Source organism: Triticum aestivum, chromosome 4B, assembly GCF_018294505.1.
Source record: "Triticum aestivum cultivar Chinese Spring chromosome 4B, IWGSC CS RefSeq v2.1, whole genome shotgun sequence".
In the NCBI taxonomy this organism is placed as follows: Eukaryota; Viridiplantae; Streptophyta; class Magnoliopsida; order Poales; family Poaceae; genus Triticum; species Triticum aestivum.
Genome location: NC_057804.1, coordinates 399,789,048 through 399,861,136, shown reverse-complemented (window position 1 = coordinate 399,861,136; position 72,089 = coordinate 399,789,048).

Here is a 72,089-nt window from a genome sequence, read left to right as displayed (position 1 = left end):
TCAGTCCCTTAACCTATAAGTCTTCAATACACCAAAGTCACTAAGGGGCACTAGATGCACTTACAGTCTCCCCCTTTTGGTGATTGATGACAATATAGGTTAAGTTTTCAATGGGGATAAACATATGAAGTGTAAATACTGATATTGAGGAATTTGATTGCAAGATATAGAAGAACTCCCCCTGAAGATGTGCATAGTGAGAAATTTTCTTTTGAAGCATTGCACACTTGAAGAGTAAAATCATGGAGATCTCCCCCTATATCTTGTAATTCATACACGCATTTGACATATAGTATGAAGAATTTGAAATGCATGATGAAATATGGTGACTGATGTAATTCAGCATGTCAAAGTCATCAAAAGAACGAGAGTTGTAACTTAGCAAAAAAATGCCCATATAAGATAGACCCGCTTGAAGACTAACTCAAATTTCTCCCCCTTTGTCATCGAATGACCAAAAGGGTTGAAAATGAGGACTAGCGCCCCTAAAGAATATCATGATGATGGAGGAGTGACAGCGTTGTTGGGGTCTTGTGTCGTTGTAGGGCCTGCCGCAGTATCGTCCAAGTCTTCATATTCATCTGTGTCGCGTGATGAAGAAAAGGAACTGGCGACCAAAGAAGGAACCTTGACCTTCTTGTATTTCTTCGGTGGAGGAGCAGACCAGTCAAAATCTTCCTTGAAACCCATTTGCTTCATATCTTCTTCACCATAGAGACGTGACAGAATAGCCCAGGTGCGATCGAAGACTTCATGGAGGTAGTAATGGTTTTTCTTCACTGCATTATGTGTAGAAGTCATGTTGTGAAGAATAGAGCCAAACTGACGCTTAACCCATTTGTGGTTTCGATCCACCTTCTGGTGAAGACTAAGAAGCACCTCTCGGTCAGTCATCACACGAGGAGCAATGGCTTGAGGATTTGGCTTGGATGCATTTGCAGCAGAATCATGAGTGGCAGAGTCATCATTGGTGGAATAAGATGAAGCTTTGCGGAACTGACCATCCAATGGTGAAAGTGCGTTATATCGACTAGAGGGGGGGTGAATAGGCTATTTTTATGAATTCTTCACTGAGGAATTTGCTAGTGAGGAAAGTCCTAAATGAAGAACTACTTGCAGCGGAATAAGTACTCAAAAGTAAAAATAGCAGAACACAAGCATAGTCATCATGATGAAATGAAGACAAACACAGAGTACAGAAAGCGTAAACACAGGATAACACAGGATGAAGACGGATAGACTGAAGAAATTGAACTGAGGAAATTGAGAAAGTCTTCAGTCAAAGTCTTCAAATAGATATGAACAAGCACACAACAACAGAAATGAGGAAATGAAAGAGTTGAGGAAATAGAACCAGTAAGCTTGGTGAAGACAATGATTTGGTAGACCAGTTCAACTGTTGTCTCAGTTGTATGTCTGGTTGGACCGGCTGAGTATTTAAACTCGAGGACACACAGTCCTCACCATATTCTCCTTGAGCTAAGGTCACATAGACCTCGCCCAATCACTCGTGGTAAGTCTTCAGGTGACTTCCAAACCTTCACAGACTAGGTCACTCGGTGATCCACAATTCCTCTTGGATGCTCTAGACCATGACGCCTAACCGTATGGAAGAAGCACAGTCTTCGAAGGTAACAAGAGTCAGATCCACGCAGGATCAATCTCTTCAATGATGCTCAATCATTTTGGGTTTGTAGGTGTTGGGTTTGGGTTTTCCTCACTTGATGATTTTCGCTCAAAGTCCTCGGAGGATGGGATGCTCTCAAATGACAGGTGTCAGTTTCTCTCGGAGCAGCCAACCAGCTAGTGGTTGTAGGGGGCGGCTATTTATAGCCTAGGGAGCAGCCCGACATGATAAGACATAAATGCCCTTCAATGATATGACCATTAGGTGGGTAGATATTTTGGGACAGCTGGCGCATAGCACAACAACGGTCGGAAATTTGACTCTCAAATTCCTCAGGGCTATCATGTTCCTCACTGTGTAGGCAATCCGCACTGGCGAATTCCTAACTCCTCAGTCAGAACAGATTCCTTAGAGACCAGAAGAGCTTTGTCTCTATCACTGAAGAATATGACTGAACTGTATGAGATTTCCAATGGCTTCACTCGAAGGGATTGGTAGGTGTAGGATTTTGAGTTGAGCATCACATGGAATTTTTTCCTTAGTATTTCCTCGACCCCCTTTAATAGTACGGTGTTTCCTATGACTCAAGAAAGAGAAAATGAAACTATAAAAACAAAATTCTTCACGCTTCATGTTCCTCGAATGATTGCCAAGTCTTCAAGGTCACACCAATTTCTTCACTTTCAAAGTCTTCAGAAAGTCTTCAGAAATCCAAAGTCTTCAGTTGAAGAACTTCATTTTTAGGGGTTGACTTTCTCTGTAAATATCAAACTCCTCATAGACTTATAGACCTGTGTACACTCACAAACGCATCAATCCCTTAACCTATAAGTCTTCAATACACCAAAATCACTAAGGGACACTAGACTCACTTACAAGCTCCCCCTTTTTGGTGATTGATGAGAATATAGGTTAAGTTTTCAACGGGGATAAACATATGAAGTGTAAATACTGATGTTGAGGAATTTGATTGTTAGAAGAACTCCCCCTGAAGATGTGCATAGTGAGGAATTTGCTTTTGAAGCAATGCACACTTGAAGAGTATAGTCATGGAGATCTCCCCCTATATCTTGTAATTCATACACGCATTTGATATATAGTATCAAGAACTTGAAATGCATGATGAAATCTGGTGACTGATGTAATTCAGCATGCATGCATTAACATTAATGAGGAATAAACATGCAGAAGAACTTAGCAAAAGTATCGGGCCACCATAGAGTTTAAGATTACAACTCGATCCAGCAAAGTCATCAAAAGAACGAGAGTTGTAACTTAGAAAAAAATGCCCATATAAGATAGAACCGCTTGAAGACTAACTCAATTTTCTCCCCCTTTGTCATCGAATGACCAAAAGGGTTGAAAATGAGGACTAACGCCCCTGAAAAATATCATGATGATGGAGGAGCGCCAGCGTTGTTGGGGTCTTGTGTTGTTGTAGGGCCTGCCGCAGTGTCGTCCAAGTCTTCATACTCGTCTGTGTCGCGTGATGAAGAATATGAACTGGCGACCAGGGAAGGAACCTTGACCTTCTTGAATTTCTTCGGTGGAGGAGCAGACCAGTTAAAATCTTCCTTAAAGCCCATTTGCTTCAGATCTTCTTCACCATAGAGATGTGACAGAATAGCCCAGGTGCGATCAAAAACTTCATGGAGGTAGTAATGGTTTTTCTTCACTGCATTATGTGTAGAAGTCATGTTGTGAAGAATAGAGCCAAACTGACGCTTAACCCATTTGTGGTTTCGATCCACCTTCTGGTGAAGACTAAGAAGCAGCTCTCGGTCAGTCATCACACGAGGAGCAGTGGCTTAAGGATTTGGCTTGGATGCATTTGCAGCAGAATCATGAGTGGCAGAGTCATTCATTGGTGGAATAAGATGCAGCTTTGCGGAACTGACCATCCAATGGACGAATACCCTCATCGATAACAGCTGGTGCCTTGCCCTTCTCATCAGCTGAGGAATATGTCCGCTTGAGGACTTCAATCGGGGGCAAGTAGCTGAGGTGATTCTAAAAATCAGCCTTGTAGTTGAGTGAAGACCTTGTTCTGAGGAATCTCATAATCCAGGGATGTCAGGACCCCGACTCAATGCCACATAGGTCTAGCATGTAACACCTCATATCACTTTGCGGCCTCACGCACGGTATTCCCACGGGTGTCGCCTTACCTTTGCCCGGGACCGTTTGCGCCTTTTGGCACATGTATATGACAGTGTCGCTAGCACCCATATGATAAGGAGCCCGGGCTGACATGGCTAGTCGTAAATCCAAAGTGGCACAGACTTACAGGGACAGGCATCCATGACCCAGCATCGAACGTGTCGGTCATCAGCGAGTGAATCCAGGCTGTAGCACTGGGCTAGCAGGACTCCGGTGAACCGGGCTGTAGCGGGCTAACAGGACTCCGGTATTCATCGCGTGACATTTCCCCGAAGGGACAGACACAGGAACGAAGAAGGACACATGCCGGCCAGCCTAAGTGTCCTGGAGCAGTAGCAAGCTACCATGGCTCGGTGGAAACACTAGGAGACATTTCCCGGTAAGAGAGGCTACTAAAGATAAACAACTAGATGGTCAGATCCCACACATACCAAGCATTTCAATAGCATACACACAATATGCTCGATATGTGCAAATACAACATGGCATCACAACATGACTCTACGACTCAAGTAATTTATTCAATAGGCTCCGAGGAGCGAGATATTACAAACATGGGTCTCATGACCCCACAATCAGAGCATACAAATCAAAGCACAAGCGGAAGCTATCATGTCTGGGTACAGACATCTATAAATGAAAAAGGCTGAGAAGCCTGACTATCTACCAGATCCTGCCGAGGGCACAAGATCGTAGCTGAGGTAACAAGCTAAACGTCAAAGTCCACGCGGAACTACTAGTGAGACCGAAGTCTCTCTGCAAAAACATAAAATAGGCAAACGTGAGTACAAATGTACCCAGCAAGACTTACATCAGAACTATCTACATATGCATCATTATCAACAAAGGGATGGTGGGGTTTAACTGCAGCAAGCCAGCTTTGACTCGGTGGCTATCCTGAACTACGACTGCAAATAACTCTTTTGAGGTGGCGCACACGAGTCCACATATTCACCATATCAATACACCATTATGGATCCGCTCCCGTCTCCCTACGAGAACGCCATCCATAGCACTCACGCTTATCTTGCGTATTTTAGAGTATCCACTTTCACTTGTCTATGAACTGATATAAGCAACCCAGAAGTCCTTTTCCACGGACACGGCTATTCGAATAGATGATGTTAACCCTGCAGGGGTGTACTTCTTCACACACGCTCTCACCACTTACCGCCGTTTACACGACATGTACTCGGCAACCTTCAAGCGGAAGCCCAACGTGGGTGTCGGCCACGGCCTACCTAATCACCTAAGTCTCTAGTCCAGGTTTATCGCCTATTCGGGTTCCATCCATGAGGAGATCCGGCCGGAGTTTCGCTCACAGCCCCAAACGATGTGAACAGGGTTCCCGAGTCACCAAACGGGCGCCCGGTACACCGTGCCACGTGCCTACCGCATCACAGCCCACCCCTACGGTCAGCGCAGCCCACGGCCTCCAGCATACTACAAACACCAGAAACTACTTGCAACTCCTGGACAGAGGACAAGGGTGATCAAGAAGCCGAGAGGGTCCATTGGTTTCGGGCCCAATGCGTGGTAGTAGCTGAATCATGGATCACAAACACAGAACTCAGTTCCTGAGGACGGCTGCAATGAGACAACCCACCATGTACTCCTACATGGCCTCTCACCGCTACCTTTACCAAATCGTGTTCACACACTTAGCTCACACAGTAGGACATGTTCACACGCCTCTGATTCATCCCCGATGAATCAGACCTGACTCAACTCTAAGCAGTAGCAGGCATGACAATCAAGCATGAATGAGTAGGCACATCAGGGCTCAAACAACTCCTACTCATGCTAGTGGGTTTCATCTATTTACTGTGGCAATGACAGGTCATGCAGAGGATAAAGGGGTTCAGCTACCGCAGCAAGTAACAGATGAATCGATGTTGTCCTAATGCAGTAAAAGAGAGCAGGAGCGAGAGAGTGGGATTTTATCGGAATGAACAAGGGGGTTTTGCTTGCCTGGCACTTCTGAAGATAACATTGAGTCTTCATCAGTGTCAACGATCACATCATCGGCATCACGTCTATCGAAAGGGGGCAATCACCGGCAACTGAGGAAAGACACAATCAATGCAATGCACAATATGATGCATGCTCATGACATGGCAATATGAATGTGTTTTGAGCTAATGCAACTAGCAACAGATTAAATGAAGTTGGTTTGAATATAATATTCAAATTCGAACTCCATATGTGATTATTCAAATGCCATTTAATTGATTTGTGCTAAACAGCAACTATAAGTTGTTCTAACATGCATGAAAATGGTACAGATGGATTCCTTGAATTTTTCTGATAATTTTTCATATATAAATTATATAATTTGGAGCTACGGTTGAATTTCTATGAATTTTAGAAGTTTTAGGCATTTTCTGAAATTATTAAATCATTTAAGATTTATTTAAATTCCAGAAAGGAATTATTGCGTCATCATGACCTCTTAGTGACGTCAGCAGGTCAACGGGCGCCGTCCAGGTCAAACCTGACCAGTGGGGTCCACTGGTCAGTGACTGGGGCTGGATAGTGCCAATGACAGGTGGGGCCGGGTCAACATACACATCAGCACGGTCAAAGCTGACGTGTGGGCCCATGGTGGTTAGGTTAACACTTAACAGAAAATAATAAAGATTAACTAAGGGTGTGGGGCCCATACGTCAGTGGCTCTGGGGAGGGTTAGCTGGGTCATTAGTGGTTAACTAGACCGGGGTTAGGCCGACGGCTTGTCGCCGGCGAGGTCAGTGGCGGCGGAGCGCGTCGGGTTTCGCCCACAGGCGACCATTTGGACGGCGGATTGGTCCTACGCGTAGCTGGGGGTCGCGCGCGTCTGGTAGTGCAAGTGGGAGGAGCTGGGGTGGAGCGGGCTCGCCGGAGTCGAGCTCGTGGCGGCGGCCGGAGTTCGGGCAACGGCGGGTTCGGCGCTATGGTGCATGGGAGGAGGGGTTGGTGGGCGCTACGGGCTCCTGGGAGTGCTCTGAGTATGTCTGCGTGCTCGGTTTGGACGGAGGTGAACCAAAACGACGACGGCGACAAGTCCGGCGCCGGTGAGGTCTCGGTCTCGACGGAAACGACGGATACGACGAGCTAATGGACATGGGAGAAGGGGGGGTCGGTAGAGGAGCTCACGGCGGATGCAGGGGTGGCTTCGGCGTGCTCGGGGAAGCACCGGAGCGTGCGCAGCAGCGAAGGGGATCTCCGACGGCCGGCGACGAAGATGACGAAGATGGTGATGATGCAGGGCCTCCGGCGCCGTGTAACTCGGTGGAGAGGACGAGGAAGATGCGGCGGAGCTTCTGGGCTGCTCGAGGGGGCGAGGGAGAGGCGATGGCTGCGGTGGTGCTCGTCGGTGGCGACGGGCTCTGTTCGGTCGCGGGAGGGAGAGGGAGCAGAGGGGGATAGGGACAGAGGGAAGGAGCGAGGGGAGTGAGAGAGGGAGCCAGGGGCTGCATGGCGTCGCGGGAGGTGACCAGGGGAGGAGGAGGCAGCCAGGCAGGGAGGAGGTGGCCGGGGCGCGTGGCCGCGCGTGCCGGGCGCGTGCCCGTCCTCCTGGCAAGGGAGGAAGGCGACAGGGGGGTAGCGGTGGCGGGCTGGGCCGGCCAGCTGCAGTGCTGGGCCGGTTTGGCTACGAGGTGAGCGCCAGGTAGCTTCTGCTCCCTTTTTTTAATTTCTGTTCTGTTTTATTTTTATTTAATTCTTTTGCCACTGTTTTGAATTTAAAATAATTCAAACAATGCCAAGAACTCCTCTGAATATTTTATATTGCTAAATGGACTTTTCCAAAAGCTTATAAAATATATCAGGGGTATTTGAAATTATATTCTAATTATATGAATATAATTCAAATTCAAATAGCTAAAGAATTAAATCCAAAGTCCCAAAAATAATTCCTTAAAAATGTTCAATATTTTGGTTGGGACCAGAACCCTTACCAAAAATTATCAAACATTTAAGAAGAGCATTTTGGAGCAATGAATGAGATTTCTAGGGTTTTTGCCCCTCTTTTATTTAAGTTTTTGAGGCTTCCAAAATTCCCTCAGTTCAAATTTTTCAGAATTTAAACATGATGCACACATGAGCTAGCCTAGAGCACTACCAGCAGCTAGGGATGTGACAACTCACCCCCACTAAACAAGAATCTCGTCTCGAGATTCAAGCGTAGGGTAAGATGAAGGGGAAACGCAAACTAGTATAATCTTCACGATCCAGGTTGCACTTCAAATGAACGTTGTTTCGATCACCATCTTTGTCTTGTCGTCTTGTTCTGAGAACTCCAATTGACATGACAATGAGAGGAAAGGGAAACTCTAGCAGGATCGATCTTCTAGAAGACCGAACAACTCGCGGAATGAGACATAGAGCCATCTCTCGGGTTGAGACACGAGATACACATCAAGAGGGGTGGAAAGAAACGGATGACGAAGGTTCACTAGGTGGACAACAATCTCACGCTTAAGAAGGTGGTAAACGATTGCCCACGTAGCGAGGAGTTGAGTTGCCATGATACCACGACGAAACATCCTGGAGGAGGGTGATTCGTAGATTATTGCCTTAAGTGGCAAAAAGAATTACCTTTGATATATAGATCATTGAGACTCTCTATATCAGCCTAAGGCAAATCACAGCAATCGACTGGCGGGGGTCGGTAGAATAGCATACTCGGACTTGGATGATGTGGATTACCTTGTTGAAGACAATGTAATGGATGAATTTGCTTGTCATCGGAAATGGAAGAGACCCATGGTAGAATGGCACAATGGCGGTGCAAGCTGGGAACAGAATGCAAATGCTGGGAATGATTCTGGTAACTGGGGAAGAACCCAACAATAGAGAGTGAATTCACTGTTTGAGGAGGTCATAGCATTGCCGAGGGAACTGAGAGCAAACCCAGCTAGCGTCGATGATAACACCTAGCGCTTGAGCGTGCTCTCAAGAACTTGAGCATTTCCATATTCATCAGGGTTTTACCAATATCCGTGTCAAGGATCCTGGCAACACAACTTGCTACCACGATGAATGATGATGGATGATGCAGATGCAAAGGAAGATAACACTTCTCAGATTTCATCTTAGCGAGGCCAAGGAAATAAAATCTGGATGATCGACCGAGAGACATTTAGCACTCCGCTTCTAATGTTCTCCTTGATGTGCTAGTGTAACCCATTCATAGATATGGTTTGATATCTAGAACATCAAGTAAAAGGTCGGACTTCGGGAATACAAAAATCCATAGGGGCAACTAGGGAGTAAACCCTACGAAATCCCTATGGGGAGGTGGCCAACTTCCTCAATCAGGATATTATAATAACAGGTCTTCCGGCTGGGTGTGTTGGCCACGACATCCACTTTACCGGTTTTCGAGGGACCGATATTATAGTTCTTGGGAAATGTTCCAAACCATCATATCTGCCTGCGATTCAGATCTGGTTGGTGTCAGGATATTCCAGACTCATCGAGTCTAGGAAGAAAAACAAAAGTTTGCAACACAAATCGACAAGATGACGTTGCGAGATTCTCGGGGAATGAACTACGATAGTAAGCTCCAAAACATGAGCTGGTTCTGCTACAAACATGTGAACACGTTGTCCCAGACAAGCATGACCACGTGGTAGTCTTATAATAAAACACTACCGAGTTCAGGTGAGGAACCAACAACGAGGATATCGAAATCCTTGCATAAGGCATGCTCTTAAGAAGGAACTTCTTCTCCTTGAACAAATCAATCAGTGGCTTGGTGTGCTCGGAACACATATGGAATGAAGGTTGCAAGTCTCCAGACCACAGAATACTTTGCACGTGTGCATGACTGATTTGGGATGATTCCAAGGAAACAAAACAATCTTCCTCGAATTCATGGCGGCAACTTGCATCATATGCACATGAATTAGGGGAAGTCACTACTTTCATCCAAACATATGCTTCATGAACGAAACACGAAGAAATGCTTACACAAGTTTCCAACACTAGGTTGATGTTCAACATGATTCATGGGGGGAGACAAAATGCTACTGATGGGCTCAACAGCAACTCATCGGAATTTCCATATCACTGGACTTCCACCATCATGTGAACACGGTGATAGCATTGGTCAGACCAAAGATGTAATGGTGTATGCTCGAGGGATCAACCACGAGTAGGACGACATTACGAGCATCGTTGGTACTGATTTGATTTGACGATAGCCCACACTCAAATCAAGGGATTGATAAGACAATAGGTCCAGCAACTGATCACAGGGACCAATCGATGAAGATATCATCTTTCTTCAACACACACTACACAAGAATATCCCTTTGGAACGAACTAAGTCAGGCAAGCTTTTATCTTCCAACTCTCCAAGTTGTTGTCTAGCTTAACCAACTAGCTCCGGGATATCCAACACAGATTCTTGGAGAAAGGGTGGTTTACAGGAATAAACCAACTTGATCACGAACTCAACATAGTGGTCAGGTGACAACCTGGTAATACTTCTGAGAAGATATTCAAAAATTACGAACCACCGGTATGTTACTAAGCTCGAGAACAATCTTGCTTCTCAGGGCAAGACGATATGATCAATAGAGCAAGGATTTGAAATAATCCTAACTCATCGATCGAGGAGTGAACCAGGAGAATGGACTAGGTAGCACGATCAATCTTAGAATGATGATTCAATAACCAACACACTAAGAATGAAATTATTGTCCTGTAGCTACCAAGCAACAAGGTTGCTAGGAGTATTGATTTCACACATCACAATTCATTTGTCGGTATTCCGGTTGCATCAACACGAAGACCGAGGAATGACTAATGATGGTGAGAAGTATCACTTCGTCAAAATTCATGAGAGTTGGTGCAATTCTCATGACAATTCTGACATAAAGGGGGTAATACTCCAAGGTAGAACAGAACCAAAAGCTGGATTGGCATTTGATCTGCGGAATACAACTGCTTTGACCCAATCCTAGATATGGATGAGGTACTGGAGTTTGTTTCTCCTAGTCGTTCCGGAATAGAATGGCTTGACAGACCACCAGAGTAATAGGCATCGATGAACGAATGCACACATAATCTTGACTATCAATTGATAGACGAGGGTCAGAATGCAACTAAAGAGAACAACTCAAAGGAACATATAATTTTTTGAGTTGTGGATGCATAGATTAGTATGTCGAACCAAGTTCAACATATTTCTTCCGGATAACCCATGCAGAAAGGTAGAACTGGCAGAGTCACAATATAGCATGGAGAACTCATAGAGGGCCTGTTGTGATCTTTGATCCAACAAACTTCTGCCATAATGGTTCATGGTATTTGGAAGAACGATATACCACGGACCTCGAGGACTATCGCAAAGGTTACTAATATACTAAAGGAACCAGCAACACTATCAACATGATGTAAGTAGGGTGAATATCGGGTTTAAGAACCCAGGAATAGAATACCTATTACTAAGTAGCATCACGGGATGCTTTCGAGAATAAAAGCCAGAATCATCACACTGGGATCACAAAACATTGCTAGATTACTAGGTGACTCCCTAAACACCTAGGGCCATAATAGTAACTCCAACATAATGTCAAGGCAGTAGAGTACCTCAACTTAACAATTAGTGTGATTGAGCTGGCATAAAGGAACATCGAAACCAGAGGGAAATGATTTGCAAATGCATCAGACTATTTAGAAACCTGGAATGACTCGGACAGCATAACGGCTGTAAATGCTCAGAAAAGATTTGAGACATTCACAAAAATGGTGGCATAACCACTCAGAAGCATAATATCAAGGTTTCGAGATCAACAATAATCATACAGAAGTAGTAGGAACTGAAACGAGGCTTAAGTTCAACAATCTTATAAGTCTACAGATTAGCAACACGTGATCCTGATAGAAAGAAGAGATAGCCTAATTCTTAATCCCCGTAGGAAAGATAGGATGACTCAGATCAGAAGGGCATGAGGTATAAGGAGTAAAAAGAGCCTTACGTTCCATCCCACAATCAATTCCCTTATATAACTAAAGAATTTCTAGACTCAACTTCGACCAGTTTGGCTTGGTAACCTACAGGCAGTCAAGCTCTGATACCAACACTGTCAGGACCCCGACTCAATGCCACATAGGTCTAGCATGTAACACCTCATATCACTTTGCGGCCTCACGCACGGTATTCCCACGGGTGTCGCCTTACCTTTGCCCGGGACCGTTTGCGCCTTTTGGCACACGTATATGACAGTGTCACTAGCACCCATATGATAAGGAGCCCGGGCTGACATGGCTAGTCGTAAATCCAAAGTGGCACAGACTTACAGGGACAGGCATCCATGACCCAGCATCGAACGTGTCGGTCATCAGCGAGTGAATCCAGGCTGTAGCACTGGGCTAGCAGGACTCCGGTGAACCGGGCTGTAGCGGGCTAACAGGACTCCGGTATTCATCGCGTGACATTTCCCCGAAGGGACAGACACAGGAACGAAGAAGGACACATGCCGGCTAGCCTAAGTGTCCTGGAGCAGTAGCAAGCTACCATGGCTCGGTGGAAACACTAGGAGACATTTCCCGGTAAGAGAGGCTACTAAAGATAAACAACTAGATGGTCAGATCCCACACATACCAAGCATTTCAATAGCATACACACAATATGCTCGATATGTGCAAATACAACATGGCATCACAACATGACTCTACGACTCAAGTAATTTATTCAATAGGCTCCGAGGAGCGAGATATTACAAACATGGGTCTCATGACCCCACAATCAGAGCATACAAATCAAAGCACAAGCGGAAGCTATCATGTCTGGGTACAGACATCTATAAATGAAAAAGGCTGAGAAGCCTGACTATCTACCAGATCCTGCCGAGGGCACAAGATCGTAGCTGAGGTAACAAGCTAAACGTCGAAGTCCACGCGGAACTACTAGTGAGACCGAAGTCTCTCTGCAAAAACATAAAATAGGCAAACGTGAGTACAAATGTACCCAGCAAGACTTACATCAGAACTATCTACATATGCATCATTATCAACAAAGGGATGGTGGGGTTTAACTGCAGCAAGCCAGCTTTGACTCGGTGGCTATCCTGAACTACGACTGCAAATAACTCTTTTGAGGTGGCGCACACGAGTCCACATATTCACCATATCAATACACCATTATGGATCCGCTCCCGTCTCCCTACGAGAACGCCATCCATAGCACTCACGCTTATCTTGCGTATTTTAGAGTATCCACTTTCACTTGTCTATGAACTGATATAAGCAACCCAGAAGTCCTTTTCCGCGGACACGGCTATTCGAATAGATGATGTTAACCCTGCAGGGGTGTACTTCTTCACACACGCTCTCACCACTTACCGCCGTTTACACGACATGTACTCGGCAACCTTCAAGCGGAAGCCCAACGTGGGTGTCGGCCACGGCCTACCTAATCACCTAAGTCTCTAGTCCAGGTTTATCGCCTATTTGGGTTCCATCCATGAGGAGATCCGGCCGGAGTTTCGCTCACAGCCCCAAACGATGTGAACAGGGTTCCCGAGTCACCAAACGGGCGCCCGGTACACCGTGCCACGTGCCTACCGCATCACAGCCCACCCCTACGGTCAGCGCTGCCCACGGCCTCCAGCATACTACAAACACCAGAAACTACTTGCAACTCCTGGACAGAGGACAAGGGTGATCAAGAAGCCGAGAGGGTCCATTGGTTTCGGGCCCAATGCGTGGTAGTAGCTGAATCATGGATCACAAACACAGAACTCAGTTCCTGAGGACGGCTGCAATGAGACAACCCACCATGTACTCCTACATGGCCTCTCACCGCTACCTTTACCAAATCGTGTTCACACACTTAGCTCACACAGTAGGACATGTTCACACGCCTCTGATTCATCCCCGATGAATCAGACCTGACTCAACTCTAAGCAGTAGCAGGCATGACAATCAAGCATGAATGAGTAGGCACATCAGGGCTCAAACAACTCCTACTCATGCTAGTGGGTTTCATCTATTTACTGTGGCAATGACAGGTCATGCAGAGGATAAAGGGGTTCAGCTACCGCAGCAAGTAACAGATGAATCGATGTTGTCCTAATGCAGTAAAAGAGAGCAGGAGCGAGAGAGTGGGATTTTATCGGAATGAACAAGGGGGTTTTGCTTGCCTGGCACTTCTGAAGATAACATTGAGTCTTCATCAGTGTCAACGATCACATCATCGGTATCACGTCTATCGAAAGGGGGCAATCACCGGCAACTGAGGAAAGACACAATCAATGCAATGCACAATATGATGCATGCTCATGACATGGCAATATGAATGTGTTTTGAGCTAATGCAACTAGCAACAGATTAAATGAAGTTGGTTTGAATATAATATTCAAATTCGAACTCCATATGTGATTATTCAAATGTCATTTAATTGATTTGTGCTAAACAGCAACTATAAGTTGTTCTAACATGCATGAAAATGGTACAGATGGATTCCTTGAATTTTTCTGATAATTTTTCATATATAAATTATTTAATTTGGAGCTACGGTTGAATTTCTATGAATTTTAGAAGTTTTAGGCATTTTTTGAAATTATTAAATCATTTAAGATTTATTTAAATTCCAGAAAGGAATTATTGCGTCATCATGACCTCATAGTGACGTCAGCAGGTCAACAGGCGCCGTCCAGGTCAAACCTGACCAGTGGGGTCCACTGGTCAGTGACTGGGGCTGGATAGTGCCAATGACAGGTGGGGCCGGGTCAACAGACACATCAGCACGGTCAAAGCTGACGTGTGGGCCCATGGTGGTTAGGTTAACACTTAACAGAAAATAATAAAGATTAACTAAGGGCGTGGGGCCCATACGTCAGTGGCTCTGGGGAGGGTTAGCTGGGTCATTAGTGGTTAACTAGACCGGGGTTAGGCCGACGGCTCGTCGCCGGCGAGGTCAGTGGCGGCGGAGCGCGTCGGGTTTCGCCCACAGGCGACCATTTGGACGGCGGATTGGTCCTACGCGTAGCTGGGGGTCGCGCGCGTCTGGTAGTGCAAGTGGGAGGAGCTGGGGTGGAGCGGGCTCACCGGAGTCGAGCTCGTGGCGGCGGCCGGAGTTCGGGCAACGGCGGGTTCGGCGCTATGGTGCATGGGAGGAGGGGTTGGTGGGCGCTACGGGCTCCTGGGAGTGCTCTGAGTACGTCTGCGTGCTCGGTTTGGACGGAGGTGAACCAAAACGACGACGGCGACAAGTCCGGCGCCGGTGAGGTCTCGGTCTCGACGGAAACGACGGATACGACGAGCTAATGGACATGGGAGAAGGGGGGGTCGGTAGAGGAGCTCACGGCGGATGCAGGGGTGGCTTCGGCGTGCTCGGGGAAGCACCGGAGCGTGCGCAGCGGCGAAGGGGATCTCCGACGGCCGGCGACGAAGATGACGAAGATGGTGATGATGCAGGGCCTCCGGCGCCGTGTAACTCGGTGGAGAGGACGAGGAAGATGCGGCGGAGCTTCTGGGCTGCTCGAGGGGGCGAGGGAAAGGCGATGGCTGCGGTGGTGCTCGTCGGTGGCGACAGGCTCTGTTCGGTCGCGGGAGGGAGAGGGAGCAGAGGGGGATAGGGACGGAGGGAAGGAGCGAGGGGAGTGAGAGAGGGAGCCAGGGGCTGCGTGGCGTCGCGGGAGGTGACCAGGGGAGGAGGAGGCAGCCAGGCAGGGAGGAGGTGGCCGGGGCGCGTCGCCGCGCGCGCCGGGCGCGTGCCCGTCCTCCTGGCAAGGGAGGAAGGCGACAGGGGGGTAGCGGTGGCGGGCTGGGCCGGCCAGCTGCAGTGCTGGGCCGGTTTGGCTACTAGGTGAGCGCCAGGTAGCTTCTGCTCCCTTTTTTTAATTTCTGTTCTGTTTTATTTTTATTTAATTCTTTTGCCACTATTTTGAATTTAAAATAATTCAAACAATGCCAAGAACTCCTCTGAATATTTTATATTGCTAAATGGACTTTTCCAAAAGCTTATAAAATATATCAGGGGTATTTGAAATTATATTCTAATTATATGAATATAATTCAAATTCAAATAGCTAAAGAATTAAATCCAAAGTCCCAAAAATAATTCCTTAAAAATGTTCAATATTTTGGTTGGGACCAGAACCCTTACCAAAAATTATCAAACATTTAAGAAGAGCATTTTGGAGCAATGAATGAGATTTCTAGGGTTTTTGCCCCTCTTTTATTTAAGTTTTTGAGGCTTCCAAAATTCCCTCAGTTCAAATTTTTCAGAATTTAAACATGATGCACACATGAGCTAGCCTAGAGCACTACCAGCAGCTAGGGATGTGACAAGGGAGCATAAGGCTTCAGCTCAAACGGAGAAAGTGCAACATTTGCCAGAGTCCGCATGAAGTAATCACGATAATTGACAGGAATGCCATGCATGATGTTGAATAGCATATTCTTCATGATGCCAACAATTTCCTCATCAGATGAGTCGTGGCCTTTGATAGGACTCATAATCTTCGTCAGAATGCGATAGATGGTTCTTGGCACATACAGCAATTCCTTCACGAGGAATTTGGTCCTTGGGGCTTGACCAGGCTTTAGAGGCTTCATGAGCACTTGCATGTAATGAGCAGTGAGTTCAGGCTCTTGGTACAGACAACAAGCACCTTCATGTGGAGGACTGATTGGCAGGGCATGAAGCAATTCAGAGCCCGGTGCCTTGTAGTGAGTGTTTTCGGTCATCCAGTCCAACACCCAAGAGTTGATATCATCTGCATCACCCGTGATGTGCAGGGTGGTGTAGAACTGAAGAATAAGCTCTTCATTCCAATCAACTATGTCAGAGCAAAAGTTGAGCAAGCCTGCATCATGAAGCATACTGAGGACTTGAGAGAAGCAAGGCATTGATTCCATGTCCACGTGAGGAATATGCTCGTGGTCGAAGACTTTGTCCTTGTTGAAAAGCAGTGAAGAATAGAAATTGGCCTAGCTGGCAGTCTAGAAGCGCTTCCTTCTAAGACGAGCATTGTCATACGGATTGAATTTAGTGAAGAACACATGCTCACTGAAGAAGTCATCAGCCTTGAATTTTTGCTTCTTTGAGAAGGGATCCTTTGGCTTGGGCTGAGGAGTGTTAGTCAATTTCATCACCACCTCAGGAATCACAATCTTAGGATCCACAGACTAAGGAATTGGAGGTTCTTCTTCAGCTGCAGCCTAGGTCTTCAATTCTTCATTTACATTTTCTTCAGCACTAGTGGTTGGAATTTCTTCATGGACAGACGGGGTTGCATGAGGTTCTTCAGATCCCATTTGTACTTCAGTAGCTGTAGGGGACTAAGGAATTGCTTGAAGTGGAGTGAACATTGGAGAGTTGGGGTGCTGACTTTCCCAAAAGTCATCATTCAGCACAGGTGTGGTACAGCCAATGTCCACATCCTCATCTTCCATTTCTTCAACGCCGGCCTCTTTAGCAGTGAACTGAGGCATATGAGAGGAGATAACTGGGGTTGAAGGGATTGTGTCCACTTCAATTTCTTCATCCAACTGCTCTGACGAAGCAGCAGAAGGATTCTCTTCATCGGATTCACTTGGAATCACATAATCTTCACCAAAAGGAACAAGGTCCTTTGATGGCATGAATGAGACAGGAACGACATCAATTGGGTTGTGAATTGAACTTGTTAAAGGCTTCATATTCTTCGGAGCTGAAGAATCTAATGAAGTTGATGCCTTCCTTTTCTTCACAGCTGCACACTCTGCAGCCTTGGTCTTCTTTGCATCTGATGCAGATGGAAGAATTGGAGTTGGTGTAGGCGCAGGAGGAGCAGAGGACTTTGGTCCAGTTTCTTCAGGCGCAACTGATGCAATTGCCCTGACTTCTTCACTTTCTTCAGGCGCACCACTAGTGGATGCCCTGGAAATTTCTTCAGCGGCTGAAATGCAGTCATCAGCCCTGGTAATTTCATTTTCTTCAGCAGCCTGATTGTCATCAGTGGTGCTGGCATGTTCTTCAGTAGGCTGAGTAGATGGTTCAGCTGGAGTGACTTCAATGTGCACAGGAGCAGCAACACTTGAAGTGAAAGTCTTCGTCAGCTTGATGAACTGGACCTTGGCACCCTTCCAATCAGCATAGTAGCGATTGAATTCATCACTCAGTTGCTTGATCTCAGCTTACAAGGCAACAAGTTGATCAGGGGTAAGAGTGAGGACATTGTCCTTTAGGTAGCGCTGCTTCTTGTACTGCGCTTTCTTCAGTCTTCTTCCTTCTTCAAATTTCCACTTCTCTTCTTCAATGAAGGCAGTCAACACATGACTTTGACCAGGAGTGAGGTTCATCTCCAGCAAAGGCATGTTTGCGTCCTTGTGCCATAGGTTAATGAAGTCGAGGATCAACTTTGGATCCAATAGTAGTGGCACATTGCTGCCTTTGGCTCTAGCAGCCCTAGCCTGCCTGTCTCTGATGATTTCGGCAAATTCTTCATCATCAGCCTCATCGTCATCAGAGGGCACTTGAAAGGCGACATGCTTCTTGTGAGGACTTGGTCGAGGGCCTCGTCCAGCAGTGGCCTTTTTCTTCAGCAGAGAGGGGACAATTGAGGAATTTGGTGCAGCTGAGGAACTTGCAGATGCTCCTGAGGCAATTGAGATGCCTGTAGTCCTTTGGCATGTGGCGAGATGCACAGGTGCGGAGGATTTGGTCGGAGCAGCTGAGGACTTTGAAGGAGGAGCAAATTGAGGAGTTGGCCGTGAGGGCTTTGAAGGTGAAGCACCTGGCTTATGTGCAGGCTTCTTAGGCATCGCCTGCTTCGGCTTACTAGCAGAGGCCACTACAAAAAAAACACTTCCGTGATGATATGTGTTTGTCACAGTTGAGGGAGTCCTAGATTAGGGGGTATCCGGACAGCCGGACTGTGTACAACATCCGGACTATTGAAGCGTGAAGATACAAGACTCAAGACTTTGTCCCGTGTCCGGATGGGATTCTCCTTGGCGTGGAAGGCAAGCTTGGCGATCCGGATGTTATATTTCCTTTCTTGTAACCGACTCCATGTAAACCCTAGCCCTCTCCGGTGTCTATATAAACCGGAGAGGTTGGTCCTTAGAAGGCCGATCACAATTACAAACATACCATCATAGGCTAGCTCTTAGGGTTTAGCCTCTACGATCTCGTGGTAGATCTACTCTTGTACTACCCATATCTTCAATATTAATCAAGTAGGAAGTAGGGTTTTACCTCCATCGAGAGGGCCCGAACGTGGGTAAACATTGTGTCCCTTGCTTCTTGTTACCATCAGCCTAGACGCACAGATTGGGACCCCCTACCCGAGATCCGCCGGTTTTGACACCGACATTGGTGCTTTCATTGAGAGTTCCTCTGTGTCTTCGTTGCAGGGCTGGATGGCGCCTTAAATCGTCAACAACACGGTCCAGGGGGAGACTTTTCTCCCCGGACAGATCTTCGTGTTCGGCGGCTTCGCACCGTGGGCCAATTCGCTTGGCCATCTAGAGCAGATCGATAGCTACGCCCCTGGCCACCAGGTCAGGTTCGGAAACTTGAACTACACGGCGGATATTCGCGGAGACTTGATCTTCGACGGATTTGGGCCTGCGCTTGGAGCACCGAACAGTCACGACGAGCACGGCTTAGACCTGCTGTCGGACAAAGCTCGGGATATCACCCCTGCAGTAGCCTCGGATCTAAATACGGAGCAAGTTACGTTGCCTAAGGACGGAGGGGTGGACCCCACCCCGCAGGCCGCACACTCATCAGTGGTGGAGCCGAACACAGGTCTCCCTTCTGCGGAAGCCTGTAACCCCGGGCCCCCGGACTCGTATCCGGTTGTTGGTTCCAGTCCGCACACCCTCGAGCCAGTCGAGCCAGGTTGGGCTCCGGTACTGGAGTTTACCGCTGCGGACATCTTCCAGCACTCGCCCTTTGGTGACATGCTGAATTCACTAAAGTCTCTCTCTTTATCAGGAGGCTCTGGGCCGAACTATGTCCGGCTTGCGTGGGAAGCAGGCGACGAAGGAATTCGCTGCCCACCCACCACCCACTTCATTGCCACGGTCGATGATTTAACCGACGTGCTTGACTTCGACTCTGAAGACATTGACGGCATGGATGACGATGCAGGAGAATTACAGGAGCCACCGCTCACAGGGCGGTGGACGGCCACCTCCTCATATGATATATACATGGTGGACACTCCAAAGGAAACCAGTGGCGACGAGGCAACGGAGGATAACCCCTCAGGGAGAAAAGCAAAGCATGGGCGGCGTCGGCGCCGCTCCAAGCCCCGCCACAGCAATACCGGCCCCGAAGAGGAAAGCAATCTGGATGGTGCCGAAGAGGAATACAACCTTGACCAGCCCGCCTTCGAGCAGGCCGAACAGGAGGATGAGCAGGTCAACCCAGACAAACAGGTGACTGACGGATACCCGGAGGAGGACAACTATATGCCCCCCTCCGAAGACGAGATTAGCCTCGGCGACGACGAGTTCGGCGTGCCTAAGGATCTCGTGGAGCAGGAGCGCTTCAAGCACCGGCTTATTGCCACTGCGAGGAGCCTAAAGAAGAAGCAACAGCAACTCTAGGCTGATCAAGACCTGCTCACAGATAGATGGACTGAAGTCCTGGCAGCCGAGGAATGCGGACTCGAGCGCCAAATGGCTGACAGGCCACCCCGTGGCCGGGATAAAACGGGATATCCCCCCGAATACTAGCCCGCACCCCCACGCCAATACACTACGGCCCGGGGCAATAGGCAAGACCTGCAAGATATTCTGGAAAACAAAGCAGGACAGCAAAGATCGATCTACAGAACGCGGGGGCGCGCCACAACGCGCGACGATGACCGTCATGCCGGATACATCATCAACAAGTCCGGCTGGGCCGAACACAGCAACCCAGACCAACTCGAACTGCGTAGCCACGTTGCTTGGCACAGAGGCGCCGCACACCCCCTCTGCTTCACTGACGAAGTGATGGATCATGAATTCCCAGAAGGGTTCAAACCCGTAAACTTCGAATCATATGATGGCACAACAGACCCCGCAGTATGGATCGAAGATTTCCTTCTCCACATTCACATGGCCCGTGGAGACAATCTACACGCCATCAAGTATCTTCCCCTTAAGCTCAAAGGACCAACCTAGCACTGGCTAAACAGCCTGCCAGCAAATTCCATTGGTAGTTGGGAAAACCTGGAAGACGCATTCCTCGACAATTTCCAGGGCACATATGTGCGACCATCGGACGCTGATGACCTGAGCCACATTACTCAACAGCCTGGAGAGTCAGCCAGGAAATTCTGGACTCGGTTCCTAACTAAAAAGAACCAAATAGTTGACTGTCCGGATGCCGAAGCCCTAGCGGCTTTTAAGCATAGTATCCGTGACGAGTGGCTTGCTCGACACCTCGGCCAGGAAAAACCCAAGTCCATGGCAGCTCTCACAACACTAATGACCCGCTTTTGCGCGGGCGAGGGCAACTGGTTGGCTCGCAGCGGCACCACGCCACATTCCGGCACTTCGGATGTCCGCGACAATAACGGCAAGCCACGACAGAACAGACATAAGCGACATAACAACGATGACAACACTAAAGATACGGCAGTAAACGCTGGATTCAGCGGATCCAAGTCCGGTCAGCGGAAGAAGCCGTTCAAAAGAAACAATCAGGGACCGTCCAGTCTAGACCGTATACTGGAGCGCTCATGCCAAATTCATGGCACCCCGGACAAGCCAACCAACCACATCAATAGAGACTGCTAGGTATTCAAACATGCCGGCAAAATAAACGCAGAAAATAAGGACAAGGGGCTGCACAGCAACGATGACGAGGACCCCCGGCGCCCGAACATAGGGGGACAGAAGAAATTTCCCCCCAGGTGAAAACGGTCAACATGATCTATGCCACTCACATCCCCAAGCGGGAACAGAAGCGGGCGCTACGGGACGTCTACGCGATGGATCCAGTCGCCCCCAAGTTTAACCCATGGTCAGCTTGTCCGATCACCTTTGATCGTAGGGATCATCCTACTAGCATCAGTCACGGTGGCTCAGCCGCATTGGTCTTAGACCCAATCATCGACGGATTTCACCTCACACGAGTCCTTATGGATGGCGGTAGCAGCCTGAACTTGCTTTATCAGGACACAGTGCGCAAAATGGGCATCGACCCCTCAAGGATCAAGCCCACCAAAACCACCTTTAAAGGTGTAATTCTTGGAGTAGAGGCCCGCTGTACGGGTTCCATAACATTGGAAGTGGTCTTCGGATCTCCGGACAACTTCCGAAGTGAAGAGTTAATCTTCAATATCGTCCCTTTCCGTAGTGGTTACCACGCACTGCTCGGATGAACTGCATTCGCTAGATTCAATGCGGTACCACACTATGCATACCTCAAGCTCAAGATGCCAGGCCCGCGCGGGGTCATAACAGTAAACGGAAACATGGACCGCTCTCTCTCTACAGAAGAGCATACTGCAGCCCTCGTAGCAGAAGTACAATGCGGCCTCCTCCAGCAAACCACCAATCCGGCGACGACAACCTCAAGCACCGTCAAGCGAGTCCGGAGCACCCCGCAACAGGATCATCAGGCATGCCAAGAGCGCGATTAGCAGTCTGGCCTCCGCTCAAGCCCCATTAAAGCAGCATTCGTGCCACGCGTACACAATTACACACTCAAAATACCATGGGCACAGGTGGAGGTGCATCAGTGACTCAGTCAACATTATTGTATCACCGCAACATACCTTCATAATCTTTCCCTTTTACCTTTCAGGACATCGCTTTAGTGCAGCCTCCTCAGAAGATCCGGATTGCCGGACTTACATAGGAGAGAAAACCAAGGAGGCAATAGGCGTTGCGCACAGAAGGAAATACCCAGGTGGAATCTATTTACGATCATTATACCTGTTTTATCTATCTGTACACAGCCTGCCCCTTGATAGGACATGTCAAATAGTCCTATTTATCTCCGCTTAATGCATCCATTGTAAACATACGCTTAAACATATTATTCATCAATGGGAGATCATATATAGCGTCAGCTTATTATTCTTATTTGAGCATTTTTTCTCATAAATGTTTATTTGATATTGCATCCGTACACCTTGGTACAGTCAGTTTGCCAGGGGCTTCTTATGGCGCCCCATAATATGGCAAGACAAGTCCGAACACTTTCAACAGTGCGGCACCCCGAACTTATAGCACTATATGCATCAGCTCCGAATCATGTCTTGGGTCTACAGTTGGGCTAGCCCGACTCCCTTGTTTTGGTACTTTACGTTCCGTTATATCAGCTAAGGTAGCACAGGGAGAACTACTGCGATTGTGTCCCGGTTCTTTCGGACGAGCACCTCAGTAGAGAAAGCCGAAAACTGACCGGCATGATGTGGCGAGAGCTGGTCGCTGTTCGAGAGGTCTTAAAATCCTTAAAGATTTTCCGCTTTAGGCGATAAATCGGCTTCGTCCGATCTAGGCATGTATAGCGCCCCAATTCGGCCTTCCGGATTCTAGGGGCTTCGCCGAAATTTAAAATTGTAGACTTCTATGGCTAAGTGAAAGTTATAAAGCCGCATAGTCCGATTGCCTTGTTCGCTGCACCGGGCACCTCCTTAAGGGACCAAACATTTGGATAAAGAGTGTCCGGGTTTTCCACGAACATCCCAGTACTAGTTACGTGGGGGCGGAAGCCGACGACTGGCCTACTTTCAAAATTTTATAAACAACCACACAGAAGGTAATATTTTAAATAACAAAAGTGCTACAAAGCACAAGTAACTTCGTCTTTAAATTACAACAGCGAAAGAGGTACATTTAGTCAAAGATCTTGTCCTTGGTACACTCATCGGCCACGAGACGAGCGCCCTTCATAACGCCATCATAGTACTTCTCGGGATGGTGGTGCTCCTTGCCCTCTGGCAGACCATCCTTCACGAGCTTCTCAGCATCCAGCTTGCCCCAGTGCACCTTCGCGTGGGCAAAGGCCCTGCGGGCACCCTCAATGCAAACAGATTGCTTGATGACTTCAAGCTGCGGATAGGCATTCACCATCTGCTTGATCAGGCTGAAGTAGCTAGTGGGCAGGGGCTCACCAGGCCACATCCGGACTATGAAATCTTTCATAGCCACTTCGGCCGCCCTGTGGAGTTTGACCAAATGCTTCAGTTGGTCACTCAGAGGCATTGGGTGTTCGGCCCCAGCATACTGGGACCAGAACAGCTTCTCCGTTGAGCCCCCCTCCTGGGCACGGTAGAACTCCGCGGCATCTGATACGCTGTGTGACAGATCTGCGAATGCCCCTGGAGAGCTCCGAATTTGAGTAAGTAAAAGAAACGCCTCCTCCACATGTTTGCTTTGCATAAAGAATTTCTTACGCGCTGTTATCTTTTTGGCCTCCTAGATTTCCCACCGTGCCTTCTCGGCTTCGGCCTTGGCATCTTTCATATTCACAAGGGCCTTCGCAAGCTCGACCTCTTTCATCTTCAGATCATGCTCCACGGACTCGAACTTCTTGCCGAGGTCCCGGAGCTCTTGCTGTACCTCACCCACTCTAGCACTTTGCTCTTTGCACTCTTTGCATTCCAAGGCCATCTTGTCTTCGGCCTCGGACAGTGCTTTCTTCAGGGACGCCACTTCGGCGGTGGCCCCTGTTACACAGTCACGATGCTTCGTCGTTAGACTAACTAATTTTATCTATCCTTAAATAACGAAGAGCGGAGAATCACTCACCTTTGTTCTCTTCGAGCTGCCTCTTCGTGAGGTCAAGCTCTCCCTGCGCCTGCTCCAGGTCCCGCTTTAGTTCGGCAACCTCAGCTGTGCGGGCAGCAGCGGCAAGCAGCACAGCCTGCTTATTCACATAAACACTCATTATTGGACTCCTGTGGATTATAATTGACCCTCCATTTGGCTTTTCTTTCCGAACACCAAACAGAGTATCAGGGGTTACTACCTATCGGGTGGTACTTTCACACATTTGTATTACTTACCTCAAAGCCTGTCAGGAGGCTGGTGCAAGCTTCAGTTAGTCCGCTCTTGGCGGACGAAACCTTCTGAATCACCGCACTCATAAGAGTACGGTGCTCTTCATCCATGGAAGTGTCGCGAAGCGCTTCCAGCAGACAATCCGGCACCTCGGGCGCAACGGAAGTCCTCAATGCAGACGGCTCGCCCTCCCTAACGAGGGGCTGCCCGCTTGAGTCCGGAACCTTTGAAGGTTCCGGAACAGTGTTCGGCCGAGAGCCCGGCCTACTGTGGCTCTCATCGGCACGATCCGCGGGGATCTTGAACCCCGCGTGTCCGACATTTGGAATCCTGCCTTGGGGTGTCTCCAGAGTCACCTCCCCTTGCTCTGGGAGGCTTCGGGACAACACCTCCGTGTCATCCGCAGGCTGAGGAGTAGTGGCCGTCGAGAGCGAATTCATCTCCGAATCGCTCAGGGACCCGGAAGAAGATACCTCGGGAGGAGCCCTGGCTGGACAACATATATGTTCGGCGTTAAAACAAAAACTATGAAGTAAGGTCATGATAGAGTGCAGATACTTACGATCGCGTCAGGGGCTTCCGCCTGGGCAGCCACCCCTCCTTGCTATGAGCGGTCGTGGCGGAGTAGTCCGGAAGGGACACCTTTCCCTTCTTGGACGTCCCAGCCTCCCCTTCCGGGGCGGCTTTTCTCTTTTTCTCCTCCCCAGTGCGGGGAGGTAGAGTTTATTCTTGCTTCCCCCCGTCTCCGCGGGAGGAATCTGTCTCGTCGTCGTCGGACGACGTGGGTATGACAGCCTTGCACCGAGGGCCTTTTCTGGCCCCCTGGTCCGCCTCCCCGGGCCCCTCGTCCTTTCTAGATGGGGCGGCTTCTTCTTCTTCCTCCTCCCCTTCGTGGGAGGAGTGTGCCTCGTCGTCTTCAGACGAGGCTTCTGGCGCAACCTTACGTCGGAGACCCTTTCGGATCCCTGGGGCCTTCTTATCGGCCTTCTTCTCTGGTGCCTTGTAGGGCGCCGGGACCAGCATCTCCGTCAGGAGAGCAACAGCTGGGCTTTCTAGCAGCGGAGCCGGACAGTCAATCTGCTCCGCTGTCTCCACATAATCCTGAACAAATATGCATAATTACTTAAGGCTCCCCCATGAACATACTGGGAAGAACCGAATCTGGTGGTAGCCTGAAAACTCACATGGCTAGGAGGCCGTGCGGCATGGAGCCCACGGTCCTCGGATGTGGGAGGAGGTACTTCGAAGGCCTTGAACAACGCCTTCCATGCGTCTTTGTGCTTCATGCCGTAGAGCCTCTGAAGCATCTGGTGTTCAGCCGGGACGAACTCCCACAGATTGAATGCCCGCCTTTGTCACGGCAGAATCCGACGAACGAGCATGACCTAGATCACGTTGACAAGCTTGATGTTCTTGTCCTTCATGCTCTTGATGCAGGTTTGGAGTCCGGTCAGCTCTGTAGATTCACCCCAGGACAGGCCCTTCCTTTCCCAGGAGGTGAGCCGCATGGGGGTGCTAGATCGGAACTCGGGGGCCACTGCCCAGTTGGCGTCGCACGGCTCGGTGATGTAGAACCACCCCGACTGCCATCCCTTCACAGTTTCTGCAAAGGAGCCGTCAAGCCAGGTGACGTTAGGCATCTTGCCCACCATGGCTCCTCCGCACTCCGCCTGCTGGCCGCTCACAATCTTCGACTTCACGCAGAAGATTTGCAGCCAGAGGACAAAATGAGGCTTAATGCAAAGGAAGGCCTCACATACAACGATGAACGCCGAGATGTTGAGGACGAAGTTCGGGGCTAGATCATGGAAATCTAGCCCGTAGTAGAACATGAGCCCGCAGACGAAGGGGTGAAGTGGAAACCCCAGTCCACGGACGAAGTGGGCGAGAAACACGACCCTCTCGTGGGGTCCCGGGGTTGGAATGACCTGCCCGTCGTCCGGTAGTCGGTGCGCTATGTCTGCGGCTAAGTATCCGGCCGCCCGAAGATTTGTGATGTGTTTCTCCTTGACGGTGGAAGCCACCCACTTGCCTCCTGCTCCGGACATGTTTAGCTGTGCAGAGAAGACTTGGGCTTGGGCGCTGGAGCTCGAGGGGGCAAGAGTGGGCAAAGGAGGAAGAAGGCGTGGGTAAAATGGGGAACTCTTATCCCTTTATAGAGGCGACGAAAGCGATGCGCCTCCCCACTTACCCGTTGGGAATCGCCTGCTTCCCAAGCACCACGATTGATGGCGTGGTGGGATTACCCATACCCGTATTGATGAGAATCCCATGATAAGGGGACACGATCTCTGCTTTGACAAGACGTGTCAAGGAAACCGCCTCGCAATATGCGCTGTAGCTGGTTGTAGGAAAACGGTTCGGATAATGACCCGACCGTAATGACACGTCGCGTAGTCTAAAAAGTTGCCAGCAGATTGCATTTGTGAAATATCATTCTCTCTACAGTGGCATGTGAAGATCATTTTGTGGATCCAGACACGATTCAAGTGTTCGATAATTACTTTGGAGTATTAGGAGAAGGAACCCGCCCTGCAATGCCGAAGACAAGACTACACGCCGGACTCATCGCCATTGAAGCCTGGTTCAGGGGCTACTGAGGGAGTCCTGGATTAGAGGGTATCCAGACAGCCGGATTGTGTACAACGTCCGGACTATTGAAGCGTGAAGATACAAGACTCAAGACTTCGTCCCGTGTCCGGATGGGGTTCTCCTTGGCGTGGAAGGCAAGCTTCGCGATCCGGATGTTATATTTCCTTTCTTGTAACCGACTCCATGTAAACCCTAGCCCTCTCCGGTGTCTATATAAACTGGAGAGGTTGGTCCTTAGAAGGCCGATCACAATTACAATCATACCATCATAGGCTAGCTCTTAGGGTTTAGCCTCTACAATCTCGTGGTAGATCTACTCTTGTACTACCCATATCTTCAATATTAATCAAGCAGGGAGTAGGGTTTTACCTCCATCGAGAGGGCCCGAACCTGGGTAAACATTGTGTCCCTTGCTTCTTGTTACCATCAGCCTAGACGCACAGATCAGGACCCCCTACCCAAGATCCGTCGGTTTTGACACCGACATTGGTGCTTTCATTGAGAGATCTACCACAATAGCCAGGCTTGACCCCCCTATTACCGGGTCAGCCTTGTAGGTCGCGTTTTTTTGTCATGCATGCACATCCATGACGATTTTATGATAGAATCAAGATAGTCATACCTGTGCTGTCGTAGAAGTGTTCCATGACATTACCAAAATTATCATCATGGAAGTGTCCACTTCCATGATGATAAATCGCGCGTCACAGAAGTGCTTTCGTCAAGGGTGACCGACACGTGGCATCCACCATAACGGAACGCCGTTAAGCTATCGGGTCGGATTTTGGATCCGATAACCCGTTAACAGACATGACCAATGCCGATTTTCCACGTGTAAAATTCTCATTGGCTGACGGATCCACGCGTCAGCTCCGCGTTGGCACAGGTGTCACTCATCCAACGGTCGAGATGCCTATGATATGTTGACACGTGGACCAGCCCAAAAGTGGCCCACAAAGTTTAAATGGGCCGGCCAACCGAAGGCCCATAAGATTTAGCAGACCATAATGGGCCGGCCAGCTAAGGGCCCACAGAATTCAGCGGACCATAATGGGCCGGCCCAACTAAAGGCCCACATGATTTTGCTGACCATAATGGGCCAGCCCAGCTAAAGGCCCACAAGATTCTGCAGACCATAATGGGCCAGCCCAGCTAAAGGCCCAACATTCTCTGTCAAATCGGCCCGTCAATGGCCTGTCCTAAACTTGTCATCAACGTGGCCCATGGTCACTTCTGGCCCGTTAACAGTCCGCTAAGTAATTGGGCCAAATTACGGCCCAGTGTATTTCCGGCCTGTTAAAGGTCCGGCTTCATTTGGGCCCATTTACATGCCATCAAAACTTTCGGCCCATAAACGACCGTGAAGGATTTGGGTCATATTCGGCCATGTCTGACATTCAGCCTATTAGAGGCCCACTATAGATTTGGGCCACTTTCGGCCTGTTGTCATTTTCAGCCTGTTAACACCGAACGTAAACCATGGGCCATATGTGGCCCAACGTCATATCGGGCCCATTAACGACCCATATAAAAATGATGATAATCTAGCCGACCGAAGTTCCGGCCTGTTAAAGGCCCATGTATTAGGTCGGCGCATTTACGGCCCGTCCGAATTTCGACCTGTCAAAGATCCGCATCGTAAATGGGCCACCATTTCGGCCCGCTAAGTCTAGTGGGTTATTTGGCACAATCAGGGCCCAATCTCACTTTCAGTCTATTAAAGGCCCATGTTTTTCGTGGGCTCGAGATATTTACACCTGTAAACGGCCTATTTTTACTGAGGGCCCAAATTATGTTTAGGCCTGTTAAAGACCCACTATGGGCACAGGCCTACCAGAAAAATATGAAAGCTTATGCTGATTTAGGCCCAGATATTTTTAGTGGGCTACATGCCAATTTTGGCCCATAATCGTTTTTAGCCCAATTGGAATGGGCCCGACGAATGTTGGCATGTTGGGCTCCTACGAAGCTTTCAGCCGAATACATTACTAAGATAAACCTACACTATACAAAAATAGCGTCGTAATTACTGCAGCCTGTGGCAGCATCATAAATGTTGTATCACAACAGAATGAATTCCAACCATACAACAAAAGGCTTGTTGGCATAAAGTTTACAGTCCTTCCAGATAAAAGCACCATCAGATGTATAGAAGCACAGATCATTTGACCTGAGTGCTAATGTTTCAGGTTGTAGAATCTGATGGAGCAGCACAATCTCCACCTTTTTTCCGCCATTGCTCTTGAACAACGAAGCGAATGTCTGATAGTCTGGTTTCAAAACTATTCATATCTTGACGACATTTCTCAACCACTATTCTTGTTTCCGAAACAACGTCCATTAGGGATTGGACTTGTGTCTGGAGCACAGATATATCACTCTGTCTAGCAGGAAGATTTTGTTCAGTAGGCGATTTGGACGAGGTTACCTTGACAACCAACCCAGAATTACGCAGGAAGGTGCTTTTTGCGCTGTTAGTGGAGAGATACTAACGCACTGCAGCAAAAGGTGACATTGTGCCTGTAGTAGCCTCTTCACCTTCAGGTGGTTGTGGCTGTTCAATCATTTGTTCCATAGCTTCCTGAAAGTTTGAACTTGTAGATTAGTGTACCACATAAGTTACTAATGAGACAAAAACAAACAAATTAGGTTAAACGTTTATACATAACTATTTTGGTGAACTACTGTAATACATTAGCATGTATTGTAGTGCCAGCTACATAATAAAATCACTTTTGGAACATATGTCCATGTAGCATGCCTACTGTATTGTCTATTTCCTCACATTCATTGACATCTAAGGATAAAGAGACATGGTTTAAAGTAGGATGAACATAGTATGACATCATTCATATCATGGGCAAACAGATATAAAACAAACAGGCTATTTTATCATTGTGTGCGCACGTGAACATAACAACTAGATTACAGATCAACACCAAAAGAATATCCTTCATCTCTTTTAAACCATGTAAGGTGAAATGATACGTTAAGAAAACTGTGTATAAAAATGAACAGAGTAACTGACATTGGCTGCAAACCAGGTAGTTAAATGAACACATCACAGTACCAATCAGTTCAAGGCAGGATGAGTAAGGACTTACAATAGCGGCTTGAACTGGTGTGCTCATGCCCTTCATCTTGCTGGTGTGGCAATCCTTGAAGATTTGCACTGCATTCGGTTTAGGTTCTTTTTGGTCCGCACGGGCTTTCCTCTGTATTTGGAAGAAGTCAATATAGATACGATAATATGGCATACAAAAAAGAAGGAAGTAGCAGCTATTTACAAGAGCCTCACACTATGCAATATAGCTACGAGATCCTGTTGTCTGTTGGAATTTCACTTTAGAACGGTTGGTTTTGTTCTTCAAACAGTTAGCCTAGAAGAAGATACACTTGTAAGGCACATACATAAATACAAGTTCAATATGTGGTCTATCAAATACATATAGCCTACGCGATACTTTGGATCAGACCAGTGTTTAACAAGGGCTGTCCAGTCTTCATCTGTAATATATTCCACTGGAGATGTTTGGGCGATTTCATTGTTAGCCTTGCCTTCAAAGTGACATTTTCTAAGGTGGTACCACTATTGTCGCAGAGCAGACTAAAAAACATGAGTGCATGCTTGTTTAGTTGCATCATCTTTCGGATCCAACTTGAACCTCATCTGTTGAAAAAAGAATGTGAGTCTTATTAGGAGGAAGCTAGAAAGTATGGGACAGAGCAAGACAATATTACTAATTGCGATGAATAGCATTACTTACGGATAAATGGTCAAGGAAGATGTTAAACTGGGTATTGTCTTTCTCATTCCTGTACTGGATCCATGTTGGGAGGATACGTGCATGACACCTAACGGCAACGGCTGCCTCTGATACTAACTTGGCTGACTCTGTAGCATCACGTGGCCTTTTTAAACCTGCCTCAAAATGGATCTCCATTCTTCCTCCTTTAGATTTTGTTAATCTGTCAAGCATTATCCCCGATGTCTGTTTCCGCTTGCGCCATGGTGCTAGTTCAACAATGAATATGGAAAGTGTTAGTGTACATCAAACTGTGAGAGTACATATAAAGGAGCATGCAACTGCAACTTGACTCGGTCAGGTACCGTCTTGGTGTTGATGCTCATGAGGTTCATCTGATCTTGCCAAGTCCTGTTGTGTAAGCAGTGCTTCAGAATTAGTGTTAGGTGTGAAGGCAGCTTGGGAACTGGCCAATTCCAGAGCAAACGAACGAGTAACTGGTTGAGATGCTGGTACAGTTGAAGCGGATGCTGCAGCTGGTGGAGCAGGTGATACTGTGTTTGTAGATTTAGCCGGTGGACTTGGACCTTCTACTGCACTATAAGTACCAGCAGAATCTCGACAGCAGAACCTTTTCCGTTTCACCCGACGAGTAACAACACTCCCTACTATATTATTTTCCTTGCTCTTTTTTGACTTTGCCATGTCAATCTATACCCACATAACAAAAGAATAAAATCACTCTTCAGAACCTATTGATGCATGATACAGACAAGCAATACTTTGATGTAAGACAACCGTATGAGGATGGAATATGTAAGAAAAACAGGACGGCATGACATATTCACAGCTACGATGTGCAAACTAAGCAGAAGGATTTTCAAGAAAATAGAAGTAATGCAAGCTAGACACCATATGAAAGATGCAACCAATATTACTCTGCCAAGTTAAAAGTGTCTTGTCATAAGTGGCAATTCAAAAAATTATAAGCAGTACAACGTAGAAATCAATGCAAGATGCAACCACTATCAAACTGCCATGTTAAAAGCGTCCAATCATGAGTGACTGATGCGGGATACACAACAACAGTACTTTGATGTAAGAACATGGTATGATAGATAGATGCAGTGTATTCTAGACACATAAAGCCATGTCATATGCACATGTATAACTTATAAACTCAGCAGGTGCAATTTAATCAAAATAGAAGAAATACAGGCTAGACAACATATGCAACATGAAACCAATTATCACACTGTCAACTTAGAGCAAGCACCTGCGATGGTGGAGTACGGAGATGAACTCATCATGTAGACTTGGGACTTCAACTTCATTAGCAGTAGCAGTGGCAAATCTAGAGAGTCTCTGTTTGCGTCGGTGCGGAGGACCACCAACATCCCCTAACTTACTCTTTTCCTTCCTATTTTCTGATATTGCCTTATGAAGTCAAAACCACAAGAAGATGAATAAAATTAGCTCTGCATAACTGGTTGATGCATGATACAAACAAACACTACTTTGATGTAAGGCAAGCGCAGGATAGGAGGATGGAATATATATTAAAAAAGGACACGTTTCGTATTCACACGTACGATAGGAGGATGGAATATGTATGAAAAAACAGTAAGCAGAAGGCATTTCAACAAAATTAGAAGAAATGAAAGCTAGGCACCATATGAACATGCAACCAATATCACTCTATCAGGTAAAAAGTGTCTCGTCGTAAGTGCCATTTCAAGAAATTAGAAGCAGTACAAGCTAGAAGACAATGCAAGATGCAACCTACATCACAGTCCCAAGTTAAATGTGTCTTATGGGTAAGTGATCGTTGCAGGTATAAGTTGTAAGCTACGTAGATGCAATTCAACATAATCAGAAGCAATACAAACTAGACATCATACGGAAAACGCAACCACGTATAACAGTTCCAAGTAAGAGCATGCACCTGTGATGGTGGAGTAGGGGAGATGTGCTCATCAAGTACACGTATGTTCTAGAAATAGGAACACGTGTCATATTCACATGCATTATGTGTAAAGTAAGCAGATGCAATTCAAGTTAGAAGCAATACAAGCTAGACATCATACGCAACATGCAACCACATATAATAGTGTCAAGTTAGAGCAAGCACCTGTGATGGTGGAGTAGGGGAGATGTGCTCATCATCTACACAGCTACGTTGACTGTCCAGCCTTGTGTTGTCTTGCGAATCTTGTTGGGAGGATGGCGGAGTAGAATCTGTAGAGACCCCCTGTTTGAGTTGCTCCGAAGGACCACCATCATCCACTGCCGGACTAATTTCCTTCAGCTGTAATGATTTTGCATTGTGAAGTCAAACCGATAAGAAAAAGGAATAAAATTCGCTCTTCAGAACTCATTCATGCATGATACTGATGAACACTACTCAGATGAAAGGCAAACGCATGATGCGAGGATGGAATATGTATGAAAAACAGGATGGTGTGACATATTCACACCTATGATGTTGTAACTAAGCAGAAGGCATTTCAACAAATTAGAAGCACTGCAAGCTAGGCACCATATGAAAGATGCAACCAATATCACTCTGCCAAGTTCAAACTGTATGGCGTTTCAACAAATTAGAAGCAGTACATGCTAGAAATCATATGCAAGACACAACCAATATCACAGTGGCAACTTAAAGGTGCCTTATAATAAGTGACTGATGCGGGATATGCAAGAATAGTAGTCTGATGTAGAAACAGGAACACATGTCATATTCACAGGCATTATGTGTAAAGTAAGCAGATACAATTCAACAAAGTTAGAAGCAATACAAGCTAGACATCATACGCAACATGCAACCACATATAATAGTGCCAAGTTAGGGCAAGCACCTGTGATGGTGGAGTAGGGGAGATGTGCTCATCATCTACACAACTACGTTGACTGTCTATCCTTGCGTTGTCTTGCAAATCTTGTTGGGAGGATGGCGGAGTAGAATCTGTAGAGAACCTCCGTTTCAGTTGCTCGGAAGGACCACCATCATCCAATGCCTTACCAATTTCCTTCAGCTTTATTGATTTTGCATTGTGAGGTCATACCGACAAGAAAAAGGAATATCATTCGCTCTTCAGAACTCATTCATGCATGATACTGACGAACACTACTCTGATGAAAGACAAAGTCATGATACGGGGATGGAATATGTACAAAAAAATGGATGGCTTGACATATTCACACCTATGATGTGGTAACTAAGCAAAAGGCACTTCAACAAATTAGAAACACTGCAAGACACCATATGGAAGGTGCAATCAATATCACTCTGCCAAGTTAAAACTGTCTCATCATAGGTGGCGTTCATAAAACTAGAAGCAATACATGCTAGAAATCATATTCAAGACGCAAAAATATCACAATGCCAACTTAAAGGTGTCCCATCATAAGTGACTGATGCAGGATACACAAGAAGAGTAGTTTCATGTAAGAACATGGTGTGATAGACAGATATAGTATGTACCAAAAACAGGAAAGCGTGTCATATTCACATGTATCATGTGTAAGCTAAGTAGATGCAGTTTACACTAATTAGGAGCAATACGAGCTAGAAACCATATGAAACATGCAACTAGATATCACACTGCCAAGTTAGAGCAAGCACCTTGGATGGTGGAGTAGGGGAGCGGAGACTTGGACCTTGTAATGCACTATTAGTACAAGGAGAATCGGTACAGATGCTCCATTTACGTTGCTGCAGAGGACCACCATCATCGCCTTCCTTACTCTTTTCCTTCCTATTTCTTGATTTTGCCTTGTCAAGTCAAACCCACAAGAAAAAGGAATAAAATTTCCTCTTCAGAACTCATTGATGCATGATACTGACGAACACTACTTTCATGTAAGGCAGTCGCATGATAGGAGGATGGAATATGTATGAAAAACAGGACAGCGTGACATATTGACATGTATGATGTATAAAGTGTAAACTAAGCACAAGGTGCTTGAACTTGTTAGAATCGATGCAAGCTAGAAACCATATGAAAGATGAAACCAATATCACTCTGCCAAATTAAAAGGGTGGCCTAACAAATGTATTTGACCAAATTAGAAGCAATACATGGCAACAGGCTAGAAATAATATGCAATATGCAACGAATAAAGGTGACTCATCGTAAGTGATTGATGCAGGATACAGAAGAGAGGTAGTTTCATGTAAGAACAAGGTTAACACATAGATGTAGTGTATATCAAAAATAGGAAGGCATGTCATATTCATAGGTATAGTGTGTAAACTAAGCAGATGCAATTTACCCCAATGAGAAGCATTACAAGCTAGACACTGTATGCAACATGCAACCCCATATGACACTGCGAAGTTAGAGCAAGCACCTATGATGGTGGTGTAGGGGAAGTGCGGTCTTCAGGTACAGAGCTACATTCAATATCTTCATTTAGGCTTGCTGTTTCTTGAGAATCATGTGGAGAGGATGAAATTGCATTCTTTATAAGAGTATTGCGTCTCATATTAACACACACGCATGACTGTCTCATCATAAGCGATAGACGCAGGATACACAAGAACAGTAGTTTGATGTAAGAACATGGTGTGATAGGCAGATGTAGTATGTACCAAAGACAGGAAGGCATGTCATATTCACATGTATAATGTGTAAGCTAAGGAGATGCAGTTTAACAAATTAGGAGCATTGATGAGGGATACACAAGAAAAGTAGTTTGATGTAAGAACATGGTTAATAGAAAGACGTAGTATGTACCAAAAACAGGAAGGCATGTCATATTCACATGTATAATGTGTTAATTAAGCAGATGCAATTTACCCTAATTAGAAGCATTACAAGGTAGACACCATATGCAACATGCAACCGCATATCACACTGCCAAGTAAGAGTAAGCACCTGCGATGGTGGTGTGGGGGAATTGCGGTGATCAACTAGAGAGCTACGTTGACTATCTTCATTTAGCCTTGCTGTTTCTTGAGAATCATGTGGGGAGGATGACACAACACTGTTTAAATGAGTAGGGCGTCTCACAGTAACCCACTGGGGTGACTGTCTCATCATAAGTGATTGACGAGGGATACAAAAGAGCATTAGTTTGATGTACGAACATGGTTAATAGACATATGTAGTATGTATCAAAAATAAGAAGGCATGTCATTATCAAAGGTATAATGTGTAAAGTAAGCAGATGCAATTTAACCAAATTGGAAGCAATACAAGCTAGACACCATATGCAACATGCAACCACATTTGACAACGCGAAGTTAAAGCAAGCACCTGGGATGGTTGTGTGTGGCAATTGAGATCATCAACTGCAGAGCTACGTTTACTGTCTCCAACTGCTGACACTGCACCCATTAGAGCGCTGAAACGCTTAGTGCTTATCTTCGAATTACACTGGAGCGACTTCTGTCTTTTCTTTTCTGCATTCATCAACACCGCGTCAGAGTCTGAAATACCCATGCATAAAAAACAATAGTGTGAGTATGGGTGAAGTGTGTGCACAATTAGTACAGTGTAAAGGTAGCAGATAACAGGTCGCTGAGAAATAAATGACGGGAGACATATGATAGCTCTACAACATGCATGGCACACTAAATTACTACAGGATTCTATGAAAATAACAGTCGACTAAAAGCAAATAGGTTAGTCCATTTTTTATGCACCGTCCGATGTACAAAGAACGGGCAGATCGCCTTCATCTACCTCCAGCCAGCCAGTGTTGACGATCTTCCTCGAAACGCCAGCGACCACTGGCCCAGTATTCCTCCCCTGCCTGCGCCCTCCCCTCGACCTCACCGCACCGCCGTGCTTGGCACCGCCCCCCGGCCATCCATTCAAGCCCCGCTGTAGGACCTTGAAGTATGTCTAGAGGGGGGGGTGATTAGACTACTTGACCAAATAAAAACTTAACCTTTTCCCAATTTTAGAGTTTGGCAGATTTTAGCTACTTTAGGACAAGTCAAGCAATCATCACACTATTCAAGCAAGCATGCAAAGAGTATATAGGCAGAGGAAATTAAAGCATGCAACTTGCAAGAAAGTAAAGGGAAGGGTTTGGAGGATTCAAACGCAATTGGAGACACGGATGTTTTGGCGTGGTTCCGATAGGTGGTGCTATCGTACATCCACGTTGATGGAGACTTCAACCCACGAAGGGTAACGGTTGCGCGAGTCCACGGAGGGCTCCACCCACGAAGGGTCCACGAAGAAGCAACCTTGTCTATCCCACCATGGCCGTCGCCCACGAAGGACTTGCCTCACTAGCGGTATATCTTCATGAAGTAGGCGATCTCCTTGCCCTTACAAACTCCTTGGTTCAACTCCACAATCTTGTCGGAGGCTCCCAAGTGACACCTAGCCAATCTAGGAGACACCACTCTCCAAGAAGTAACAAATGGTGCGTTGATGATGAACTCCTTGCTCTTGTGCTTCAAATGATAGTCTCCCCAACACTCAACTCTCTCTCATAGGTTTGGATCTAGTGGAAAGAAGATTTGAGTGGAAAACAACTTGGGGAAGGCTAGAGATCAAGATTCATATGGTAGGAATGGAATATCTTGGCCTCAACACATGAGTAGGTGGTTCTCTCTCAGAAATGGTAAGTTGGAAGTGTAGGTTTGTTCTGATGGCTCTCTCCATGAATGAAGAGGAGGTGGAGGGGTATATATAGCCTCCACACAAAATCTAACCGTTACACACAATTTACCAAACACGGTGGGACCGATTCAACAGACTTGGTCGGACCGATTTAGCAAACCTAGTGACCGTTAGGATTTTTGGTGGGACTGACATGCAACTCGGTGAGACCGATTCGGTTAGGGTTAGGGCATAACATAATCTCGGTAAGACCAATTACACAAACTCGGTGAGACCAATTTTGGTAATAAGCTTTCCAGAGAGTTGGTCAGGTAATCTCGGTGGGACCGATTTGCTCTTTCCGGTGAGACCGAAATGTTACAAAAAGGAAACAGAGAGTTTACATTGCAATCTCGGTGGGACTGATCGCTCATTTCGGTTAGACCGAAACGTTACGAAGGGAAACAGAGAGATTACAATCCCATCTCGGTGAGACCGAGATCCCTATCGGTAAGACCGATTTGCTTAGGGTTTGTGGCAGTGGCTATGACTTTTGGAATCGGTGGCGCCGGATAGGAAGAATCGGTGTGACTAATTTTGGCTTTAGGTTTAGGTCATTTGTGGATGTGGGAAAGTAGCTGAGGGTTTTGGAGCATATCACTAAGCACATGAAGCAAGAGGCTCATTAAGCAACACCTCATCCCTCCTTGATAGTATTGACTTTTCCTATAGACTCAATGTGATCTTGGATCACTAAAATATAAAATGAAGAGTCTTGAGCTTTTGAGCTTGAGCCAATCCTTTGTCCTTAGTATTTTGAGGGATCCACTTTCATCATCCATGCCATGCCATTCATTGAGCTTTCCTGTAATAATAGTCTTGGAATAGCATTAGCTCAATGAGCTATATGTTTTTATGAATTACCAAAACCACCTAGGGATAGTTGCACTTTCAATCTCCCCCTTTTTGGTAATTGATGACAACATATAGATCAAAGCTTCGACAAATGATAATAAGATTGAATAACATCGTCGCTTTGAGAAGTATGTGATAAGAAAGAGCTCCCCCTAAATTTGTGCATAGTTTAAGATTTGCTTTGGACTGCAAATGCACAATGAATTAGGCTCATGGGTTACTCTTCCATGTCACATACATCTTGGTGGAGCGCTCAAAATAATAAATATTGAATACATGCACTCATCACCAAGCAAAGTGAATGATCACATAGGATAGATAAGATGATATCATCAAACATGCATAAGTGTAGCTTATGATCAAACACATGATCATCAATGTCTCACAAGCATAGTATCTCAAGCAATCAAAAGCAAACAAGTTTAACCACCAAATAAAGCAAGAGAGAACAAAAGCAACACACTCTCTCTCGAAGCCTATGATATATACATTTTTCTCCCCCTTTGGCAACAAGTTACCAAAAAGTTCATAGAAAATGCATAGTGCTAGATCGACTCTCAGGCTTGATCTTCAGGTGGTGGTGTCCGGATAACTCCAAGGACGAAGGCTTCAGTTGAAGTAGAGGGTGTTGGAGTTGATGCTGGAGCTGGTTGCACTGGAGCTGAAGGGGCTGTAGCTGGTGCAGATGATGTTGCTCTAGTGTCTGTCACAGGCACTGCAACTGACCTCTGGGCTCTGGGCACTCTGGCAAACACATTTGTTGTAGTCTTGCCCTGCCTCTCCTGCATATCATCCTGCAGCTACTCTACCACTGACTGAATCTCAGTTACTTTGACATCAAGGTCATGGAATTTGAGTTCCATGATTCTTTCCAGGCTCTCCTGATTCTGAGTGAGGGTGGCCAGTCCTTTCTCAATCCTCAGTGTTGATGCTATTAGGTAACCAAGCTGCTCCTGCTTGTTCTTCAAGAAATACTCAGATGCCTCCTCTTGGGTTGGCATCTTGGCAGCCTTCTCCTTCCTTGCCTTCTCCTTCTTCTCTTGAGCTTGAACTGATGATGGGTCATTCTCATTCATGACAACCTCATTGTCCTCAAAGTCTGGATAAAGTGGAAAATGTTCCTTATCCAATTGATATTTCCTTGTGCCCATCTTTGAGTTTATCAACTCCTGAATCTGAGGGGCATATCCACAGCTCCTCTTCTGATCTTCTGTCCTCTTAATGCTTTCAATCATAAGGCTCATGACTTTGAACTTCTGTGGCACATCAAACACATGCAACATGTTGATGGCATGCCCTCTGATCATGTTATGGTCACCAGACTTAGGCAAAGAGTGTGCCTCAGAATCCAATTGATTGTTGGCAGCCCTGACAGCAGAAAGTGGACTGATCCAAACTTATGTGTCTCAACAGCCTTGTCTGGGATCTCCTTGTACATGTGTGCCATGGAATTGTGATCCATCTTCTTCTTTGCATAAATGTCCAGGTCATCCTCATTTTCCTTTGGGGCATTTATCAGACTTGCCCATTCTTCAACAGTTGACTGGTACCTTGTACCTTCAGACATCCAAACAATTCTTCCATCTGGATAAAAGTGTGTTGTGGAGTAGAATTGCATGATAAGTTCATCATTCCAGTGGGTGAGCTTTTGCCCAACAAAATCAACAACTCCACAAGCAACAAAGCTGTCTTGCACTCCAAGATAGTGCTCTTCATTTTCCTTGATGTAGGTCCAGTCGACCCACCTCATGTAACAAACTATGGGCTTCTTATCCAACAGAATTGTCTCATAGAAGTCCTGCTGTTCCTTTGTATGGAACCTGTAGTTAACAACAGTTCTTCTCCTTGAGGCATATGGATCTTCCATTCTCCATAGCCTCAACCCTGAGTCCTTCCTGATCCTCATGTCCTCAGCCACAGGATGGGCATCATTGTGGTCTGGTATCTTGGGCTTGAGCTTCCTTAGGACTTGTCCTTCTTCATCTTCTTCATCAACAACATTTGGCACTGGGGCCTTATTCTTCTCAGTAGCTGGAATACTCCTAGTATTCCTCTTTGGTATAAGCTTGGCCTTGGAGGCAGCTTTGGGTGCTTCCTTGGGCTTAGATGTTGCAGCCCTTGATCTTATATCATCACCCATAAGCTTTGGTGCCTTGGGTGCTGGTGCAGCATCCTCTTCTTCCTCTTTAGAATCTCTTCTCATAGAGGGCTTTCCAAGGACCTTGGCAATTGTGGTTCTTGCTCTCTTCTTCTTCTTGTCCTGAGCACCTTCATCCTCTGATTCAATTGTAAACTTCATTGTCTCCCCAGTGGGAACTTTCTTGGGTTTGGAAGATGTGACTTTCTTTTCAAGTGCCTCTTTGGGTTCAGTCTGTTCTGGCACTTGAGTGGACCTTCTGGCCTTGGGCATTGGTGTCCTCTTGGTAGGAACTTTCTTTTTCAGTCCAGGCTTTGTGCTATGTGCTGAGCCATATTCCTTCTTGAGCACTACTTTCTTGGAAGTAGCCTCATCTTCTTCGGCTTTGTAGTCCTCATCCTCTGAGTCTGAGGTTCTCTTCCTCCTTTGCCTCGTAGCAGCCTTAGGCAGGTTGCTAGGAGTGCTTTTGCTCCCTTCATTTGTAGAACTTGAGGGACTACTGCCCTTGCTCATGTCAATCTGCTCTTCTGACCTGTTCTGGCTGTCACTCTGGTCTGACATGCTGCAAACACTGACTGCTGACCCTGTGAAGAGTTGTAGATGAGATAGAATAGATGAGCATCACAAAATGCAGAGATTTTTGCAAAAGAATGATTCAAAAATTCAGTTTTAGTTTTCCACAGAAAGCATTTCGGATCAACCGATTTTCAAACTTGGTGATACCAAAGCAGTTTTGGAACCTAAACTGATGAACTCGGTTGGACCGAGTCACAGTTCGGTGGCACCGAGACTGCTAGGGTTTCACAAAGTCCTAAAATCGGTCGCACCGATTAGCAATTCTCGGTCAGACCGAGAGTTACTTGTGCAATGACATAAGCCAAATCGGTGGGACCGAGTTTTTCAACTCGGTGGGTCCGAGATGGTTTCGGCGGAAACCTAACCCTAAAATTTTGAATCTCATCTAATCTACGGACTATATTGAGTGGATAGGATTGTTTCAATTGTGGCAAGAATCAATAAGAACACAATGTGTTAGGAATCAGACGAGGATAGCACAATGATCGAGTCCATACCCTAGCTTGGCGATGAACTTGCTACGGCAGCAATGGCGGGGGCGAAATCCATTGACGGCGGCGGAGACCAGCTACTGGAGGCTGCTGGCGATGAGGAGACGATCCGGAGACCTTCGATGGCAGAGCGAGCTATTGCGCGGGCGAAAGGGTTCGGAGAAATTTCCAAAATTTTGCCCGTGACTATATATAGCCCGACCCTGTCGGTGTGACCGAGTGGAACAACTCGGTGGCACCGAGATGCATAACTGTGTACAGTTACAGCAACTCGGTTTGACCGAAAAGTTCAAATCGGTTGCACCGAGATTGAAAACTTAGATCAACTTAATGATCTCGGTAGGACCGAAATGGAGGAATCGGTCAGACCGAGAATCACAAAGAGGTTTTGGAAGTTTAAGTCTATGACGAAACGGGGACTCCGAGTGCTCCTCACACAGAGTGGTTCGAATCCGACTTGATCAAATTTTGTGATGTAGCATGAATAGAGTTTGAGATGAGAAAAGCATAGATAGCTAGAGAAAGTTCTTAGGCATTCTTGTCCATCCACTTGGCAAAAAAAGGAAAGAAGCCAAACAATCAAAACAACAAGTGGATGTCCTTGAATGAGTAAAATATGCACCAACATGCTCACACAATAAGATGGCAAATGAAATATGTGGGGAAGCATGCACAACCAATTCTAGCATCTATCAAACAATTGGCGATGACTAGGTCATCTATATATGAGTATATTGACTTAGGAGTCAAATGAGAACATCTGATCATAGGTCATACTCATCGTTTAAAGTGGGGTTACCACTTTTACATAATGCATTGATGTGTTCACGCCATTAGAGTTGCGTTGACTCAATTCTTAGAGTTAAGCTCCTCCTAGATGTGAGATCCCCCCTTAGAGGGATGAACTAACCTTGGGTTTTGTTGATGATGACTTCATGTAGGTGTTGAAGATGTGGATGCTCAATGTTGATGTAGATCATTTGGAGCAATCCTTTGGAGTGAGTTGCACTTTCAACTTACCTACATGGGTTAGTCCCACAAGGAACAAGCAAGAATATCCATAGACATAGAGTGATGCACACACAAGATGATGTCCATGAAATCATTAGGTTACCTTGTCCCTTGCCTTACCAACATGGGGGTTTGTGACTCCTTGAACTAGTGCAAGATGTGGAAGTTGATTGCACTTGTTCTTGCCATAATGATATGAGTGAAGAATGTTGGCGGAGTCATCCTCAAGAACTCTCTAGTTCTTCTTCTTCGGGATCCACATCATCTTGATGGGAATCCTTGGAGTTGTAGTTGTACTTGATGAAGTAGAACTTGACGTAGTCTTGGGAACCCACTTGAACGAGGCCTTAGGTGCTTCTTCAAATGCATCAATCTCTTCTTGAAGCTTGTCCTTGCCTTTGTTCTTGTGGTCTTGTGGTGGAAGATCATCTTGTGCTTGTGTTCCCTTGAAGGAAGTAGGATCATACTTCTCTTGTTGAGGAACAAACTTCGTCTTGGGGTATTGATCTTATTCCCACTCAACTCCATTGGCATTGAACTTTCATTCAAAACCAACACCTTGATTCTTCCGGTGCCTTCCTTGCTTGCGTACAATTTCCTCGAATTGCTTACTCCCGGCAAGGCTCTTGTAAACACCTTTCTCTATAATTCCCTTCAATAAGATATTTTCTTGCTCAAGTGTAACTTGGCTAAGAGAATCATTAGTGGAATCAAGAGAACTACTAGAAGCAACAATATTGGATTTGACATTATTATTGTTACTACTAGAGGAAGTATCTTTCTTGTACGTGTTATTAGACTTTACTTGAGGCATGTAAGTAGATAAGAGTAAACGCTTGGCAATGTAAGAAGAACTTTTCTTACGGAGATCATCATTGATTGCCTTTAAGAACTCATGCTCTTGCTCAAGATTGAGCTTTTCAAAGCGTAACTTCTCATGAGCCCTTAAAAGTTCTCGATGATCTTCGAAGATAGTTTCATGAGCCAACTTAAGAGTGTTTAGTTCTTTAGTTAGAAGCTCAATCTTCTCCTTATCATTGTCATTCATTTTATCTTCATTAGCATGATTAATTGACGTTTCATCATAGTATTCATCACTAGAGTTGTCAACAAGTAAATCATCATCCACAAGCAAGTCATCTTCATCACTATTGAAATCAACATACTCAGGATGTGTTACCTTTGGACCTTTGGCCATGAAGCATCTTCCAATTCCTTTGGTGAATCAAATATGTCATAGGAGTTGGTTGACACAAGTGCTAGACCGGCAACACCTTCATCTTGAGTATATTCGGAGTCGGAGTGATAGCTTCTCTCGGAGTGATTGTCGAAGTCGGAGCCGGATACCCATTCACCAACATGAGCTTAATGTCTTCGTTTTGTGTAGCTCCTTGATGACTTGTCCTTCCTTTCCGAATCCTTGCTTCTCCGTGAGGGTCTTTGTTCATAACGATCATCTCTACTCCTCCTCTCTCTTGGTGGTGATTCTTCTCTTTTGCTTCTTCTTCTTGGAGAATCTTCTCTTCTTTTGTAGGGTGCCGTACACTCATTGGAATAATGTCCGGGTCTCCCACAATTGTAGCAATTGCGCTCTCGACTAGAAGATCTTTTGTCATTGTAAGACCTTGACTTGGAGCTTCTTTCTTTGCTTCTACTCTTGTAGAATTTGTTGAAGTTTTTCACCATTAAGCTCAATTCTTCATTGAAGTTTGTTTCTCACTTGATGATGTGGGGGCTTCACTTGAGGCTTTGTAAGCACCACTTGACTTGTTGTGAAGTTCCTCCTTATCCTTGAGTGACATCTCATGAGCAACAATTCTTCCAATGACTTCTGTTGGCTTGAGATCTTTGTAGTTTGGCATCATCTGGATCAATGTGCCCACGGTATCATACTTTCCATCCAATGCTCTTAGGATTTTCTTGATGATGAATTTGTCGGTCATCTCTTCACTCCCTAAGCCGGCAATCTCATTTGTGATAAGTGCAAGCCTAGAGTACATTTCAGCAACACCTTCACCATCCTTCCTTTTGAACTTGTCAAGCTGACTTCGGAGCACATCCAACTTGGATTCCTTGACGGATTCGGTACCTTCATGCATATCAATCAAAGTATCCCAAATTTCCTTTGAATTCTCAAGACGGCTGATTTTGTTGAATTCTTCGGGGCACAATCCGTTTAAGATGATATCACAATTCTTCCGCATTAGCTTCACGGTTCGGTTCTCTCCCATCAAAGAATTCACCTTGCAAGCCAATACAAATAATTGCCCAAACGGCGGGGTTATGTCCAAGAATATGCATTTTCATCTTATGCCTCCAACTAGCAAAATTAGTACCATCAAAGTAAGGACCTCTACGGTGATAATTTCCCTCGCTAGACGCCATACTCTCCTAGGTTGTGAAACCAAGGGTATGACCACCAAAAGCTATGGAAATCGAAGCAAATGGAGACCAAAGCTCTGATACCATTTGTAGGACCTCGAAGTATGTCTAGAGGGGGGAGGGTGATTAGACTACTTGACCAATTAAAAACTTAACCTTTTCCCAATTTTAGAGTTTGGCAGATTTTAGCTACTTTAGGACAAGTCAAGCAATCATCACACTATTCAAGCAAGCATGCAAAGAGTATATAGGCAGCGGAAATTAGAACATGCAACTTGCAAGAAAGTAAAGGGAAGGGTTTGGAGGATTAAAACGCAATTAGAGACACGGATGTTTTTTGCGTGGTTCCGATAGGTGGTGCTATCGTACATCCACGTTGATGGAGACTTCAACCCACGAAGGGTAACGGTTGCGCGAGTCCACGGAGGGCTCCACCCACGAAGGGTCCACGAAGAAGCAACCTTGTCTATCCCACCATGGCCGTCGCCCATGAAGGACTTGCCTCACTAGCGGTAGATCTTCACGAAGTAGGCGATCTCCTTGCCCTTACAAACTCCTTGGTTCAACTCCACAATCTTGTCGGAGGCTCCCAAGTGACACCTAGCCAATCTAGGAGACACCACTCTCCAAGAAGTAACAAATGGTGCGTTGATGATGAACTCCTTGCTCTTGTGCTTCAAATGATAGTCTCCCCAACACTCAACTCTCTCTCATAGGTTTGGATCTGGTGGAAAGAAGATTTGAGTGGAAAGCAACTTGGGGAAGGCTAGAGATCAAGATTCATATGGTAGGAATGGAATATCTTGGCCTCAACACATGAGTAGGTGGTTCTCTCTCAGAAATGGTAAGTTGGAAGTGTAGGTTTGTTCTGATGGCTCTCTCCACGAATGAAGAGGAGGTGGAGGGTATATATAGCCTCCACACGAAATCTAACCGTTACACACAATTTACCAAACTCGGTGGGACCGATTCAACAGACTCGGTCGGACCGATTTAGCAAACCTAGTGACCGTTAGGATTTTTGGTGGGACTGACATGCAACTCGGTGAGACCGATTCGGTTAGGGTTAGGGCATAATGTAATCTCGGTAAGACCGATTACACAAACTCGGTGAGACCGATTTTGGTAATAAGCTTTCCAGAGAGTTGGTCAGGTAAACTCGGTGGGACCGATTTGCTCTTTCCGGTGAGACTGATATGTTACAAAAAGGAAACAGAGAGTTTACATTGCAATCTCGGTGGGACCGATCGCTCATTTCGGTTAGACCGAAATGTTACAAAGGGAAACAGAGAGATTACAATCCCATCTCGGTGAGACCGAGATCCCTATCGGTAAGACCGATTTGCTTAGGGTTTGTGGTAGTGGCTATGACTTTTGGAATCGGTGGCGCCGGATAGGAAGAATCGGTGTGACTAATTTTGGCTTTAGGTTTAGGTCATTTGTGGATGTGGGAAAGTAGCTGAGGGTTTTGGAGCATATCACTAAGCACATGAAGCAAGAGGCTCATTAAGCAACACCTCATCCCTCCTTGATAGTATTGACTTTTCCTATAGACTCAATGTGATCTTGGATCACTAAAATATAAAATGAAGAGTCTTGAGCTTTTGAGCTTGAGCCAATCCTTTGTCCTTAGTATTTTGAGGGATCCACTTTCATCATCCATGCCATGCCATTCATTGAGCTTTCCTGAAATAATAGTCTTGGAATAGCATTATCTCAATGAGCTATATGTTTTTATGAATTACCAAAACCACCTAGGGATAGTTGCACTTTCACCCGCCGACCTCCAGATCGGGCGCAAGCAGCTCCTGCGCCCCACACCCCTATGATAGACACCAATGCACCGCTTCCCCGGGGAACAGGCGGACTAGGTGCTCCGTGCACCTAAGCGGATGCTGCTTCTTTTAATTGCGGTTCGACTGACCCTGAATTGAAATCCAGGCGGGCTACTGACCTCTAGCAAAGGTGAAATAGTAAAAGGGAGGAAACCTTGTGCATTTAGTATCACGAAGAAGATGCAGTAAGAAGCGCTCAACTAGTTTCTTTCGTGGGATGAATACGGTGTGAGCAGAGACGTAAGATTTGCACGAATAAGGGAAGAGGAGTACCTCTTTCTGCTGGCAGTGCTGTGTCCTCCTTCTATTTTTTCGGCGATCTTCTTGTTGTTTGCCGGAAACCAGAAGTTGTGGAGGATGATGCAGCCTTGGACGAACCCATGGCCAAGTTGTTGAGTGTGGTGCGGTGGCCGTCTGTCGCCAGCGGGGAAGCAGATCCGAGGCGGCGAACAACGGCGTAGCGGGAACAACTCTAGTGCGGTGGACGGTTGCGACAGTGGAGCCGCAACAGTGAGGTGTAGGACAGCGTGGTCGAAGTGGTTCTGGTATGGTGCATGTCAGCGTCAGCCTCATGTAGGCAGCTCTGCCTCAGCTTCATCTCCTAAGTCCTTGAGGGCATTGCGGTTGCGGTTGCGTTGGACGACGATGTCGGGGTACTGGCTCCGGCGTGATGGAGGAGGGCGGTGGTGGATTGGCCGCTATGGGGTGGAGGACGGAGGAAGCTGGGATTTCACGGCTGGTGGAGAGGGCGTTTTCGCGCCCATGGAGTATGAATGGGAAAACGGAGGGAGGTGGGGAACTAAGGGGGAACAATGTTTCGGTTTGACACACGCTTGTTTGAAATTTGGGGAAAGTTACAAACTTTGCCCCCATCTAAAATTTCGGACATATTGCGGGTTGGGGGTAGGAGAGTCATGTCAGGTGTCCCAAATGTGGGCGGGATAGATTTCGGCCGAGCGCATGGGTGTTTAGGCGCCCATGGCGTATGAATGCTTCTCGGAGGCGGTTGAGACTGGCGTCTTGGTGAAGTTACAAACCTACCCCGATTTAGACCTTTGGACATCGGGCCGATAGGCTACACGGGCCAGAGTCATGACAGTAATTTCCTACCACCAAACATTAGTCTCGCATGGTTTTGGGTGACAAGAGGCCTATTGGCGCTTCGTTCAATATTTGGGAGCAGAAGCATTAACGTTTTCGGTTCTCTTGAATTGAACTTTCAGGATTTTTCAAACTTCACAAATCTTTACTCTTGAAAATCCTAAAGCTACGATTATTTTGGAATGGAGGGGGTACATTTGAATATACATTGTACATGAGTATATATTAAAAAAATATGCAAGTTACCTCAGTTCATGCATGGTTCCAGATATAATCTCCTTGGTTGCAAAAAAAAGTTAGATATGCATATGGATATATATAGCATGTTCAAACTCACAACAAAGATTGATGCCCCCCTTTACATCTGATCTACAAATGCCATTATCTCGGGTTCAAATAGATGAATGCACTTCCTATGAATTCGAATCTTTGAAACCCTTTATGTTGAATTCGACATGTATTCTATTTCGCAGCTAGCAATTTGGAATGTATCCATGCAAGTGACAAATGTATAAAGTGCTTCACACTAACAACATGGAGTGCACTAATTAATGTTTATATATGAATTGCAAAAGCATACATTGCCTGTATTTCAGACCGCTCTCACTCTATGGATTGATAATATGAAATAAACACATGCACATGCTAGAATTCAATGGAGTATGGGTGTCTGATAGACCGATTTTCGTCCATACGCAATTTGCAAAATTCATGATCTCATCCAAAAATAATAATGCAATTTATATTTTAATTTAATGCGTAGAACCGCCTTTTACACGTAGATGCACTATGCCTCGCCCCGTTCTCACAAATGCGTTATATCTCTCTCTATCTAACGCATAAGTGCACACACTTTATATGCATCGGCATTTCTCTTTCACACATGCTCATAATCTCCCTCAGGGTGTCGGGGTGTATCACGCACATGCTCTCTCTGTTTCTCTCTCTCTCTTTCTGACTACTATGTACCACTCTTTTCACTAATATCAGTTGGAAAACACTATTTCTCTCACATGCATATATACACATGCACGGTCTCTACTAGCCCTGTATACGCACATATATGTGCCTATGTGTCTCCCGCATGCACATTATCTTTAGGCCTCTCTCGCACACATTGCCCCCCGACACACCTCTCTCTTAGTAGTTGGCAGATATGATTTCATCATATCATTCGGTAGGATATCCCTGGCTGTTAGGCTAGATGGTAATACGAGGCAAAGTTTTACCCTAGTTCGGATCAGACCCTTGCAGTTGAAGAAAGAGCCTACTCCTGGTACTGTATATTAGTGATAGGGGTGTGTACAAAGTACACGTGAATACTAGGCATTGTGCATGTGTGTATACTATCGACGAACTAGCCCCCAAGCTTGTATAACATACTAAGGGCCTAGGGTTACAAATCATATATAGTCGGCTTTCACCAGTGGGGATAGAGTCATCCGCGACTCTGGTAGCTTCGTGTTATATGCCGAGTCCTCCACATGGGTCTTCGTATAACATGTCTCAGTCCAACCTATATGTGGCGCAGGATGGAACCGACCCATGAGTCTTCATGTTGACCCACCACAACTAGAAATGATGTGCCCACCACACCACACACGCAATCGGCCACTAAGAAAATAAGCATATACAATATTACAACGATATCTAGCTCACGATACGTCTCCATATTTTGTTGATGACACTGATGGACTTTGCATTTGATGTGTGCTCTGTATTTTGTTGACGACACTTACGGTCATTGTATTTGAAGCGAAAGCACGATATGGTCACTGGACTTCAGAATAAGCTCATCACGGTCACCACATACATTTTGTCGTGCTAACCAACATGTGGTTGGATGGTTAGAGGAAAGTGGTTTCTCGAGCCCACCAAGGTTAAAGTCCCGGTGCTCGCATTTATCTTGTGTTAATTTCAGTATTTTTCGGTGATGTACGTTCAGTGGGAGGAGACGTTCCACTCGACTACGAGGCACCTATGGTGACTTCGTAAAATCTCAAGATCATATATGTTGGCCCACTCTCTCGAAGGTGCTCATAGGGGTAGGGTTCGCGTGTGTGCGCTTATAGCGGTGAGTGCTTGCGCGTATATATGAGCCCTTGCGTCTGTACCGTGTTAAACAAATACATGTCATGATTATATGGTCACTGGCTCACCCGTACAACTCCGTATTTTGTTGATGACACAATCAATTGACCAGTCAAACGTTCCACGCGGCGCAACTAGTGTTGCACCATCGGGGCGCGTAACCGTGGGGCCCACCTGTCAGCCCATATATGAAAGAAAGAAATGGTAGTTTGAGTCTGTACTGTGTTAATAAAATAGGAGTACATTTTAGGGTGATCATACGGTCACTGGCTCACCATACATCTCTGTAATTTGTTGATAACACGATTAATTGACCAGTTAAACAGTCCACATTCAGCAACGCACATTACCATAGGGCCCACCCGTCAACGCGTATATGAAGGACAGAAATGGTAATAAATTAGTGGTCGGTGGGTATTCGAAGTCGTGAGACCTCTGGTTGGCAGTCACCGGCGGTTGGGGGGCGTTCCTTGGGCGGTGGGGTGGGGATCCCTGGAGGAAAAGCTCGGCGCGGGGGGAGGGGGCTAGAGGGATGGCCGGTGCGGCAGCGGACCGGCGGTGGGGAGTGGTTTCGGGGAGGGCGGGCCAGCCGCGAGCGGCGGGGGCTGGCGGTTCGGCCGGTGGTGGCTGGCGGCTCAGGGGGGTGGAGTTTGATGATAAACTGGAGGCACTTGATTTCGTATCCAATGGCTGGAAAAACTAATGACCAGAGATGAAAAAGTCAGTCGACTGGCGTGTAGCCTCACCCCGCACGTACACATGCACGCACGCAAGACACGCACGCATGTAGGCGTGCAACACTGACATGCACACATAATGTACACACACATGCATGCTGGCGTGCAACACTGACACGTACACATGCACTCACGAACACACACACGTACGCACCCATGCATGCAACACTGAAATGTACCCTTGCACGCACGCAACACTCGTACGCCTGAGCACACGACGCAAGACACACGCTCAACCTATACGTGCATGCACCCTTTGTTAAGGACATGGATTGTTACGGGTATTAATCAATCTTATCTGTGATAAGCAGAACAGTGATGTTTGCAGCGGTCTTTATGAATCACAACGTATCAAACGAGCTATCAACATAGTAGGCTTATCTACATGAAAAAGATGATGTCACACTCAATGAACAATCATTGGTTTATGAAATGCCCGCTTCCGACCGCCCTGGCCCACCAAAGGTTCCTCTGCTGTGCGCTGCCTGCGTTGGGTCATTAACATGCAGGCCATGCATCCAAAGAGCCCACACGTCAGTGGAAGAACGGTGCGGTGTCCTAGGTCAGAGTCGAGGGCGCCACTCGCGGCACGCCCGGCTGAACACGCCTCCGTGCCGCATTCAAACGCCTCCATGAAACCCGCCCGTGTGGAAGCCGAGAAACCCACTCTCGACACACGTCCGTTCATGACCCGGCTGGCGTTAAACGCAACGCCGGCCGAGCTCCTCCCGTCCGTCGTCTATTTAATCTCCTATTTAAACGAGGCCAAATGCCGGCCAAGAATCGCACACCTTCGCTGCTCCCCTATCTCCTCCACCATTTTGTCCACTCTTACAATGGCTTACGAAGAGTAGTTATTCCGCATCCAAGCCGGCTGGGTAGCCCGCTGGATACAAGCTATGCAGCTCGCTGATCCACCTCCCTCCCCTCGCCCGATGGAGCCAGTTGCCGCTCCAAGCCAGCACGCGGTTCAGCAACTCGCCGCTCCAGGACAGCTCGACAAGGAGCGGCGCACGGGCGTCGTTGCTGCCGTCCACACCGCCGCCTCGTACCGCGTCTTCCGTTTTTGTGGCCGAGACTCCCATGCCGGCGGCCGCGCCATGCAAGCAGCGACAGAAGCCGGGTGCGTGGAGAGCGACGAGTCGGTGGCCAGCGCCTCTGCGTCCACCGCCATCATCGAGGAGAAGTAGAACACGGGAGGCCGCCACCGCTTGGCTCCCATGAAGGCCACCGCGAAGGCGACACCGGCATACACATCAGGTGTCTTGACGGATCCTTTTGTTGCGAGGACCTTCATCGACCCCACATGGGCTCCACGGAAGAGGGGAATGTTAGGATGAACTCGAGCCGGTGCCGGCCACCATCATCTTTGGCACCAGCCAATGATATCAGTTGGGCAGTGGGGAAGCGAGCCATCCTTTGCGCTGAAGCATATACCTCCGGGGCTCCCGGCAGTCCGGTGATCGTGCTGCCGGACATGAGGAACACAAATCGATCGGCGGGCGACCATTTAGGCCAGGTATTATATACTTGTGCTGTCCAGAACTAGCACCGCGTAGTTCATTTGAATGTAATGAAATCCGTCATGTTTGTATGAAAATCTGGTATTTTATATGATTTTCGTCGTTGTTTATATGAAATATCAGTTTGTCTACGTGTTTGCGTGAATTTCTTCCGGTTGGTTGAGTTGTTGTCATAATGTGTGTGGCTACGGTTGGATGGCATAATTGGCGGGTCGACGGTCGGTCTGCGGGCGGCTCGAGCGGTGATGTGGGACAAAAAAACACAGCTCGTGCGAGCTCGTCTCCAACGTGCGCACTGGAGGATGCATGACAGCATGAGCACCCGAGCCATTCCTCGTTCATCAGTGGTAAAGGCACCGGTGGAGAAAAGGGTCGCCAATATTTTGGCTACCCCGGGCAAGATCCAAACAGCCCCTCCCAACAGATTCAAATCCCTCGTTCACCGTGGAATTTTGCGATGTGTTGTTTTCATGGACTAGCAAGATCCCGTTGCATTGCATGGAACATCAAGATGCATTTTTTTACAAACTCCCGCATGCATGCAAGGGATAATTAATGTCCTCCTTTGCTAGTACCACGAGGCAAACACCATTAATATTGCATTGATTAGTGTTAGTGACCTTTTATATCTGCAAATTGTAATTTTGATAGTGGCCCCTTGTATATAAAAATGGAGGGAGAAAGATGAGAGATAAGGTGAGGAGGAGTGGGGCGTGGTGGTGACTGGTGGTCGGACGGGGCGGAGGCATGGGGATGGACGGTGCATTATGTATAGATTTGTATCTCTATCACACACACCCACATAGGTGGGGGACGTGCACGAAGAGAAGAGGTGCATGCACGGCGCATGTACTCCCGTCTCTTTCGCAACCACACCCGCGCGGGTACACGGTGGAGCTCATTTCTGTACGAAAAAGGCAGCCCACGTGGTAATTTGGCACGTGTACTGGTTGTCCACTTGGTGGAGGGAGGATCGTCTACCACGGGTGAACAAACAAATTGTGACTTGATGCATTATGTTAAATTACAAAAAGAGGCAAACCATGTGGGGCCTACCTTAGAGGCAAGGCTCTATACACTGGAGTACTTTTGATGTGTCCCGTCAACTCGCAGAACAAGGAGAAGCTTGCTTAGTACGCCGTCTTCCCCGCCCACGGGCGCGGTGGCTCGCAGGATGAGGTGAAGCTTGCTTACGAGTACTACTACTACTACTACTACTACTACTACTACTACTACTACTACTACTACTACTACTACTACTACTACTACTACTACTACTACTACTACTACTACTACTACTACTACTACTACTACTACTGTACGCCTTTACCCCCGCTCCCTCGCCCACGCGCGCGGTGGCTCGTAGCACGAGGAGAAAATTTTACTACTCCCTCCGTTTACTCCTCGTCCCTACTTTGGTTAGTACTCCCTCCATTTACTTATACAAGGCCACTATAAAAAAATACATTTTGCATCTATACAAGGCCACAAATAGTAATCGAGACAAAAGTTACTACTCCCTCCTTTCCAGTTTATGGCTCAATTTCAAAATCTCTCCAACCAAGGTAGACGGTGAGTGGTCGAATTAATTTTGTAGTTTGCACAAGTAATTAGTACACTCGTTTTTCTCAAGAAGTTATGTTTACCGAGGCATTAATTAGAATGAATGCATGAATGACCACTAAATTTCCATGAACTTGTACATGCATTGGTTAGTTTCCTCTTGACACTGCTTGCGTCGGGTGATCTAACGCACCTCGAAATCCAACATGTAATGGTACTACTACTAGTATAGTAGAATTGAGACTTATCAAATGGAAAAATGAATGTTTTTTAGACGAGCCCTATAAACCCTAGTGGGTACGTACTCCGTAAAAACAGATTTTTCCAAAACTAAGTCGCTCCCTTTCATAAATTCTGTAGTATACTCCTCCGTCAACGCTTCCTTTCATGAATTCTATACTTCCTGTCGCCGACATGTGGGACATATAGAAACCGGGTCGACGTGTCAAGCACCAAATAACAGTGCAGAACAGCAGGGGGACGCACCCCACTCGTACCGGCCCAGTAGTAATGAGCAATGAGACGTCAAATCACAATGCCACACCTTCCCAGACGGACGAAGCAACCATTATTTCACACTTCGGTTCGCCATCATCTCAAACCACGTAGTATTGCTTCTGCCTCAAGAGGGACACACGCATCGCCTTGGTACATCATGACACATGGGACCGCATGACAGGCCATGCTCCCCCGCCGATCGCTCGGTAAAATCACCTCATTTTTATATACTTCCTCCGTATTGGTTTACTACATGACATGCACGTCGTTCTAGGTTGAGAATTTAACTGGCTATATATGTGATGAACAATACTCTAGCCTTTTAAAAAATGTATACTTTTGTACAGTAGTACTATCGATGGATTGCGCCATGGAGCAAAAATTGAAATTAAAAAAAAGATGGTACATATAGAGAGCGCTCCTCGCCAAATTATGCATATAGTACTATTAAAAAAGCTAGTACGTGCTTAATTGGGGTGCTAAATTCTATTAAAGAAATACTAGTAGTATGTACATACTGAAGAGTTAAAGTAACGAGAAGAAACATAACATAGTTCTGCTGGGGGCTCATCACAACACACCCCTCAAATTAAACTAAGCACACCTGAAATTAAACTATGCAACTAATCCGGTAGACACTGCATTAGAAGTTTAGAACCACCATGAGCAACGACACTACCACCTTACTCGGAGTCCTCATCCACATCCTTGACTTCGTCCTTGTCCCTCTTCCTCTTGGCCGGTACTTCTTTGCTTGAACCGCACACTTGGTTGTTGCTCTTCATCCAACCCTTGTAGATATTGAAACAAAGGTAGCCATCCATTGCAGTGTAGTGGATGTGGTCTATATCTAGTACATTCCGCTGCCATGCATGACGATGAAACATGTAATGGGGTTTCTCCAGTTTACGGTACGGAGGATGAACCATGGCTCTTGCCAGGGTCAGCATTGAAGGCTGACGAGAGGGCACCAGCCGATTCTTCTGGAGGTCGAAGGGGTTGCCTACAACGAGGCCTGTCCGACCCAGGACTTCTTTGTCGTTCTTAAAGTCTACAGTAACAAATTTCACTGTTTTGTCCTTGAGGAAGTTCTTAAAATCCTGACACTCAACGTCGGCATGGCATATGTGGTAGACCAAGCAAACATTATGTATGCAAACTTGGATCACGGCGGGCTTCTTCCTTTCTTCGTCCTTTAGATCCTTCTCTCGTCCCAGGACTGTGGTGTACTCAACATCTAGCCCAGCGACCCACTCATCATTTGAGTTTTCGAACATGCGTCTGAAGCGAGAAAGGAATCCTTTCACCGTCGTGGAAGAATGGGTGTAGATGACATCAAACTCATCGCCGGTGATGGTTCTAACCTTGTACTCACCGCCGATCGTGGAGATTTGGGATGCCATGGATTTGGGAGGAGGGTTAGGATTAGTGGAACTGCCATAATGTGAATGGACAGGACGACTAGGAGCGAACCGCCATAGTATTGAAGGACGTGCGGGGACAAGTAGGAGCGAACTACCAGCGTGTGAACGGCAGGGTAGTGGCTTTCCATTCTCCCATGATACGGGCTTTTGAGAGCCCTTGGATCTAAGATCGAACAGTTGCATGGCGTGATTCTAGACCTATGGGTGAATATCCTATCCTGGAGGGTTATTCTGCAAATTTTCAGCAACTTAGCATGCGACCGTTTGATCTCAGATCCAAGGGCTGCCAGTAGCCCGTATCATGGTCGCGCCTACCACGACCGTCGCGTCGCTCGTGCAGTCGTGCCCTTGGAGATTTAACACGGTGCGTTAGGCTATCTGATGTTGGCATGTCATACATAGTCATCACTTAGTCACTCATACTACAACAAGGTTTTGGCTATAAGGTTGGCTATAAGTGTATTTTTTTACTTCTCTCTATCTCTTTCTTCGTACTCCCTCCGTCCCATAATATAAGAACCTTTTTGACACTAGTGTAGTGCCAAAAACGTTCTTATATTATGGGACACAGGGAGTACTAGTATTTATTGCATTTGCCAAGAAGTGACCTCTTCCAATGAAATGGTGTTGCTAAGTTTGCTTCATTTAATTACTATAGACTCAAAATTGTCTTTTCACCTAGGTACACGCGCTTAGCACCGTTTCTTCCTTGGGTCACCAAACTAGTCTCTCTCTTCTTGATTAATTTGCCACATCAGACTTTATGCCTATGTGGCAAGCTTAAGCACCTGTAGGAGCAAGTAAGTACAATAGTGCGCTTTTACATGGCATTTTTGCATATGTGGAGGAAAGAGAGGCAAGGAAAAAGTGGAGAAGTGGGCTCTCATGCAAGAGCCAGCCTCTACTACATGGTGGAGCATTGGGAGAGGCACCTGTATGGAGGTGGTCAGGAATCGGGAGACTCACGCCGGTCGTAGCACCGCAGTTAAAATGATAATGGCAAGTCAAATCACGGGGCCCCACCTGTCCAGCAGTAACTCGCTGTCAAATCACACAGCCTACGTTTGTAGCAGCCTACTCCCTCATCTTCTCGCGTCTCTGTCGAACCGACTAGGCGGAACTGCGCCGCCACCTACCGCGCAGGAAAAGCCCCGCCCTCGACTTTTAAATATAACTACATCCGCTTAAGAATCCAATGATATACTTTTTGTGACATAGTAACTCATATTTAGTTAGTCAAATGGATGACCCAGAACTACGTGCAGGCCCTATAAACCGAGTCACCTAAAAATAAAAAACCGAGACGGAGAGGGTAGTTCAGCACGTATCTTTTTAGATCAATATAGTCGGGATTCACCAAGGAGGAAAACCAAGTGGTAGGCTGCTCCTGTCGTGTTGGCGTAGCAACTCAAGCAGGGTCAGTCCGCACACGAAATGGCGACACACTTAATAGGACCCCTTTGGCTGACATGTGGCTCATCCACCGTCTTGTTCCACGTGCGATGCACCAAATTACAGTTCAGAGCAGCGGTTGGAATTGGAGGCACCCCGGTCGTAGCGCCACAGTAGTAGAAAATGAGCGACGAGGGGTCAAATCACAAAGCCCCACCTTTCCCGCATTAAGCTGGACGGACAAAGCAACCATCATTTCACTCTAGGGCGCAAGAGCATAAACAAAAGAGAAAGCAATGATGCGTACGGCAGCTACCTAGGGCACACTAGGGTAGGGGTCTCCACTACAGATCCTTTTTTTAAAGCGCCTCCACTACAAATTGGCTTCTCCCTCGTCCTCTTGAAGAAAACCGATGATGGGTACGGCGGTAGGGTTTGTAGGAGTACTACGGCGTGTGGGGCCACATCGTAGTAAACGGGTTCGAGTCGACGCCTTAAATATGTGTGGGCCGCTTTGTTTTACGGGAACGAGGCAACATTTTGGGTTCGGGGACCGGTGGAGATATAGTACTTACAAAAATTTGTGGACGTATGTTCGACCGAAAGGCAATGATGCATGGGCCCTGCATTTTGATATACCCGGGGCCGCGTGAAATTTGCTACTCTACTCAAAACTAGTAAGGTACACATGTATTGAACGCATGAGATTTCGAAACCAAATTATGAATAAATACACACTATAGCATGTAAAGCTTTGAGTCATATATGCATGATGTAGATGTTCGTTTAGTTCTTATAGTTCATCTCATTCAAAATCAATTAGTTTTATAAAAATGTTAAGATTCATGGGGTTGTGCATTGTAAATCATAAAGTAAAAAACAAATAATGGCAATTCATTTAGAAAAAAAGTAATCAATTATGATACAGAAGATTCTAGAACAAAGGAGAAGTGCTTGTGTTTTGAGGTTTGTGCATTATGCTTAAGTTCAACCATGGAGTCTTCTAAATTGTACATGTGGCAGATCTGGTGGAATGTTGATGATATCCAATGGCCAGTAGTGCTCGGATTTGCCTATCTCTGCACTGTCGGGTTAGCTTCATCCAGCGACCATCTTTCAAAGTTATTGGCACACTATATAGTTCTTGTGCCATAATTGCATGTTTTGGAAAAAAGCTACTAGTGGGTTGTACTATCTATGTAGGAATAGAAGATGTATACATGGAAGTTGTAGGGAAAGAGATGACATGGAGCATCTCAATTCCTATGAGTAGGGATTGGAAAAGAGATGTCATTTGGTTCACATCATAGGAACTTTTCTACTGAATCTAGAGATGACATGTATCTCAATTCCTATGAGGAGGGATTAGAAAAGAGATGTAATTTGGTTCATATCATAGGAACTTTTCTATTGAATATACGCTAATGTTTATTTTCCTTTGAAATTAAGGGAGTATAGGAATCCATTCATATGAACCAAGTGGCTCTAAAGCTATAGAAATGTATCATGTTTATTTCCTTTGAAATTTGGAGTATATGAATCTATTCATATGAACTAATTGGCTCTAAAGGAAAAAATCCTATAAAAATCATATCATATAGAGTTCCTATGATATTCCTCGACACTAAAGGATGGTTGAAATTGTTGCGGGTGATACGATGGTCTTTCTTTGTAGACTCCTCACCCATCTTTATAGTTACCTCTCGAAGATGAATGAAATGATATATACAAGGTATTCTACATGTGCAATTTGGTACACGAAAACTCGGTAAAAGTTTGCGAGGTTCGAATTTTCAATAAAGCTATATGCACTGCATTTCAGAATGGAGGGAGCATACGACAGTTGCTCACACTCACGTGGAAGATTTGTGTGTAGGAGGAGTGGCTGTTCTGTTAAATGACATGGCAAAACTGACACTGTCAGATGCCGATCTAACGGTTCTTACGGCGTTCGTCAGGAAAAGGCTTGTGGCGAATGTTTGTTGGATAATGATTTACGGACACATGCATTGCATTGATACGTGCCCCTCTCTCTCTCTCACGCACACGCACCCTAACGAGTCACGACTCTCCCGAGTCCTCTCGCAGACTCGCACGTCGCACCCACCGTCTATCTGCAGGTAGACGTCACGCACATATGTGCTCTTCACACCCTACCCTCAGAACTTCTAAAAAACAAAAGACAGCGTGCACACTTTATTTTAGCTCACATGTCAAACACTTATACTATTACTCTTGCGGCGAACATTCTTTGGGCATAGTATATTGTACTCTCACAAGAGAAGCGGTGTACGCACGCACTAGTTCTCTCACACCCACTCGCGGGTACATGTAGGAGCGCATTTTTTTGAAGCTGGTACAACAAAATCACTCCACTATATATAAAAGCAGGAGCCTTAGCGCTTGCTTTACTAGGGTTCCTCTCGTTCACTCTCTCATGCTCTCCAGATCTAAGCAAGACATAGGTGGCCACACACTCTCTCTCAGCTCACGGCTGGTCACAAATCCGACCGAACAACCTCGACCGGGGCAGGGGTGTAGGTGCATCGTTCACGCTGTCGTCAGCAGCGAGGGAGGAGACCAACGGCTGCCCGCGCGTCCCGATCGGCGGCCGTGCCGTTCTCTCCGAGAGAGCGCCGGCTCGGGAGGGCCTCTGACCCCTTCTTCCTCCCTGCAGTATTATGGCCAAGATGCGGCCTCCCGACGCCGTCTTTGCCACATGCCGACGACCCTCAGGTATATATTCCTTCAAAACCTGCCTTGCTCTACTGCCCCAGCTCCCTTCGTGTGGATCCTTTTCTACTTCCGTCCGATGTTCCAAAGCCACCTAGACTTCTACTATTATTAGAAGTAAAGCTAGTTCATATAGTCGACTCAAAACATTGGTTCAAACAGGGAAGAGAGTGGGAAAGTTGTAGCATGAATCTAGTACTTCGTTCTAAGAGGAAACAGGGGAAAGTTGTAATATCTGTCACTGTTTAAATAACCGTATTTCGTATTTGCGCAAACAGGGATGTCTGTCTCCATATCGTTTCGGATGTCTGTCTCAGTATCGTTTCTATCTGAATCAAAAGCACACACCTCAGTTTTAGTACAATTGTGCAAAATGAGATGGCTATCCCTTGTTGCCGTCGTCTAACCTCCCGTCTTCAAGTATCCCTACATTGGTAGTAACTAAGGTAGAATGACCAACGCAATCTAAAAGAAGCTGATTCGTACGTTTTACTTCCTGATTGCAGTGCAGGGACGAGCGAAAACAACTGCATCCTAGTACGGAATGGACTTTCTACTAGTTCATCCATGGACCGAGGAGTAGCTGGCACGGCTGCACGACAGTTTTTTGGACAGGTGCGCAGACAAGAGGCATTGTGGTTGCTACCTCTTGAGCACTGCGTTGGATTTCTCCAAAGAGGAGAGGATGATGCAGCAAAGTAGCGTAAGTATTTCCCTCAGTTTTTGAGAACCAAGGTATCAATCTAGTAGGAGACCACGCACAAGTCCCTCGTACCTGCACAAAACGATAGCTACTCGCAACCAACGCGATTAGGGGTTGTCAATCCCTTCACGGTCACTTACGAGAGTGAGATCTGATAGATATGATAAATAATATTTTTGGTATTTTTGATATAAAGATGCAAAGTGAAAATTAAAAGGCAAAGTAAAAACAAAGGAAGTAATAAAGCGATAGAGATTGATATGATGAGAATAGACCCGGGGGCCATAGGTTTCACTAGTGGCTTCTCTCAAGAGCATAGATATTCTACGGTGGGTGAACAAATTACTATTGAGCAATTGACAGAATTGAGCATAATTATGACCATATCTAGGCAATGATCATGTATATAGGCATCACATCCGAGACAAGTAGATCGAAACGATTCTGCATCTACTACTATTACTCCACTCATCGACCGCTATCCAACATGCATCTAGAGTATTAAGTTAAAAACAAAGTAACGCCTTAAGCAAGATGACATGATGTAGAGGGATAAATTCATGCTATATGATAAAAAAACCATCTTGTTATCCTCGATGGCAACAATACAATACGTGCCTTGCAACCCTTTCTGTCACTGGGTAAGGACACCCAAGATTGAACCCAAAGCTAAGCACTTCTCCCACTGCAAGAACTACCAATCTTGTTGGCCAAACCAAAAAGTATAATTCGAAGATACTTGCAAAGATAACTCAATCATACATAAAAGAGTTCAGAGAAGATTCAAATATTTTCCATAGATAAGTTGGATCATAAACCCACAATTCATCGGTCCCAACAAACACACCACAAAAAGAAGATTACATCGAATAGATCTCCACAAGAGAGGGGGAAAACATTGTATTGAGATCCAAAAAGAGAGAAGAAGCCATCTAGCTACTAGCTATGGACCCGAAGGTCTGAAGTAGACTACTCACACTTCATCGAAGGGGCTATGGTGTTGATGTAGAAGCCCTCCGTGGTGGGTCCCCCCTCTGGCGGAGCTCCAGAACAGGCCCCAAGATGGGATCTCGTGGATACAGAAGGTTGCGGCAGTGGAATTAGGTTTTTGGCTCCTCTTGTGTTCGTTTGGGGATACATAGGTATATATAGGAGGAAGGAGTACGTCGGTGGAGCAACAGGGGGCCCACGAGGTAGGGGGGCGCCCAGGGGGGTCGCCCTCCACCTCGTGACTGCCTCTGACACTTCTTGGAGTAGGGTCCAAGTCTCCTGGATCACGTTCGGTGAGAAGATAACGTTCCCGAAGGTTTCATTCCGTTTGGACTCCGTTTGATATTCTGTTTCTTTGAAACACTGAAATAGGCAAAAAACAGCAATTCTGGGCTGGGCCTCCGGTTAATAGGTTAGTCCCAAAAATAATATAAAAGTGGAAAATAAAGCCCAATATAGTCCAAAACAGTAGATAAAGTAGCATGGAGCAATCAAAAATTATAGATACGTTGGAGACGTATCAGGCATCCCCAAGCTTAATTCCTGCTCGTCCTCGAGTAGGTAAATGATGAAAAAGAATTTTTGATGCGGAGTGATACTTTGGCATAATTTCAATGTAAATCTTCTTAATTGTGATATGAATATTCAGATCCAAAAGATTCAAGACAAAAGTTCATATTGACACAAAAATAATAATATTTCAAGCATACTAATCAAAGCAATCATGTCTTCTCAAAATAACATGGCCAAAGAAAGTTATCCCTACAAAATCATATAGTCTGGCTATGCTCCGTCTTGCCCACATAAAATATTTAAATCATGCACAACCCCGATGACAAGCCAAGCAATTGTTTCATACTTATGACATTCTCAAAACTTTTTCAATCTTCACGCAATACATGAGCGTGAGCCATGGATATAGCACTATGTGGAATAGAATGGTGGTTGTGGAGAAGACAAAAAGATGGAAGATAGTCTCACATCAACTAGGCGTATCAACGGGCTATGGAGATGCCCATCAATAGATATCAATGTGAGTGAGTAGGGATTGCCATGCAACGGATGCACTAGAGCTATAAGTATATGAAAGCTCTACAAAAGAAACTAAGTGGGTGTGCATCCAACTCGCTTGCTCACGAAGACCTAGGGCATTTTGAGGAAGCCCATCATTGGAATATACAAGCCAAGTTCTATAATTAAAAATTCCCACTAGTATATGAAAGTGACAAAACGAGAGACTCTCTATCAAGATCTTGGTGTTACTTTGAAGCACACGTGTGGTAAAAGGATAGTAGCATTGTCCCTTCTCTCTTTTTCTCTCATTTTTTTATTTGGGCCTTTCGCCTTTTTTTTGTCCGGAGTCTCATCCTGACTTATGGGAGAATCATAGTCTCCATCATCCTTTCCTCACTTGGGACAATGCTCTAATAATGATGATCATCACACTTTTATTTTTCTTACAACTCAACAATTACAACTCGATACTTAGAACAAAGTATGACTCTATATGAATGCCTCCGGTGGTATACCGGGATATGCAATGAATCAGGAGTGACATGTATGCAAGAATTATGAACGGTGGCCTTGCCACAAATACGATGTCCACTACATGATCATGCTAGCAATATGACAATGATGGAGCATGTCATAATAGACGGAACGGTGGAAAGTTGCATGGCAATATATCTCGAAATGGCTATGGAAATGCCATGATAGGTAGGTATGGTGGCTGTTTTGAGGAAGGTATATGGTGGGTGTATGATACCGGCGTAAAGTGCGCGGTATTAGAGAGGCTAGCAAAGGTGGAAGGATGGGAAAAAGTGCGTATAATCCATGGACTCAACATTAGTCATAAAGAACTCATATACTTGTTGCAAAAATCTAGAAGTTATCAAAGCAAAGTATTACACGCATGCTCCTAGGGGGATAGATTGGTAGGAAAAGACCATCGCTCATCCCCGACCGCCACTCATAAGGAAGACAATCAATAAATAAATCATGCTCCGAGTTCATCACATAACGGTTCACCATACGTGCATGCTACGGGAATCACAAACTTCAACACAAGTATTCTTTGAATTCACAACTACTTAACTAGCATGACTCTATTATCACCATCTTCATATCTCACAACAATTATCAAGCATCAAACTTATCTTAGTATTCAACACACTCAAAAGAAAGTTTCACATATCTTGAATACCAAGTATATTAACATTAAGAAAATTACCATGCTATTAACGACTCTCAAAATAATCTAAGTGAAGCATGAGAGATCAATAGTTTCTTTAAAACAAATCCACCACCGTGCTCTAAAAGGTATAAGTGAAGCACTAGAGCAAAAATTATCACGCTCAAAAGATATAAGTGAAGCACTATGAGCAAAACTATCAAGCTCAAAAGATATAAGTGAAGCACATAGAGTATTCTAACAAATTCCAATTCATGTATGGCTCTCTCAAAGGTGTGTACAGCAAGGATGATTGTGGTAAACTAACAAGCAAAGACGCAAATAATACAAGACGCTCCAAGCAAAACACATATCATGTGGTGAATAAAAATATAGCTCCAAGTAAATTACCGATGGAAGTGGACGAAAGAGGGGATGCCTTCCGGGGCATCCCCAAGCTTTGACTTTTTGGTGTCCTTGTATTATCTTGGGGGTGCCATGGGCATCCCCAAGCTTAGGCTCTTGCCACTCCTTGTTCCATAATCCATCAAAAGAATTCACCCAAAACTTGAAAACTTCACAACACAAAACTCAACAGAAATCTCGTGAGCTCCATTAGAGAAAGAAAACAAAGAACTACTTAAGGTACTGTAATGAACTCATTATTTATTTATATTGGTGTTAAACCTACTGTATTCCAACTTCTCTATGGATTATAAACTATTTTACTAGCCATAGATTCATCAAAATAAGCAAACAACACACGTAAAACAGAATCTGTCAAAAACAGAACAGTCCAATCTGTAACTAACGCAAACTTCTGTAACTCTAAAAATTCTACCAAAATAGGAAGTCCTGGATAATTTGTTTATTGAACAGCAGAAAATAGAATCAACTCAAAAGCACGTTCCTGTGATTTAACAAAATTATATTCGTGCGCGCAAAGTTTCTGTTTTTCAGCAGAATCAAATCAACTATCATCGTAGGTTATCCTATAGGTTCTACTTGGCACAAAAACTAATTAAAAGATAAAACCACATCCAAACAGAGTCTAGATGGATTATTTATTCCTAAACATAAGCAAAAACAAAAAAACAAAAATAAAATTGGGTTGCCCCCCAACAAGCGCTATCGTTTAACGCCCCTAGCTAGGCATAAAAGCAAGGATAGATCTAGGTATTGCCATCTTTGGTAGGCAATTCTTCGATGAGGTATCTTCCCCTCTTAGAATTTTCTTTCTCTCTAGTAATTATCAAATTTTCAGGCAAAAGATCAAAAAATTCATTTATAGCAAATGGTTCCTTGATGATGGTAAAAAGATTGGGATGAACACTTATAGATTTAAGATCCACAGTTTCCTTACTAGATGATTCTCCCTTATTCTTAGGAACATAAATAAGCTTAGTTTTTTTAGTAGAAGAACTTGGAGTGTTTTGAATGAAAGAAAAAACGGTTCCCAAGTTGGTAATGATACCCCCAAGTTTATCAATTCTTGTGGAATCTAGATTTATTTTCTCATTAACTATGGGTTCTTTTTCTTTAATATTTTTCAAAGTCATTCCTACCTTAGATCCATATTGGGTAATTTGATTGTGGATCTTTTTATCAAGATTTTCAATTGATTCAATGGTAGCAACTTTATTCTCAATAATTTCAAGCCTTTCCATAACATGCTCCAAAGTTAACGTAGTTCCATTAATCAAAAGGGGTGGTGAGCCAAATATATCTATTAAAGCATTATAAGAATCAAAAGTATGGCTACCCAAGAAGTTCCCTCCGGTAATGGTATCAAGGATATATCTATACCAAGGATTAGCACCTACATAAAAATTACAAAGAAGAACTGAAGTAGATTGCTTCCTGGTAGATCTATTTTGAGCATTGCAAATTCTATACCAAGCATCTTTTAGATTTTCTCCCTCCCTTTGTTTAAAATTTAGAACTTCATTCTCGGGAGATAGCGGAGAAGATATGAGACTAGTCATGACGACAAGCAAGCAAACTAGCACACGAGCAAATAGAAAGGCAACGGGAAAGAGAGGAGGAGATTGGGAAAGAGAGGGCGAATAAAACGGCAAGGGTGAAGTGGGGGAGAGGAAAACGAGAGGCAAATGGCAAATAATGTAATGCGAGAGATAGGGATTGTGATGGGTACTTGGTATAGTTGACTTGCTTGCGTGAGCCTCCCCGGCAACGGCGCCAGAAATTCTTCTTGCTACCTCTTGAGCACTGCGTTGGATTTCCTCGAAGAGGAGAGGATGCTGCAGCAAAGTAGCGTAAGTATTTCCCTAAGTTTTTGAGAACCAAGGTATCAATCCAGTAGGAGACCACGCACAAGTCCCTCGTACCTGCACAAAACGATAGCTACTCGCAACCAACGCGATTAGGGGTTGTCAATCCCTTCACGGTCACTTACGAGAGTGAGATCTGATAGAGATGATAAATAATATTTTTGGTATTTTTGATATAGAGATGCAAAGTTAAAAGTAAAAGGCAAAGTAAAAACAAAGCAAGTAATAAAGCGATAGAGATTGATATGATGAGAATAGACCCGGGGGCCATAGGTTTCACTAGTGTCTTCTCTCAAGAGCATAGATATTCTACGGTGGGTGAACAAATTACTGTTGAGCAATTGACAAAACTGAGCATAATTATGAGCATATCTAGGCAATGATCATGTATATAGGCATCACGTCCAAGACAAGTAGATCAAAACGATTCTGCATCTACTACTATTACTCCACTCATCGACCGCTATCCAACATGCATCTAGAGTATTAAGTTAAAAACAGAGTAACGCCTTAAGCAAGATGACATTATGTAGAGGGATAAATTCATGCAATATGATAAAAAAAACCATCTTGTTATCCTCGATGGCAACAATACAATACGTGTCTTGCAACCCTTTCTGTCACTGGGTAAGGACACCGCAAGATTGAACCCAAAGCTAAGCACTTCTCCCATTGCAAGAACTACCAATCTAGTTGTCCAAACCAAAAAGGATAATTCGAAGAGACTTGCAAATATAACTCAATCATACATAAAAGAATTCAGAGAAGATTCAAATATTTTCCATAGATAAGTTCGATCATAAACCCACAATTCATCGGTCCCAACAAACACACCACAAAAAGAAGATTACATCGAATAGATCTCCACAAGAGAGGGGGAGAACATTGTATTGAGATCCAAAAAGAGAGAAGAAGCCATCTAGCTACTAGCTATGGACCCGAAGGTCTGAAGTAAACTACTCACACTTCATCGGAGGGGCTATGGTGTTGATGTAGAAGCCCTCCGTGGTGGATGCCCCCTCCGGCGGAGCTCCGGAACAGGCCCCAAGATGGGATCTCATGGATACAGAAGGTTGTGGTGGTGGAATTAGGTTTTTGGCTCCTCTTGTGTTCGTTTGGGGATACGTAGGTATATATAGGAGGAAGGAGTACATCGGTGGAGCAACAGGGGGCCCACGAGGTAGGCGGGCGCGCCTAGGGGGGGCGCCCTCCACCCTCGTGACCGCCTCTGGCACTGCTTGGAGTAGGGTCCAAGTCTCCTGGATCACGTTCGGTGAGAAAATCATGTTCCGGAAGGTTTCATTCCGTTTGGACTCCGTTTGATATTCTGTTTCTTCGAAACACTGAAATAGGCAAAAAACAACAATTCTGGGCTGGGCCTCCGATTAATAGGTTAGTCCCAAAAATAATATAAAAGTGGAAAATAAAGCCCAATATAGTCCAAAACAGTAGATAAAGTAGCATGGAGCAATCAAAAATTATAGATACGTATCAGTGGTCTGCTTATTTCTGCAAATAACGGTGCTTAAATTTAGTGGAATGCACAAGAATTTCACCCGGTCAGTACACTACATGGTTCAGTTCAGCATTGCAGCTGAGACCACAATTATAACTGGTTATTCTGGAATGAGAGAACCTAACCCTGGATGGCGGCAACAAGAAAAAAACAGAGTGAACTCCAGGAAATTTAAGCCTGCCGGGAGGCCCTTTGTTCAGAGAAGCCTTGCTTGTTTTTTCCTGATTTGTAAACCTTCTCAGAACTTTGTCTTTTGCTGTGAACTAGTATATGTTTGTTATGTTCTATGAATCATTGAGATGTATAAAATTGCTTAAGTTATGCTTTTCAAGTTACTGTGAAGACGAGTTTAATGTGAGCGTTCCACATGAGCGCTGGACTAGCGTGTGAACGTTTGGAATTTATTACATTGTGGCCTCAATTAACTGCATGAACCACTGTAACAAGATACATAGTTGCTTATATGTCAGACAACAGATTATTGATTGTTAGCTGGTCGATAGCCTAGTGTTGAAGCGAGCTGAGCCAATGTGCCGTGTTTTGCACAACTGCTTACAAGTGGGGTAGCACCAACAGTGTTTACAAGTACTTATGTATATGTCGGGACACGGTTCTCGAACGAGTGCTCTATTTCATCAAAACACACACTGCTCGTATGATAAACTGTGACAACTTATGTCTTACCATGCCATATTCATGAAAAAACTAGTGAGGACGCATCTGTTTCGGCAACAATTACGATGGTTCTCACATGATTCATGGGCACACAAAAGTAGCAGCAGTTCCCATAGACGGATTCAAACAGAGTACTAGCCCCAGAGGGGAGTTCGGATAATTAGACACAATCCAAACTACTATTAAACACTAGATGGGGCAACTATTTCATGCCTCGATCTAATTTGGGCTGGACACAAGACGGACCTTGCCATGAACATCATCGAGGACGTCCCGCAACATCTCAATCCTGTGAACCTTCATGAAGACAACCTTGTGGCCTTGCCACTGATAAACTTGTTTGTGGAGGCATGCCACGTCATCTTCCTGCGTAAGCTTGACAAGAACAGTATGCCTCACAAACGGAGGAGTAGCTTTGAACTTCTTGTGCTTCAGTACACCCTGGACAACACGCCTGACAATAGTGAGGCTGGATTACAACTCTTCATTGGTATAACCGCAAATGGCTTCCAGGATCCAACAGCCTAAGAACTATGTTTTCCTAGTGCGTATATTCAGGTCATCCGCCTCATAGCGAGTGACATGTACAACCGCACAATCCTTGTCTGCATCAGGGCTCTAATTGAAACAGAAACACATTCTGAATTACTTTTCAGTATAAGAAACACAAGTTATTTAAACCACTATGTATAGCATGGCATCAAAGCTAATAAAATTTTGCATTATTAATCACCACATACTTCCTTTCCTAAAAAAATCACCACATACTTAGATGAAAAAACACAATCGAGATCGGCAAAGAAGGAAATCACCTTGGGCAGCTCAGCGGGGGGGGGGAGGGACACATCCTCGAAGGGGGAAAACTGCTCTTGCAGTGCCACGGGGGTTGTAACCTCAAACGGGGCGTTGACCATCTCAGTAGTGTCCGTGAGCGTATCTGGGGTCGGCTCGGTGGTTGCCTCCATCTTCTTGGAGCTCTCTGTCTCGTGGGGATCAGCCTCCCGCGTCTGCTCCAATATCGATAGATCTTTGCCTAGTTCTCCTTGGTCCATCATGAAACTAACGAATACTAGGAGACCACTGAAAGGAAAACACAATCGCAATGACAATGAAACAAAAAAGAGAGTGAGGATCGGTTACTGCTTTGCTGAACGAAAATATACCAACATCATGGATCCGCTTACCTTCCCTTCGTTGGGAGAGAAGAACAGTGGCAGATGCGAGTGTTGCCTTTCTTGAAGACGGTGTGGGAGAAGGGGATTCAGCGAAGAGTGAAATGATGGTTGCTTCGTCCGTCAAACTTAGACTGCGGGGAGGTGGGGTTTTGTGATATGATGGCTCGTTACTGCCGCGCTACGACCGGGGTGACTCTCTGCCTGCATACTGCCTTCTAATTTGGTGGATGGCATTTGGGCCCCCGCGCTGCATGGCCCGCATGTCGGTGAACAAAAGTATAACGGCATTCAGTAGAGGGAGACGTTTCAATGACCTAGGAGGAGCCAGAAGCGGTAGAGTGTCTCCACTGTACTAGTAGTAATTGTTTTTCTGGGTAGATGTAGAGTGTCTCCACTGTACTAGTAGTAATTGTTTCTCTCGGCCCAAGACAAAACAGCCCATCCACACTAGTAAATAGTAAAATCAATTCAAAAGCCCATATATTTACTGAATGAGAGGCGCTACCCACACCCAGCACCCCCCCAAAACCTGGGTGCTCTTCTTCCTCCTTGCTCCCACCCACCTCACGTCAGCTTGCTCCACACTCGTACCCCCAAATTCCTCACCTCACTCCTACAGAAAACCCTAGCTCCCCTTCTTCCTCACTCCTACAGAAAACCCCCAGCTCCCCTTCTTCTTCGCTCGCACTACAACTAGGCTCGTCATTCGTTACTCTGCACAAATTTGTGAGCGCGACGCGACGCCCTCGAGGAAAATGGAGTCGGCTGATCCCAGCGCCAAGAAGATGAGGCTCCCGCCAGCAGCGACGCCTGTTGTAGATCTCGCACCCGGCAGCGCGCGGAGAAGCGGCAACCCCGGCCCCACCGGATCCCAGGAACCCATAGAATCTCGGGTGGACCGCATCAGCGATCTCCCGGACGCCGTCCTTGGGGAGATCATCTCGCTTCTCCCCACCAAGGATTGTTGCCGCACCCAAGGCCTCTCAATTCGATGGCGCCCTCTATGGCACGCCGTGCCCCATAATCTCGACTGTCGTCAGCTATCTCTCTTCAATGATTTTGAAATCCCCAAAGCCATCATCTCCTCCCACCAGGGCTCCGTTCAAAGCCTCTGCATCCCGTCATGCTACCTGAGCAAGCATACCATGCCCTGCATGGTGGACACCTGGCTGAAATCCCCCGAATTCACAAAACTACAGCTGTTTGAGTTCTACTATTCCCCTGGAAATCACATACCACATACCGAACGCCATGAACTTGTGCCCTCAGCATCAATGTCCATCTCGCGGTTTTCCTCCTCTCTCCACACCGCCACCTTTGCGTTGTGCTACCTACCAGACAATCTGGTACTAAACCTTCGACTCCCATTTCTCAAGAAACTTTCACTTGTGCGGGTTCGTATATCGGAGGCCTCATTGCACTGCATCATCCACTCCAGTTGCCCTGCGCTGGAGTGCTTGGTGCTTGTTTTCACAGTTAGAATCAGTTGTCTCCAAATAAAGTCGCCTAACCTTGTAAGAATTGGAATTTCTTTTGACGGAAGGCAGCTCATCATCCAAGATGCCCCTTCACTTCAAAGGTTGATCCTTGATTCTAGTTATTCACCGTTGCAAATAACCGTCCTCTCTGCGCCTAAACTGGAGACCTTGGGTGTAATACATGATCTCTGTGCTCATTTCAATATGGTGTTTGGCTCCATAGTTCTTCAGGTACTTTATATTATCATCTACACTTGTAACCATAAGCTGCATTTTAAATTTCTGCGCATAATTTATATATCATCTTGGAGTACACATTTTGTACTAATATTATGTTCTATGCTCAATGAAGAGTTTCTCCATGGATGGCCTATCAATGGTGCTGGATTCTGTCAAGATCTTATATATCGAAATGAATAGTTTTGATCTGAACAAGATTATTGGCTTGCTGCAATGATTTCCATGTCTGGAAAAGTTGTATATAAAGGTGATAATTTCACGCACAGTGGAAGCCCGCATATAGTGTACTAGAATTAACCGTTCAGTTGTTGCTCTTTCGACACTCTTCTTTTAGACCTTAACTATTTTCAATCTTCATGTCTATTTAGGCAACAGGACGGGGTAAGAAAGTTATAACCAATCGGTGGATTCGTAAGCATCGGGATTTTCTCACTTCTCATGAGATTCGATTGAAGACAATAACGCTAGAACGATATGTAGCCAACCGTGTAAACACAAGATTTGGCACATTCTTCCTGCTGAATGCGAGGTTACTATTGTCCATCAGGCTTAAGTTTATCAGAAGCATGGTTTTGACAGATGGGTATGTCGAAGAGCAAAAAAAGGAGTTTCAGGTGGGCGAAAGAGCTTCTGAACGTGTCGGGCTTCTATTTACAACATATTGTGGTCATAATCCAGTAAATTTTATGACCCAGGATGTTCATTCTATGGACCTGACCGATCCATTTGACTGTGACTGCCGAAAACAGTGTTGGAGTTAGATGTTGTTGCCCTTTTCAATTTGGGTTTTTTTGTAAACCTGATGAACAATTAACCC